The 72089-nt window shown below is 44.5% G+C and overlaps 2 protein-coding genes across 2 annotated transcripts; both read left to right on the top strand.

Moving 5' to 3' along the window:
* Positions 1–31942: 31942 nt before the first annotated feature.
* On the top strand, positions 31943–43358 carry LOC112887977 (zinc finger CCCH domain-containing protein 66). Its single transcript, XM_025954281.1, has 7 exons — positions 31943–32179; positions 33873–34030; positions 35201–35263; positions 36014–36133; positions 36258–36554; positions 37241–37567; positions 42536–43358. Exons 1-7 carry the CDS (start codon positions 32065–32067, stop codon positions 42803–42805), a joined length of 1350 nt encoding a protein of 449 aa, XP_025810066.1. The 5' UTR covers positions 31943–32064; the 3' UTR covers positions 42806–43358.
* A 2351-nt stretch (positions 43359–45709) lies between these two features.
* LOC112887978 (15-cis-zeta-carotene isomerase, chloroplastic) lies at positions 45710–49978 on the top strand. The gene is made up of 4 exons (XM_025954282.1): positions 45710–46279; positions 48810–48956; positions 49046–49255; positions 49342–49978. Exons 1-4 carry the CDS (start codon positions 45869–45871, stop codon positions 49675–49677), a joined length of 1104 nt encoding a protein of 367 aa, XP_025810067.1. The 5' UTR covers positions 45710–45868; the 3' UTR covers positions 49678–49978.
* The last annotated feature ends 22111 nt before the right edge of the window (positions 49979–72089 follow it).

The raw sequence follows: 72089 nt of genomic DNA, 5'->3' as shown, positions 1-72089 counted from the left end.
TTGGTTCGGGAGTAACTTACCTGCGTGGGCAAGAGGGGTGGTAAGCTTCAATGGTCCCTGCTCCTCCGACTTGGTCTGTGCTGTGCGCTTGTACCCCCGGAGGTGGGCCCCATCGTCGCTGATCCAGAATCCTTAGCGGTTACACCTTACCAACGTGTCCTTTGTAACGGTCTCGTAGTGTGCTTGCTAGCCATCTCACCTAAGGAAGTGTGATGAACAACTAGCGTAGCTCACGACTTGTGGGTAAAGTTGTGCAACCTCTCGAGAGTGTAAAACTGATATATCAGCTGTGCTCACAGTCATGAGCGGCCCAGATCCTCCGTCTGATTAGTGGGGTTATCAACCTTTGATTAGGGAGGTTCCCCGGGTGGTTTTGGTTCGGATGGTTCTCAGTAGTTCTTAACTAATATTGACTAATTTCTTATGCAATCTGGGTTATGGTAACTCATCCATTTGTAGTAAATAGTTTTAGTAAAATTTGCCAAGACTAAAAGCTAATGCAGTTGAGTCAGCCAACCTTAGAGCCTCATAGTTTGTGTTATACTTGTTGAGTACTAGTTTGTACTCACACTTGCCTCTCTACTCTTCCGTTCTCTTGGATATCTTCGACTGCTGCTCAGTGCCCGGCAACGTGGAGGACTACGTCAGCGGCTTCGACGACTTCTAGGCGTTTGTCTCCCAGTCGATGTCCCTGTAGCGCCCTACTCTTCATGTATCTCTTTTACGCTTCCGCAACTCTTGAACCGATTTTTGATTCGATTGTAATAAAATAATTCCTTTACGATTTATTTACGATTTATATTATTGTTATACGTGATATGTGTTATGATATCTTGATGATTCTGTTGTATATATGCGTGACTTGATCCTGGCGCATATATGATTGCTCGATTTATGTTCTTTATAAATCGGGTGTGACAGGATTGGTATCAGAGCCATATCGACTGTAGGACGAAGCCTAGATAGAATTGGTCGACTTTAGAACTTCTTTTCTCTTGCCTTACTTCCGCAAATCTTCAAACATCATTTCCTACTTCTATTCCTTGAGTCTTAAGCCCTTGATTTGCTATCTCTCCTCTGTCTCTTCTGTAAAATAGCTTGAGTTTTCCGTAGACGCTGGCCTGAGTAGTCTAACCCTATAAGCTATAAGTTTAGGTTGTCCCGATGAAAATACGCTAGAACGAGTGTGTTAGTCGAGTGGTGTGATAAACTCGACTAAGTTGTGCATATTGAATGTTTGTTATTGTGCAAATGTTTGATTTCGATTTTTGGTTGATTGCATAGTCTAGTAGTTAAACTTGTTCATGCAAATTGACCCTAACCCAACTTGAACTAAATAATAAAATCGAGTTAGAACATTGGGGGTAAAACCTACATTCTTTTTCTCTCTGTCATATCCTTCTGAAGTTTCATTTCCGCAGCTGCACAATATCTCGTTCTCATAAAAATTTCGTTTGTTGCAATCAGATGGTGAACACCAGGCGCACCGGTTCCGGTTCTGACCAGCAGGAGCAGAACAACTAGAGTACTGGTCAGCCGCTGCCGATGCCGCCACCACTGACCCCGGAGCAGTTCTTCCAGCTCCAGATGCAGATGATGGCTACCCTAAACAATACCGTTCAGGCTCTGCAGCAGATTCATACTCAGCCACCGCCTCCTCCACCGCCTCAGCCCCGTGACAGGCGTGCGGATTTCCTGAGAGGTCATCCTCCGACCTTCTCTCACGCCACGGACCCACTCCAGGCGGACGATTGGCTTCGCTCGGTGGAGCGCCAGTTGGTAGTCGCTCAGTGCGACGACCGTGAGCGAGTCCTTTACGCAGCAGGGCAGCTGCGAGGCTCAGCTCTTGACTGGTGGGAGTCCTACCCGGCTCAGGACCGCGACTCTCTCACCTGGGTCCAGTTCCGTGAGCGCTTCAGAAGCCACCATATTCCTGATGGGATTATGAAAATGAAGCAGAAGGAGTTCCGTGCCCTTAAGCAGGTAAAATTAAATGGGAGTCCCTGGAATTTCTTTTGAGCTTCGATCTATCCTTGATCTCCTTCGTAAGCCTGACACATTGAGCGATTTCTATCCTTGCTATCTGTGTTCGTTATTTCAGGGATCCATGACGGTGATGGAATACCGTGACCGTTTACTTCAGCTGGCCCGTTATGCCCCTGCTGACGTCGCCCGTGATAGCGATAAGCAGGAGTATTTCAAGGAGGGACTGGATGATCACATCCAGTATGCGCTGCTGAACCACCGCTTCGACAACTTCAACCACCTGGTTGATGCTGCCCTCAACACCGAGCGTAAGCGCCGGGAGATTGAGGATAAGAAGAGGAAGATGGCTCCATCCTCGTCGGGCAGCAACACTCGTCCCCGATATCAGCCTCCACAGCAGCAGAGGCCGCCCCAGCAGTACCAGCAGCGGCAGCAGTTTCCTCCTCATCCTTCGCAGCAGGTAAGACAGGGTCAGAGGCTTCCAGCGCCTCCGGCTCCACCAGCTCCGAGGTAGGGAGTGCCTACTCCTCCTGCCGGGCAGCAGGCTCCAGCACTCCCACGGGTGTGCTTTCACTGTGGCGAGCCGGGACACTACGCCAACGTTTGTCCCCGGAAGGCACAGTCAGGGCAGCAGGGACGTCCAGCTCAGCCCAAGGCCCCAGCTCAGGGCAGGGTGAACCACGTGACGGCCGAGTCAGCGGCCGAGGCTCCTAACGTGGTTATTGGTACGTTTATGGTCAACACCCATCCTGCTACAGTGCTTTTTGATACTGGTGCTACGCATTCTTTCATCACTTAGTCTTTTGTTGAGCATCATGGTATTCCTACTAGCACATTAAAGAGGTGCATGTTAGTATCTTCACCGGGAGGGCAGTTGAGGTCTCATATCTTCTGTCCCACAGTCAGTGTTGTCATAAGGGGGTAGATTTCAGTGCAAATCTGATGGTGCTGGACACCAAGGGCATTGATGTGATTCTCGGGATGGAGACTCTCGCTAAGTGGGGAGTCCGGATAGATTGTGCTCAGAGGACTGTTCTTTTATCAGCACCAGATGGTCAGGAGATCACTGTCGGTGCTACAGAGCCTTCGGGATTTCTTCATCAGATGGAGGCTAGACCCACGGATGGTATTCGCGTGGTGTCTGAATTCCTGGATGTCTTTCCGGATGATTTGCCAGGTATGCTGCCTGATCGCGACATTGAGTTTTCTATTGATCTCTTGCCTGGCACAGCTCCTATAGCTAAGAGGCCCTATCGTATGGCACCCGTTGAACATGAAGAAGTTAAGAAGACTATCGACGAGTTGCTAGCCAAGGGCTATATCCGTCGCAGTTTCTCTCCTTGGGCTTTCCCTGTATTGCTTGTAGAGAAGAAGGATGGTGCGAAGAGGATGTGCGTCGATTATCGGGATCTGAATGCAGTCACCATCAAGAACAAGCATCCATTGCCCCGTATTGAGGATCTCTTTGATCAGCTTCAGGGTGCTTGCGTATTCTCGAAGATTGATCTGCGTTCAGGTTATCACCAGCTGAAGATTCATCCTGAGGATATCCAGAAGACGGCATTCACCTGCAAGTATGGGCTATACGAGTATACGGTCATGTCCTTTGGCTTGACCAATGCTCCGGCTTTCTTCATGCATCCGATGAACAAGGTTTTCATGGATTATCTGGACACCTTTGTGGTGATATTCATTGACGATATCCTGATATATTCCAAGTCCGAAGCAGAGCATGAGAAACATCTGAGGCTTGTGTTGCAGAGGCTCAGAGTGCACAAGCTGTATGCCAAGCTCAGCAAGTGCGAATTTTGGATTGACGAGGTTCCTTTCCTCGGTCATGTCATCTCCAAGGGAGGTATTGCTGTGGACCCCGGGAAGGTGAAGGATGTGCTTGACTGGGTTGTACCACAGACGGTGAAGGAAGTCCGCTCTTTTCTGGGCTTAGCAGGATATTATCGGAGGTTCATTGAGAATTTCTCCAAGATTGCGAAGCCTTTGACTTCCTTGCTGGAGAAGGGTGTGGATTTCTCGTGGACTGATGAGCGTCAGAAGGCCTTCGCGGAGCTAAAAAAGAGGTTGACTACGGCGCCAGTCCTTACTCTGCCCGACCAGAGCAAGAGGTTCACAGTGTATTGTGATGCTTCGAAGGATGGTCGTGGTTGCGTCCTGATGCAGGAAGGTAGAGTGATAGCTTATGCTTCGCGGCAGTTGCGCCGGCACGAACTGAATTATCCCACTCATGACCTGGAGTTAGCCGCAGTTGTGCATGCTCTGAAGATATGGAGGCATTACTTGTTTGGGCAGAGGTGTGACATTTACACCGATCACAAGAGTCTCAAGTACATTTTCACTCAGAGTGAGCTGAACATGCGGCAGAGAAGATGGCTAGAGTTAGTCAAAGATTATGACCTGGAGATTCACTATCATCCAGGCAAGGCCAACGTTGTAGCAGATGCTCTGAGCAGGAAGAGTTATGTTAACATGGCCGTGGCTTTTCAGATGCCTCAGGAGTTATGCGAGGACTTTGAGCAGTTGAGCCTGAGTTTCTTGCATCATACCTCGAGTGCGTCATTCGAGGCAGAACCCACTCTAGAGGCGGAGATCAGGCAGCATCAGAAAGATGATAAGAAGCTACGGGAGATCCGCGAGTTGCTCAAGGTTGGCAAGGCACCTCATTTCAGAGAGGATGATCAGGGTACCTTGTGGTACAAGAGTCGTATATGTGTGCCGGATGTAGCAGATCTCTAGAAGTTGATTCTGAGTGAGGCTCATGATACCGCGTATTCTATCCATCCGGGCAGCACGAAGATGTATTATGACCTCAAGGAACGATTCTGGTGGTATGGAATGAAGCGTTCCGTTGCGGAGTACGTGGCCATCTGTGAAACTTGTCAGCGTGTCAAGGCAGAGCATCAGAGACCTGCAGGTTTGTTGCAGCCCTTGAAGATCCCAGAGTGGAAATGGGAGGAGATCACCATGGACTTCATTGTTGGATTGCCTCGTACCCAGAAAGGGTACAACTCCATATGGGTAGTAGTGGATCGGTTGACGAAGGTTGCCCACTTTATCCCGGTGAACACTACTTACTCCGGCGCTAGACTCGAAGAGTTGTATATCTCCAGGATTGTCTGTCTGCATGGTGTTCCTAAGAAGATCATATCTGATCGAGGGTCTCAGTTCACTTCACAGTTCTGGGAGCAGTTGCATGATTTGTTGGATACGAAGCTGCGCTTCAGTACCGCTTATCATCCTCAGACAGATGGGCAGACAGAAAGGACCAACCAAGTGTTGGAGGATATGCTTCGAGCCTGTGCTATTCAGTATGGTACCAGCTGGGATAAATGCCTGCCGTATGCAGAGTTTTCGTATAACAATAGCTATCAGGCCAGTCTGAAGAAATCTCCTTTCGAGGCCCTGTATGGTCGGAAATGCAGGACTCCGCTGTATTGGGATCAGATTGGCGAGAGGTAGGTATTTGGTCCGGATATTGTCGAAGAGGCAGAACAGCTGGTACAGCAGGTGTGAGAGAATCTGAGGGTCGCTCAGACTCGCCAGAAGAGCTACACGGATGTTCGTCGTCGAGATTTGACCTTTGCAGTGGGTGACCATGTGTACCTGAAGGTCTCGCCGATGAGAGGAATCCGTAGGTTTAACGTAAGAGGGAAGCTAGCCCCTCGATACAATGGTCCGTTCAAGGTGTTGGAACGGAAAGGTGAGGTGGCATATCGTTTGGAGTTGCCTCCCAACCTCTCAGGAGTGCACGATGTGTTCCACGTGTCTCAGCTGAAGAGGTGCTTGAGGGTGCCGGAAGAGCAAGCACCGCTAGAAGGGTTGGACGTGCAGGAGGATCTGACCAACACCGAGCATCCGGTGAAAATTCTGGAGACATCTAAGAGAGTTACCAGAAACAAGAGGATCAAGATGTGCCGTGTTCAGTGGAGTCACCACACGGAGGATGAGGCTACTTGGGAGCGAGAAGATGAGCTGAGGAAGACATACCCCGATCTCTTTGCTAGCTAGCCTTTTCGAATCTCGGGACGAGATTCCGGTAAGGGGGGTAGGTTTGTAACACCCTAAGGTAATTTTTCCAAATTTTAAGGAATTTATTTGGGCTTAAATAAAATTTCCAGGATTTTCTCTAATTTGTCTTGCATTTAAAGTAATTTTACAACACAAGAAAATAAAATTTATTGTAAGGTCAACATGTTTGTGCATTCATGCTGGAGCATTGTTTTCCTTGTGTTGAGTTTATAAGGTTTGAATTCGAATTTGTTTGAATTCAAATAGTTTTGTTTGAGTAGTTTGAGTATAGAAGAGGAAAAGGAAAGAAGAAGAAAAAGGAGAAGGCAGCCCAAATCCTCTACCAGCCCGGCACACTCACTTCTCCCCCTCTCTCCCCCTCGGGCCCCTTTCCTTCCCCTCTCTCGCGTGGGCCGCGCCCCGGCCCAGTTCCCCCTCAGCCCGCGCCCTCTCTTCTCTCCCACTGACCGCCCGACCCCACCCGTTGGCGCCTCCCCTTTCTCCTTCCTCCCAACACCCGATTCCCCTTCCTCTGTTTCCGTCCCCGCCGGCCGCGCTTCTGCACCTTGGGTCCACCCCTCTGCCCTGCACCCGAGGCCGCATTCTGGCCCGCGACCGAGCTTCCCCCTCCTCTCTAGAACCTTCGCCACCCGAGCCAGTGTCGCGCGGGTCCGTTGAGCCGATCCGTTTCCTCCGTGCGCCACGGTCCCCGCCGCGCTTTCCGCGCCCGCAGCGGGCACGCACGCCCAGCCTCCGCCCGGCCCTTATTTGGCCCCCTCACACACCCCTGGACCCTAACCCTCTGAAGCACGCGAGCCCCAATCACCGCCGCCTCTGCAGCTGCCCCTCCCGCTGCTCGGGTTCAGGTAAGCCGCACGCCACCGCCGCGGGCAATTGCTCACCGCCGGTAGGCTATGGGCCGAGCTGACCCCCCTACACGCCTTCGCAGGACCTCCACGCGTCGGTTTCCGGTGATCAGGAGCTCGGAGACCCTCGGCAGCCGCACCTCCCACGAGCCCCGATCGCCTCCACCGCCGGCCCGTCGTCGAGGTCATCACGCCGCCGCGTTCCAGACTGTTCCACACCTTGGTGAGCACCACAACTTTCCCCGGACCTTTAGCGCTAGCTGTCGAGGATCGTAGGCCACCGTAGGCACGGGATCGCGCGCACGCCGGCGAGCTCTGTCGACCCGAGCCGCCCTTGCCGTGGCGTGAGCCGTTGCGACCCTCGCGGACCTGCGCCAACTGCCCAGGTGGATTACGCGTGTCGCAAGCATCCTCCCGGGCCTGATCCCGTCCGAAATAGGGCCCGGAAGGCCGAGATCGGCCATCTCCGGCGAGTCGCCGCCGCGGGAGTGGTCGCCGGCGAGCAATCGCCGCCCCGGGCCCCCCTTTTCCCCTGAGCCGTCCGATCGGTGTTGAGCGCGTGAGATTAGATCGAGCTCGAGGCAGATCTGAGCCATGAGTTCGAGATCCGAGGGACCCAAATCGTGCGTACCGGTTCGCCCCTGTGATTGAATCTGAGCCGTCCATCTTCGATCTAGCGCACCATATTGGAGCCGAGGTAAGAGAGGGTCCGGAGCGTAGGATCAAGATCCAACGGCTGTTAGGCGCGCGTACCCCTTCGCTGTTAGGATCTAATCTGGGCTGTAGATGTTAGATCCGGCGGCCCAGGTTAAAGCGTACCGGTTCGGCTCGCTCGTTTTGCTAAAGAGTCCCTGCCCTTTCGGGAAATCAACCCGCGGTCCACCCTTAGTTCAAAACTATTTGCAGTCAAGTCCTGTTTTACTCGTGTAGACCCCTGAGCTTTCCAGTTTTAGTGGCCGCCGTCCAAGCCCCAGGTTTTTACGTGCTAGCCCCTGTATCTACCCTTTAATTACGTTGAGGTCCCTGGTTTTTGTCCAGAACCCCCCTGTGGTTCAGTTTTTCTCGCAGATAGGTCCCTGGATTTTGTTTCAAGCGTAGTTTTCGCGTCTTAGATCCGTTTTAGGTGTTCTTTATGTCCACGCGATCGTTGTAACACGTAGAATAGTTCTAGGTTAGTTTGGTGTGCTGTTCTATTGTATTGGTGTACTGTTTTCTTATAGTTTGCTATTGGTTGTGCATGTGTGTATGTGTGGGCTATGCTTGATGATCGGAGTAGACGCGGAGCCTTTGGACGAGTACCAGGAGCAGCCATCTTCCGAGCAGTTCGAGCAGCAGCCAGGAGAGTACGAGTAAGGCAAGTATAACATGAACATCCTATCACCTTTAAATACAATTTCATACTGCATTTTAATTCTGTATACCTATAAGGATTTCCTAGCCACCTTTATCCTTATATATTTATCCTTGGGTTGCATTGTGGTTAGTTTTGCTAGGTGCTGCGCTCTCACATATGTTGGTCCTTTTTAATTAATTTGATTAATGGTCTTATGCAACTTAATCCTGAGAGTGGCCCTCTGTGCTGTGTGCTTGAGTGGCTCACATTTTCTTAAAATATGTTTTTGTTAGAAACATGGTTTAGGGGGCCAGCACGGTGCTTAATGCTTGGTTGGCCACTCTCCATAAGGACCGGTTCATAGAGCGACAACCTGGGACAACCGCGCAACCACAAGACTGGAATGGGACGGTCTTGACTTACTAATTAGGTCGTGTTGGTTCGGGAGTAACTTACCTGCGTGGGCAAGAGGGGTGGTAAGCTTCAATGGTCCCTGCTCCTCCGGCTTGGTCTGTGCTGTGTGCTTGTACCCCCGGAGGTGGGCCCCATCGTCGCTGATCCAGAATCCTTAGCGGTTACACCTTACCAACGTGTCCTTTGTAACGGTCTCGTAGTGTGCTTGCTAGCCATCTCACCTAAGGAAGTGTGATGAACAACTAGCGTAGCTCACGACTTGTGGGTAAAGTTGTGCAACCTCTCGAGAGTGTAAAACTGATATATCAGCTGTGCTCATAGTCATGAGCGGCCCAGATCCTCCGTCTGATTAGTGGGGTTATCGACCTTTGATTAGGGAGGTTCCCCGGGTGGTTTTGGTTCGGATGGTTCTCAGTAGTTCTTAACTAATATTGACTAATTTCTTATGCAATCTGGGTTATGGTAACTCATCCATTTGTAGTAAATAGTTTTAATAAAATTTGCCAAGACTAAAAGCTAATGCAGTTGAGTCAGCCAACCTTAGAGCCTCATAGTTTGTGTTATACTTGTTGAGTACTAGTTTGTACTCACACTTGCCTCTCTACTCTTATGTTCTCTTGGATATCTTCGACTGCTGCTCAGTGCCCGGCAACGTGGAGGACTACGTCAGTGGCTTCGACGACTTCTAGGCGTTTGTCTCCCAGTCGACGTCCCTGTGGCGCCCTAATCTTCATGTATCTCTTTTACGCTTCCGCAACTCTTGAACCGATTCTTGATTCGGTTGTAATAAAATAATTCCTTTACGATTTATTTACGATTTATATTATTGTTATACGTGATATGTGTTATGATATCTTGATGATTCTGTTGTATATATGTGTGACTTGATCCTGGCGCATATATGATTGCTCGATTTATGTTCTTTATAAATCGGGTGTGACACAGACGCAGCTAGGGCATTCGCCCATCACGTTGTACCTGTTTATGCTCTCGACACTATGCGAAACGCGAAGATCGAAGATGAAGAAGACGTCCAAAAAGAGCAGCAAAAACTCAGAAATGCCAAGTGTGCCACGCGCAGGCAGCATATACCAGAACAGCACCAACATCAGCCTGGCAACCTCTACGACTGCTCCACAAGGGACCTCCGCACTATCATCAACGCCGGCCGGAACACCCGCAAGGTCATCATTGCCAGGTAGCAAGAGCGTGATGAGATGGAGGCCTACAGCCCTACCACGTATCATATCACCCTCGACTACCTATGTACAACTTGGAAACACAAGCTAGAATTCAGGGAACAACCAACCCAAAGAAAGAAAACCCTCAGCTCAAAGGAACAATTCGAGGAGTCTATCCACAAGCGATGCTCATGGCACCCGAAGAGCAAGCATTCCACCTTCGAATGTCAAAGCCTTCGGAGGGCCCTGCGAGCTCCGCCACTCAACAAAGACTATGTAGAAAGGCGATGGGACTACCCGAATAATGATTTATTTATAAATTAAGTACCCGATTCAAGGAGGTTTTCTGAGAATCTTTTAGGTGGTTTGTTTGTTCAACCATTATTTTTGGACTATATCTCGAAACAAGGGGTTCCGTAAACCTAAAAGCATCCATGTTTACCACATAGTCAGGATCGCCATTTATGTTTATTATTCGGGTTAATCATGACTTCCTCAGTATACTACTCTCAGATGTGCCCAATGAATGTCCAATTTAATTAGTGCAACCTTTTTCCAGCCGATCTCTTATCACCTATTCCTCATGTCACGAGCCTTTTTTACCAATGATCTGGGGCTAAGGATAGGGCCAGCGGGGATAGGCCCGGGAAAGAACAAAATGATTCAATTTCTTCAAGGCTAAGCTCAGGGAACCCTGTCACAGCGCCATGCGACTATCAAAAGTAGTCGCCTCGTTTGCAATGACTAGTGGAACCCATTAATTAGCCAAATAAAGCATCTACGTGATTATCTATCAAATACTTCTAGTAACACTCAGTTTACTAGTTTCCGACTAGTACTCTAGCTTACTGAAGGGGCCTTACTCCCATACTTCTAGTAACATTTAGTTTACTAGTTCTCGGCTAGTACTCTATATTACTAAAGGCGCCTTGCTCCCATACTTCCAGTAACGCTCTGTTTACTGGTTCCCGACTAGTACTCTATGTTATTGAAAGGGTCTCACTCCCATACTTTCAGTAATGCTCAGTTTACTAGTTCCCAACTAGTACTCTATGTTACTAAGGGGGCCTCACTCCCATACTTCCAGTAACGCTCCATTTACTAGTTTTTGACTACTCTATGTTACTGAAGGGGCCTCGCTCCCATACTTCCAATAACGCTCAGTTTACTAGTTTTCTACTAGTACTCTATGTTACTGAGGGGGCCTCGCTCCCATACTTCCACTTTGTTTACTAGTTCTAGATTAGTACTCTATGTTACTGAAGGGACCTCACTCCCGTACTTCCAGTAACGCTCCGTTTACTAGTTCCCAACTAGTACTCTATGTTACTGAATGGGCCTTGCTCCCATACTTCCAGTAACACTCAATTTACTAGTTCTCGACTAGTACTCTATGTTACTGAAGGGGCCTCGCTCCCATATTTCCAGTATCGCTCCGTTTACTAGTTCCCGACTAGTACTCTATGTTACTGAAGGGGCCTCGCTTCCATACTCCCTGACCTAACCAAGGAGATCGAGGAAGAGTCCCCTCTCGACGCGACTTCGACTCGTACTGCACTAGGACTTCTTAGGTCGGATGGAATCCGATCTGGGGGAAGAGTGTACCCGACTCCTATTTGGGTTACGAAGCGCGACTCCTGTATACCAGGAGTTCATGCAATTTGAGTCCCCTCCAATGCCTGATGGCATCTTCTCAAGAAGGATGTGCGGTCAACATGTTGCTTCATCAATCGACTATGACTAGTTGGCTTCATCATCTAAAAGAGTTGAACCACCAAGCTCTCAACAACTTCAAGATCAAAGTCAAGTTCATGGTGACAATCAAGTTCATGGCATTGATCAAGGGAGCGGGAGAAGCTCAAGTAGATGCACCACAAGTTGAAGATGATGATGATGATGATGAACCAATTCAACCTTAATCACAAGTGCCTCATCCAAGAGTTCATCAAAGTGTTCAATGAGATCATCTTGTTGACAACATCCTTGGAAGTATTCAAAGAGGGTTAACTACTCATTCACGTTTAGCATCCTTTTGTGGACATTACTCATTTGTCTCCTCTTTGGAACCTCTCAAGGTAGATGAAGTACTTGATGATCCAGATTGGGTAACTACCATGCAAGAACAGTTAAACAACTTCATAAGAAATAAGGTCTGGGAGTTGGTTGAAAGACCAAGGCAAAATGTGATTGGCACCAAGTGGGTTTTCCAAAATAAGAAAGATGAACATGGTGTCATCACAAGAAACAAAGCAAGGTTAGTTTCACAAGGTTTCACCCAAATTGAAGGTTTGGATTTTGGTGAAACCTAAGCAACCGTAGCAAGGCTTGAGTCAATTCGTATTTTACTAACCTATGCTACTCACCATGATTTCAAGCTTTTTCAAATGGATGTGAAAAGTGCATTCTTGAACGGTCCCCTATCCGAGTTGGTGTATGTAGAACAACCGTCGGGCTTTGAAGATCCAAAATGTCCAATTCATGTGTACAAGCTCCATAAGGCGCTTTATGAGCATAAGCAAGCTCCTAGAGCATGGTATAAATGTCTTACAAATTTTCTTCTCAAGAATGACTTTGTCATGGGCAAAGCCGATTCTACTGATAAAAAGTTTTGTGAGGAATTGAGTAGGATCATGACCAAGAGATTTGAGATGTCTATGATAGGTGAAGTGAAGTTCTTCCTTGGATTAAAGTCAAGCAAATGAAGGAATGGACTTTCATATGTCACAAAGTTAATAAGGATATTTTTGTTTTCCAAATATATATATCAATAACATTATATTTGGTTCTACTGATAAAAAGTTTTGTAAGGAATTGAGTAGGATCATGACCAAGAGATTTGAGATGTCTATGATAGGTGAAGTGAAGTTCTTTCTTGGATTCAAGTCAAGCAAATGAAGGAATGGACTTTCATATGTCAAACCAACTATATAAAGGATATGCTCAAGAAGTTTGTCATGGTCGATGCTAAGCCCATCAAGACACCCATGGCATTAAATTGTCATCCTGATCTCAACGTAGAAGGGAAGTTGGTTGATCAAAAGGTATATCGCTCCATCATTGGATCTCTTTTTTATCTTTGTGCATCTAGGCCCGATATTATGCTTAGTGTGTGCATGTGTGCAAGATTTCAAGCCAATCCTAAAAAATATCATTTAATGGTTGTTAAGAGAATTTTGAGATATTTAGTATACAACCTAACCTTGGTTTGTGGTATCCCAAAGGCTCCACTTTCGACCTACTTGGCTATTCCGATTCAGATTATGCTGGTTGCAAGGTAGATAGAAAGAGTATAACAGGGACTCCCAATTCCTTGGATGGTCCCTAATGTCTTGGATCTCTAAGAAACAGAATTCGGTTACTCTTTCCACCGCGGAAGCGGAATATGTTACAACGGGTGCTTGTTGTGCCCAACTTTTATGGATGAAGCAAACCTTGAGTGACTTCAGTTGTGAGTTTAGTAAGATACCACTCTTGTGTGACAATAAGAGTGCTATCAAGCTAGCTACCTGGTGCAACACTCCCGAACAAAGCACATAGATAGACGACATCACTTCTTACGGGATCATGAGCCTAAGGGAGATATTGCTTTATGACATGTGAGCACCGAACGGCAACTTGCCGATATCTTCACAAAGCCTTTAGATGAGCAAAGGTTTTGTGCTTTGAGCAATGAACTAAATATCTTGGATTCTCGTAACTTAGCTTGACTTATTGCACATTGTCACACCCTAAAATATTTAATTTTAGGATGTGAGTATCTTTTAGAATGTGTTCATCTATAAATAGGGTTTCCCGAGAATTTTCTAGAATTTTTCTGGCAATTATTTTCATTTATCCTAGAACTAGGTCCATATTTGTTTGGAAGGCTCTAAAATCTTTTTCATGAGTCCCAAATATTTTATTTGGATTCCTCGTGTCCCAAATTTTCGTGCTTTAAAAACATTATCTGGAATTTTCTGGATTGGTTTGTGTACAGAAAATATATTCAGAAAGAAAAAAAAGAAATCAAATTCTTTGGGCCGAGCCCACCGGCCCGACCCAACGATCGAGTTCACGCGCGCGCCTTCCTTTCCCGCCTGGGACGCAACGCCAGCATGCCGCTCCGGCCCATGTGCCTCGCGTCGCCCGCGCCCCCCTGCTTTCGCCACTTGGGCCACAGCACATCAACTAGCCCGCACCGCTACCGCGTCCAGCCCATGTCGTGCGCGCGCTCGCTACCACTGACAGGTGGGCCCTGCGTGTCAGTCATCTTCTTCCCGTCACCGAGCCGGACTCCGGCGCTGCCGCTGCCGTGTCCTTATCCTCGTCTGAGTCTGAGCCTAGCACGAGATCTCCAGGCCTATTTAAATGCGCCCCGTGCCCCGCAGCTCCTCCATGCAACAAACGCAGCAAAAGCCGCCAGTAGCCTCGCACCCAAGCTGCCCTGTGCCACCAAAACCCTAGCTCACCGCCGCTGTCTACAGGCTGTCCGACCTTCTACCGATGACGCCTTTCGAGTTTGTGGTGAGCTTCTCGCCCTTCCCTCTGGCTCCTGCACAGCCAGCGCCCTGCCTCGTTCCGCTTGCGTCTCCCCGTCGCCCCCCAACCATTGTGCACCGCCATAGCTGCGTCGTCCCTGCCGCGTGAGAGAGCATCGCCGTCCCCTGGCCCCCTGCGCGCCTTCCCTCCCCCGCATGCCCCTGTGCTGCACGCTAGCCCCCCTGCATCACTGCCGCCAGCCCGAGTCCGTGCGCCACCAGGAGCGCCGTCGCCCCTTTATGCGCCTCTTCTACAGCGCCGCCACCCCCTGCCAGCCTCCCCAGCGTCTTCCCCCTGTGCCGCACCCTTTCCCCTGGTTGCCTCCTCCTGCACCACCCCTGCCCAGCCAAGGGTCCTCGGGAGACAAACCCAATGTTCATCGAAACTTCCAACGACCCTCGGAAGTATCAAAAAATTTTCGACCAAGGTCCTCGGGTTCGAATTCTTTTATTCGTCGGAACTTCCGACAAATCATATGGACCTATATATACCCGTTGACCCCCTTCAAACCCTAACACCACTTCATTCATACCACCGACACCCTCTCCTCTCCTCTCTCAAACTCTTAAGGGGATTTCAAGAATCAACCATGGGATTTCGTTGCTTGGTGTTTCTTTGGATTCTCCACTCCTCGAAAGATCCGATCCCCATCATCTTCTCTCAGATTCGTGTGGGAAATCTTCAAGGTATTTCATTCAAAAATCCCATCGACCGACCTCTCAATGTAGACGGAGTTAGATGATTTGCTTTAGGGGATGACTTCTAAATACATCCTAGAACTCATGTCTAGAATCTTGTCAAGTTTGGTGGGCTCAATCTTTTGTCATGGATTATTGGCTTGGCTTAGGGTCTGTCAGAACTTCCGACCTAGGGTCGGAACTTCCTACAGGCGCCTGAGTCACCCAATTCTAGCTCTCTTGATTCTACTTTTCAATTCCATCCTAATTTCCAACATATATATTTCTCAGATGGCTCATGAAAAGAGAGAGAAAAAGAGGGTAGCAACTTTGGATATTGATTCTTCACCATCTTCTGATTCCGAGGCAACCGGGAAGCATCACTGGTTGTTCATTGCATGGCAAAGAGAAAGGCAATTGCCAAGGTTCCTTTGTGCTCTCGTGGTCGTGGGAGACCAAATCCTCAAGGAATTTCGAGTCAAGGCAATCGCCCTCGCATAAAGCGTGCCTCCGCTCCAGTCTCTCATATGGCAGATGCAGGGGAATCATTGGAATATCTTGAGCGAATCATCATTCAGATGCAGGGACCTATTAGGCAAACTGGTATGCAGTACAATGGGGTTCGTCCAACAGACTACACCAAGGCAAGCATGATCTTTATGCTTTGAGGTATGACGATCCCTCTCGGTATGCCAAGGAGCAGCAAGGGGATGTTCGTTTTTTGATGAACTTTCACACAGATTTGTATGACTCAATGATTCTCAGCAAATCCCATCCTACCACTAAGATGAAGTCCATCAAATGGGACTACTTGTTGGACATTGACTTGCTGGTGGTAAAGGAAGCCAAAGATGCTTGTAGAAGAATGAATCTCACATCAATTATGTCCTTCAACTGTGATTGAAATGAGGAGGTCGTGGCCCAGTTCTATGCCACTCTCTATGTCAACCGCTCGAGCAAGACCTTCCATTAGACAATTCAACGCAAGCCTTAATCAGTTGGATATGTTGACTTTGCAACCATTCTTGGATTCCCAAGCAAAGATCTTACAAGGGAGAAGATACATGAAATGGAAAATGTTTTAGATGATGGAGAGCTTCACTTCATGTATGACAACGCTTATGGTGACATCAAGTTTGGGACAATTCATGGGTTGACACCTTACTACAAGATGCTCAACCAACTCTTTCGTTGCACTCTGTGTCCCAAAAGTGGTGATTCGCCTCCAGAACTTGCTTGATAGTTCCGATAGGGGGTCCTCAGCCGGCTATTTTTAATAGGGTTAGAAGTTCCGACCCTGGATCGGAAGTTCTGACAATCACTTAACCAGCACACTAACGGCTAGTTTTTGGGGCTCGGGTATTTATACTCCCTCAGCCCCTCCTTCATTTGCTACTGACCTAACACGAAGAACACACCTCCTTGAGCTTCCAAAACACTTTCCCAATCCCTCCAAGAGCTAATCCTTGAATCGATTTGAGCTAGGGCTTGGGCGAGAGCAAGATTGAGGTGTGAGACTTGAGTATTTGAGTGAGAAGGCAGCCAAGTTCATCCTAAGATCACTTGAAGCATCTTCATCCATCGATTCTCATTAGTTACTCTTGAAGCTTGCTTCTAGACGGTTAGGTGTCACCCGGTTGAGCGTGCTCTCGTATGCATGCACCCCAGAAAGTTTGTATTACCCATCCTTTATGGATTTCATAGTAAGTAACTCAATCCTCCTTTGTGGTTGATTGAGTAAGGTAAAGGGTTAGTGGAAAACTCGGCTCTTTGTGAGCTCCTCAACAGAGACATAGCTTCCTTAGTGGGAGTGAACTTCGAAAAATAAATCTCTTGTTCATTGTGCTTATTACTTTTATCTAGTTCTTGTTGACCTAGAATTTATTTTATCCCGATCTACGTTCTCGAGTTGTTCTTCTTGCAAAGAACACTTGCAGAGGTCTCCTAGCATCAATGGTGATCATTTGATTCAACTAGGTTCTACAATTTCGAGCTTAATTTAGAATTTCGCATAGAACTTCATTTCATCAGAAGTTCCGATAGATTTAATTGTTACGAAGGATTTTTCAGAAATTTTTAGATATGCCTATTCAGCCCCTTAGGCATCACTAAGATCCTTTCAGAACCTTCTATCATTCTGACAATCAATGCATGCACAACACATAGCAGACTTGCGCTGAATGACTTTAGACCATTTAAGTACTCTTTGAAAGTAGGGTTCTTAAGATGCATCCATGATCAGTCCTCAATGATGAGGACATCACTCCTTCGGATACACACAACACTCCGTTGAACATTCATGGTCCAATCACTAGAGCTCGCGCGAGACAATTGAATTTACAGGTGAGCTCGTTCCTAAGCACTTCCTTTTATGATTTTGAGAATAGATTACTACCTAACGAAGGAGAGGACCAGGGGATGTGTGGAGAGGAGCTTGGAGTCAGACAAGGTCAGCAAGGGACATCCAAGACACTTGGAGGCCCAATACAACTCAACTTTGAGTCCACCACGGAGTCCAGGAGCAGTCTGCCTTAGATTGGACACCCAAGCCACGTACGGAGTCCGATTTCGACGTTCCACATATGGTTGGAAAAACTATTTTCATGGAGCTTCCAATGGCACCGGGCCCATGACCAAATGATGCCTGAGTCAACGGGAATCGTCGAATCAAGTGGACGTTCAGAATCTATCTCGGTGCTGCGCCGCGGTCTTTTGGGCTGTTGGACCGTGTATCCTATTGGAGCCCATCAGGGGTGTGTCCAGGGGTTTTGCACACCCCTAAACACTTTATATTAAGAAGAGTCACCCAAGTTAGGGTTGGGATTTTGCTTAGATTATTTTGTCAAGAAAAGTTTCACCGTTCGTTGGTTTGTGAGACCCCAACTTCGTGAGTTAATCATACATCTGCAATTTTGGTTGCATTCTTCCTTGTTCTTACTTGTGTTCTTCAATTCACAAGAAAGGATTAGCCTTCTTCACAAGGTTGGCCGTGCAACACTGGTCGATAACCTGACGAGATGTGGTGCTACGATTGCGGGGTTCGGAACGTGTTGTTCAGAAGCTGGCTCGAATTGTGTCGCGAATCCACCAAATCGAGAGTTAACAGAACCTTTCGGAAGATCGGGAACCCTATCCTAGTTCACATCAGTTGGTATCAAAGTTTCTAGATCACCATCGGATTCCCCCTTAACCTAGTTCATGTGTTTTCACTTTCATCCTAGAGTCCACAGAAAAGCCAAAAAAATTTAGTCGTTAGGTTTTCCCTATCCTAGACCCTTTTTAGCCTTTGCATAACTCTGTTTCAGAGTCTGTAGTATTGAGTTTGTATCCTATTTCATATTTTTATTGCTGATTTACTTCACGTCTAAGTTCAGTCGTGTGATCCCCATCCGCTGCCACCATATTTATCCATCCGATCCAGTTTCGACCTCAACAAAAACCTAATACGGAGGGTCCTCCTTAAAATAGGCATAACTTTTCACTCGGAACTCCGATTGAGGTGTTATTTTTTTTCAAATTTTCCTTGTGAAATTTTCCACATACAATTCCCTGGCTTTGCTGGATTTGGTGATTTCAGAATTCCCAAAAAAATTCAGAAGATTGTCTGTTTTGCTTAGAAGTTCCAGCACCCGTTTTAAAGAAAGCTCGTGATTTTTTACAGATCACATCTTACGTCAGATTGAGCTGATACTTGTGGTGTTCTTATTATCATGCTCCTGGTTGAAAAAATATCATAAAAATAAAAGAAAAAAAATTGATTTCTAGTAGTGCTAAAAGATAAAACAGGAGGCACATAGAGAGGATACACTTGCTGATATCCTGTGCGCTGTTGGTTACTTGCTAATATCGTGTCGTTGCTGATCTTCATTGTTTTTTTTGCTCCTTACTTGTTGACACAAGGTGTTATAAGGATATGAGTAGACCAGCAACTAAGTACAAGCAATTCGGACATTTATTCAGCACTGCTATCTGGTATTGAATTGTGTCCACTCACATACTTGGCCTTCCTATAGCTCCATGTATTACTTCTGGATAACACAAGTTTTTGACCCTTGCATTCGTGGCCTACATCTCCCAGGTATCCTTTATCTTGCTGGTAAGAACCTTGTAAGAGCTTGGTAAGGTGTTTCCTTTTTGCTGTGTTTATTGAGAGGCACCACTACCCCTGCATAGTAGATTATTAGGGATAACCTTTACCGTGTGTTACTATTCTTGTGTCTACAATGCCAAGTGACAATGAAAATAACACTCCTAAGGATTTCAACGAGTGTGTCAGACAAGAGCAACTACAGTCTGCTGTAGACAATGCTCAGAAAGATATGAAGGAGACGGTCGTCAAGGCCGTCACCGATGCATTCATTGAACTCAAGCTCGGCGACATCATTGAGAGGTTGGACAGGAGGGTATCCACGCTAGCCGACAGGCTTGCTAGCACTGGAAACTCGTCAACTGACTTATTAAGACACCGGACACCCCGAGGACGAGGTGTATGATGCCCATGGTAATATAGATCACGTAGCTACACGACAGGCGTGGCTACGATGTTGTCTTCGCAACAACACCACAAGTATGGGTGTACTGGTAATCGTAATCGTGGTCCTGATGATCCTTATGCTAAGATTAAATTTACCATACCTTCTTATGCTAAGATTAAATTTACCATACCTTCTTTTTCGGGATATTATGATGCTGAGGGATATCTTGATTGGGAGATGATAGTAGAGCAAAAATTTAGTGCCCCCTTATTCCTTAGCAACATAGAGTTAGACAAGCCAATAGTGAATTTAAAGACTTTGCAATCATTTGGTGGACTGATTTAGCTATAGAGGGCAGTTCACCTGGTACATGGGAAGAACTTAAGGTTACTATGCGTGATAGATTTGTTCCACCATCTTATACTAGAGATCTGCGTAAGAAATTGATGCGCTTAGAACAGGGAGATAAATCTATGCAGGACTACTATGGTGAGCTTCAAAAAGGTTTGATGCGTTGTAGCATAGTGGAGAGAACTAAGAATTCTATTTGTTGGTTCTATTCTGATTTGAGGAAGGAAATTTCGAACATTGTTGACTATAAAGAATTTAATACTATCAACCAGTTGTTCCAGTGTGCTATGCTTGCAGAGAAGGAATTGCAGGGGCACGAGCAGCAGAACAAGACCAACGTCCGGACATCCTTTGCGCCGCATAAGCCATTGCATTCGGGACCGGCCAAGCCCTCCAGCTTTCAGACGCCCACATCAGCAGCCAAACGACCTACCACGAGTGGCGTTCCTGCTGCACCAAACAAGCCTTCCACACATGCTGCAGATTCAGGTAAAAATTCATTGCAGGTTCCTGCCCAAAGTTCCTCGTCCGTTGCCTCAACGGGATGCATTTTTGGCATTCAGTGCCATCGCTGCCATGGGATTGCCACGTGAAGAAGGATTGCCCAAGTCAGCGGGCATATCTGGCGATAGAAGATGGAGGTTACATCAGTACCCCTGACATAGAAGAAGAAGATGATGATGATGATGATATTGCTGCCAATGACGCCGAGGACCATGTCCTTAGTGGTGGAGATACTTCGGGTTGCATGAACATCACTGTTCAGTGTGTGCTCAGCACGCAAATTCAGCAGCCTGAAAGGCTACAGCGCCACAACTTGTTCTAGATTTTCTTTGTCATCAAGAACTATCGTGCACGTGTGATTATTGATGGAGGAAGCTGAAACAACTTGGTGAGTTCAGATTTGGTCACAAAGCTTTGCTTGACCACACGACCGCATCCATATCCATACCATATTCAGTGGTTTAATGATTCTGGAAAAGCTAAGGTAATAAAAAATTGCAGAGTTTTCTTTTCCATTGGTGCCTATACTGATTTTGTTGATTATGATGTGGTACCTATGCAAGCTTATTCATTTTTGTTGGGTCGTCCTTGGGAACATGATAATGATGCTACACACCATGGTAGGAGTAACAAGTACACTTTTATGCATAAAGGAAAAAAAATACTTTGGTCCCTTTGACCCCTCCTAAAATTGTACAAGCTGATAAGAAAAGAGCTGCTAGTTCGAACAATGTTAAATCTGAAAACCAGCAAGTTGCTAATTCTGTTTTCCCACCTAAAAAGGAGAATTCCCCCACCTAATTCAAAGGCCGAGGATATTAAATTAAAGGGGGGAGTTATGCTTGCAACAAAATGTGACCTCGCTGAAATTTCTAATGAAGATATATGCTATGCTTTGATATGCAAACGAGCCTTGTTTTTACTTGATGATATTGCTAGATCTTTGCCTCCTGCTGTCACTAACATTTTACATGAGTATGAGGATGTTTTTCCAACTGAGATACCCCTGGAGCTACAACCTATGAGAGGGATAGAGCATCAAATTGATTTGATTCCGGGAGCCACTTTGCCAAACCGTGCTACTTACAGAACCAACCCGAGTAGACTAAGGAAATTCAGCGACAAGTCCAAGGCCTTTTGGACCGTGGGTATGTACGTGAGAGTCTTAGTCCTTGTGTTGTTCCTGTGCTTTTGGTTCCTAAGAAAGATGGTACTTGGCGTATATGTGTTGATTGCAGAGCCATCAATAATATTACTATTTGATATCGTCATCCTATTCCTAGGCTAGACGACATGCTTGATGAATTGTGTGGCTCTATAATTTTCACAAAGATTGACTTGCGTAGTGGTTACCACCAAATAAGGATGAAACTTGGAGATGAATGGAAAACAGCTTTTAAAATAAAATTCGGGTTGTATGAGTGGTTAGTAATGCCTTTCGGTTTAACTAATGCACCTAGTACTTTCATGCATTTGATGAATGAGGTTTTGAGAGCCTTCATTGGTCGATTTGTGGTGGTTTACTTTGATGATATATTAATTTACAGCAAGTCTTTGGTTGAACATATGGATCATTTACGTGTTATTTTTAATACTTTGAGACATGCACGTTTGTTTGCTAACCTTGAGAAGTGCATCTTTTGCACCGATAGAGTTTCTTTCCTTGGCTATATTGTTACTCCACAGGGAATTGAGGTGGATGAGAAGAAAATTGAAGCCATTGAGAGCTGGCCACTACCCCAAACCATCACACAGGTGAGAAGTTTTCTCGGTCTTGCAAGTTTCTATCGCTGCTTCATCAAAGATTTCAGCACTATTGCTGCGCCGTTGCACGAGTTGATGAAGAAAGGTATGGTGTTTCATTGGGGAAAAGCACAAGAGGAGTCCTTTGCCACTTTGAAGGGCAAGCTTACGCACGCACCATTGCTGCAACTTTCAAGTGTTGGTAAGACTTTTGAGCTTGTATGTGATGCTAGTGGAGTGGGCATTGGTGGTGTTTTGATGCAAGATGGTAAATCTGTTGCATACTTTAGCGAGAAATTGCACGGTTTTGTTCTAAATTATTCTACGTATGATAAGGAATTGTATGCTCTTGTAAATTCTTTAGAGACCTGGCGTCATTATTTGTGGCCTAAAGAATTTGTTATACATTCTGATCATGAATCGCTTAAGTATCTTCGTTCACAAAATAATCTGAACCGTAGATATGCTAAATAGGTCCAGTTTTTCAAATTTTTTCCTTACATCATCAAACATAAGAAAGGGAAGGATAGTGTGATTGTCGATGCTTTGTCTAGAGGATATACATTGCTGTCCCAACTTGATTGTAGGATTTTTGGACTTGAATCAATAAAAGACCAATATGCGCTTGATCCTAATTTTAATGATATGTTGCTGAATTGTAAAGAGGGACGTACATGGAACAAGTTTGTGATCAATGATGGATTTGTATTTAGAGCTAACCGCCTGTGCATTCCAGTTGGTTCCGTTCATCTTTTGTTGATGCAGGAAGCGCATGGAGGAGGATTGACGGGGCATTTTGGAGCTAAGAAGACGGAGGATGTTTTGGCCTCCCACTTCTCTTGGCCCAAGATGAGGAGAGATGTTGAGTGGTTCGTTGCTCGCTGCACGACATGTCAAAAAGCTAAGTCTCGGTTGAATCCACATGGTTTATATGCCTCTTCCTGTTCCTTCTATTCCTTGGGCAGATATTTCTATGGACTTTCTGTTGGGATTACCTAGGACTAAGAGAGGGAGGGATAGCATTTTTGTTGTAGTGGATCGATTTTCTAAGATGGCACAATTTATGCCATGTCATAAAAGTGATGGTGCTACTCATATTGCTAACCTCTTTTTCAAAGAGATTGAACGTTTGCATGGTATGCCTGCTACTATTGTTTCAGATCGTGATGCAAAATTTTTGAGTCACTTTTGGCGTACTTTGTGGAACAAGTTGGATACAAAATTATTATTTTCTACCACTTGTCATCCACAACCTGACGGTCAAACAGAGGTGGTGAACCGTACTTTGGGCGCCATGTTGGGAGCTGTTTTGAAGAAGAATTTGAATACGTGGGAAGAATATTTAGCTCATGTGGAATTTGCATACAATCGGGCAACGCAATCTACTACAAAGGTAAGTCCTTTTCGGGTAGTGTATGATTTTAATCCCCGTGCTCCTATTGATATTCTACGTTTGGCTACTAGTGAGAGAATTCCTAGTGATGCTAAAGAACATGCTGATTTTATTTTGAAAATTCATGAAACAACTAAGCACAACATCAAAAAGATGACTGAAAAATATAAAGTAGCTGGTAGTAAAGGTAAATGAGATGTTAAACTTGAACATGGTGATTTAGTGTAGTTGCACTTGAGAAAGGATCGTTTTCCAGATTTGAGGAAGTCAAAGTTAATGCCGAGAGCTGATGGTCCTTTCAAAATAATTGAGAAGATTAATGATAATACTTATAAACTTGAGTTGCCTCCCGAGTTCGGGGTTAGTCCTACCTTTAACATTTCAGATTTGAGGCCTTACTTGGGGTAGAAGATGCGCTTGAGTCAAGAACGACTTCAATTCAAGAGGGGGAGGATAATGAGGACATCACTATTTCGGATGCACACAACACTTCGCTGAACATTCAAGGTCCAATCACTGGAGCTCGCGCGAGACAATTGAATTTACAGGTGAGCTCGTTCCTAAGCACTTCCTTTTATGATTTTGAGAATAGATTACTACCTAGTGATTATATTTTGATTTGGAACGAAGGAGAGGACCAGGGGATACATGGAGAGGAGTTTGGAGTCAGACAATTTCAGCAAGGGACGTCCAAGACACTTGGAGGCCCAATACAACTCAACTTCGAGTCCACCTCGGAGTCTAGAAGTAGTCTGCCTTAGATTGGACATCCAAGCCACATACGGAATCCAATTTCGACGTTCCACATATGTTTGGAAAGATATTTTCATGGAGCTTCCAATAGCACTGGGTCATGAACCAAATGATGCCTGAGTCAACGGGAATCGTCGAATCAAGTGGATGTTCAGAATCTGTCTCGGTACTGCGTCGCCATCTTTTGGGTTGTTGGCCCGTGTATCGTATTGGAGCCCATTAGGGGTGCGTCCAGGGATCTTGCACGCCCCTAAACACTTTATATTCAGTAGATTCTTCCAAGTTAGGGTTTGAGTTTTGCTTAGATTATTCTGTCGAGAACAGTTTCGCCGTTCGTCAGTTTGTGAGACCCCAACTTCGTGAGTAAATCATACATCTGCAATTTTAGTTGCATTCTTTCTTGTTCTTGCTTGTGTTCTTCGATTCGCAAGCAAGGATTAGCCTTCTTGGCAAGGTCGGCCGTGCCAACACTGGTCAATAACCTGAGGAGATGTGGTGCTGCGATTGCGGGGTTCGGAACGTGTTGTTCAGAAGCCGGCTCGAATTGTGTCGTGAATCCACCAAATCGAGAGTTAACAGAACCTTTCGGAAGATCAGAAACCCTAGTTCACATCACTCAATCTACATAATTAAGCAACAAAACATTTATACATGTTAGTTAATAAAAGAACCTCAATCATGAAAGGGGAAAAAATTCAGATACATAACTTATCTATACATGAGTAAATTCAAGCAATGCAGAGAGCTGTAGTAGAATACAAAACATAGTAGGATAAGCAGTGTAGTAATGATTTCTTTTGACAGCAAAATAAAAATAAGAACACTCTAAATGAGTTAAGGGTGTAATGACAATTACTCCTCTATTTTGCATGAGCTAACAAAAACTCATAGAAATACCACAAGGCACAGAAATGTAGCATGCAGGTTCTGAAGCGAATCAGTTCAAGTTGTAACTCATAGAAATACCACACCTTGGCTTCTCAACAGACTATAGCTTCAACACAAAACACAAGAACAGAGCGAGGAAAAGAGATATTGTGCCAGTGCAGCAGCTCCAGTGCAGTGCCAGTGTATTCCTGCATGAATTTGAGCCTTGATTATTGTATCTGCAGAAGATTACTTCCAACTTGTACTAGAGCAAAATAAAGACACAGAAGTACCAGCTTTAGAGGTTCTTACTGATATCAAAAAAGAGCAGCAGAGGAGATGATAGCAAAAGCCTTGATCTTGATAGCAAAAGAGGAGATGCACGCGCTGCTAGCTGTAGAGGAGGCGAAAGCAGCCGGCCTGCAAGAAGCAGAGAGGAGCCGCCGAGGCACTGGAGCACATCGTCCATTACAAATTCTTCAAGGTTTACTAATAATAATACTTCAAGGTTTACCGAAACCTTCCATGGAAATTCATCTACTGCTTGATCTAAGCCCTTTTCTTCTGCCACAACAGCCTGTCCAAAGAACTGTCAGCATCGATCACCCTGCAAAGCCAAACAGGCACGAGCGCAAGAGGAGTGCGGGGGAGGAAGCTCACCGGCTAGCACGGCTGCTGCGATGGGTGCAGGTATGAAGTGGTGTGGCGAGCTGAGGACTCGGGCGGCGGAAAACAAACAGCACTGCCGGTGCGCGCTGCAGCGAAGATGTGCTCACGGCGCTACCGGTGCTGCGCAGCATGAGGATGGAAAGGCTGCGTGCAGGGATGGCTGGGCAGCTAGCGCCGCCGCGGGACGACGTGGAAGGACGGGCAGCTCCGCCGCAGGGGCATCTTGGAGGGGTGGGTAGCGTTGCCGGGGGCGACGTGGAGGGGCGCCACCGCCAAGGACAGCGTGGTCGGGTGTACGGAAGAAGAAAGAGCGTCGTCTGGATGAAGTAGCGATGGAGCATAATCAGAGACGCGGGTGAAAAAACCGCGTCTCTGATATGAGATGTGTTTAGTTAAGACATGTCTCTAATAAATTCCTAAGTAATTATAGACGTGTTTTCTCTACACGTGTCTCTGATGATCAATATCAGATACACGTCACGTATACCGCCGCGGATGACCATCACCTCAGAGATACGGGTAGTTGACGAGCGTCTCTAATTATAAATCACATACATGTATTAATTCCACGTCTTTAATGGAGATATTTTTTTGTTACTTTATTACACAGTGGTTGTTGATTATCTCGACTCGCTAGATCCCTCCGATGCCATCTCCGTGCTCACTTTCTACTCGCGAGGCCCTTTCCGTGGAACCTCGTCGTTGCTTGCGATGTCAGCACGCTCCACCTCTACAACGCAGATGGATTCGTGCTCCTAGCCCATACGCTCTGCGTGTTCCCGCACCACTATGACACCGAGGGCCTCACCGTGTACTAGTCAATCTGGATTGTGCTCACCTCTACAACATCAATGGATTATACTCCTAGCCACGCATCGTGCATTCCCGCACCATGAGGCCGCCAAGGGCCTCGCCGTGCATCGGTTGATCCCCGTGTCTGTGGCCGCGTAGGCATGACAAGGATGAGAGGATCACTTCCCATGGGCGCCAAGGAGAAGGTGGCCATGCACGAGCATGAGTACAGCTCCGTGGGTGCCATGATTATTCATGAGATTGACAGCAGCAAGATTATGCTTATCTTGGTTCCTTGTGTTTTGGCTTGGGGTGCGTGCGTGTATTTGGGCTCGATGAGTATGAGAGTTTTTTTTTTGTTATCGGTATTTAACGTGGAACGGTAGAAGGAAATAACGGACTAACCTATGGTAGAAGGAAATAATAACGGAGTAACCTTCCGATAGTAAAATTCTATAACTCAATCTTTGAATCTACTACCGTCAAAATTGGACGGTGAGTCTTGCGGAGCACGACACGCTAAGATCTGAGAGCTCTGCTTATTTCCGGTGCAGATCCTGCAAATAAGGTCCGGGACGTGTCATTCAATTTAACCTACAATTGATAAGGAAAAAGAAATTTAATTAGTAAAACAACAAGGAACGCTCGGCTGGGATTCCGAAGGGTTCTAAGAAACTATCAGCCAGGACGTCCGATACATGTATCCACACGTCGGCAACAAAGCTGATTCTACAATGAAGTCGGATTAAGAATAAAAACCTCATAATGAAAAACATGCGTTAAATCATACTAAATCCATCATCACCATTAGTCGGATCAGACTTAGCTGAGACGGCGTTAACAGCAGGACGACAAACTGAATATGACTAACCGATACACTGAATTATATTGGTGAATCTATTCTTAGCATTATTAAGCCCATGATCATCCATGAGGCCAATTGAAACCATTATGACATCTCAATCATGCCACCACTAAACAACAGATAGATCTAACCAATAAAACTTGATCCAGCATCATTACTCAAGGATCATACTTAACCGAGACAGTCTGAGATAACAACGATAGCTCAAGCAAACCAGCCAATCTGACCATCGCAACGGAGTCCAAGATCGTGGATAACTTGATGGTGGTAGCGATAATCAAAGGAGAGATTGGCTATACGGTCTCTGCAGGAAAAGGTTAAGTAGAGCCATCACTGGATAAATTGTGAAATCTATTAAGAACCAGCAAGAGATTAAACGACTTTAACCCATCTTTGGTAGATATTTTTAACAACTTTAACCCAAACGCACCATCACCTTCTTCCAAACCCTTTATCGGCTTCCGACGGGACTCTCCTCTCCCATTACTCATGCTTGCAAAATTTTGACGCCAACAGAATTGTAGTTTCTAAAATTTAGATCTTTTATTAATGGTAGAGATCCAGTTGTCTCTAGTTTAATTCTTGGATGTGTCACATGTGTCATGTCATCTGCCCAGCAAAAACTTTTTCGAAATATATATTCCGCACGGAGGTGGGTACGTGGGTATGTGAAGTACGCTGGTCCCATAGACGTCCCGTTTCCACATCAGCGCCAGCCCTACCTGTCCGTGGCATATTTACGCTTTGTTTAGATGCACTCAAAATGTTATAATTTTTACACTCTCTCTCCATCACATCAATTTTGGGACCCATGCATGGAGCAGTAAATGTATGTAAAAAAAATAACTAATTGCACAGTTTAATTATACATTACGAGACGAATCTTTTAAGCCTAGTTAGTCCATAATTAGATAAAATTTGTCAAATACAAACGAAAACGCTACAGTTCCAAATGTTATAAAGTTTTGCAATCTAAACGGAGCCTCACGTGCGCGTCGGTGCGGACTGTGGAGCACGCACGCGCACCCGTGCGGCCGCGCGCAACAGCACTGGAGCAGCGGCAGCAGCAAGCGTCGCCGGGGGGCCCCTCCGCCTAGCCGCCACGTGGCCCTCTCACCGCCGTCCTTTAAACCCAACTGACGGGACCTCCGCAACCTCACTCCCTCACGAACCAAAGCAGGCGCTGAACGGTGGACCCAGAAAAACGCGGGTCCTGCGGTCAGTGAGCCGAGACGGCACCCGTCGGTGGAGGCGCGCGGTGCAGTCGTGGGTTCCCCTCCGCGGGACGCCCGGGTGGGCCCCCGGCTGCTTTTAACGTGCCCCACTTGCCCCCTTCGCTGCGTGCCCCGCATCGCGTCCCGGCCACGTCAGCCGCGAGCACGCGCCGCGGGCGTGGCGGGCGGCGGCAGCGACGTTTGGCTCTGGGTTGGGGGGGGGGCGTCGCCCGCGGCCGTCGATCCGAGATCGGACGCGCGGGGTTCGAGCGGCGGTTGACGTGGTGGGAACTGGGATGCCTCTATGGTGTGTAGCTGGCTGCAGGCTGCTGCTTTACCACGGTCTGGCATAACGGTGAGGTCCTCGGCGCGTCCGCGGCTCCGCGCGAGCGTTTTTCGCGTGGTGGCGATGGGCGGCTCTATTGCTAAGCGCACACCCGAAAAAGGCCAAACGAGTGCCGTTATGTAAAATAAAAAATGAAAATCACTGTACTATGTAAGAAAATTCATGAGAAATCAAATGTCACTTTTTCTTGTAGGATAAATACCTCTTCTTGGTTCAAAGTTATGGCAAATGTGTAATTATTTTCTTGCATTTTCAGCTTTATTTATGGCAAAGGCAGCTATTATAGCCTATTTGTTTTACAAATCGAAACGCTTCTAGTTCTAATCTTTTATTATAGGCGGTTTGCATATGAAAAACATAAACTATTACATCTAAACTATTTTTTTAATTAGTGATTTCGATTTTTCTTATCTTTAAGTTAAATTTTATTGATATTGGTCCAACAGTCCAGATTAGCCTTATGTCTCAAAACATGCAGAGCCCCCTATGTTCATTCGTTTCCATCTGCCACCATCAACCAAAACAACAAGCTAGCAGGTACCCTACTCTGCCTTCTACCACCTCGTCGGCGATTTCCTTAGCTGTAGTGAGACATAAAACAACACCAATGAGGCCCATCGACATCCCTCCTCTCCATTCAATGAGATGCTGTGGGATGCTTCACATCTTTTGAACTTTGATTCAGTTCTTATAATCAGTTCCATCGCATCTTGTCCATCCGTCTCTCCTGTGACTACTTCTATCAACTAACAAACATTTTCAATAGTCATGCACGGCTTGGTTCCCTACTACTGGTTGTGCATCACTAGAGCTGGCACCATGTGTGCCCCGCCACCTTACCGCCGCTCCTACTTGTCAGATGAACCATCGGTGTTATGGAAATCCACGAACACCTTTGATATGAACATCCACATAAAACCATCAGTTTTAGGGTAATCCCAATGAAATCCGGGGTCACAAACCCTAGTCCAAATTTAAGCAAGATATAAGCCATCTTATATGGAGCAAGTCCATTTCCAAAAACCTGCACGCAAGCTGGGCTCCGCGGAATATTATCTCTTAACTTCAACCATGCGTACGTCGCCATTCCACAAACACCTTTGGCATGAGCCGTTAGTTGCAAGAAGGAAAAGGTCGTGTTGTTGGGAATTAGCTAAGACATTCATCAGGCTTAACGTCCGACATATAAAATGTGCCGCCTATACCTACATGCTACTGAATTTGTGAAGCTAAATAATCAAGAGGGAAGTTGCAGTCCATACTTATTAGCCTAAAGCGAGTTTCACATAATCAGATAGTGATAGATTCCCAAGCACATTGTACAGCATCATCACTGTTTCCCTGTCATGCATAGGATGCCGATGGCTTAGCATACACGGCGTTGCTTTGTTAGTTGATAGAAGACTTTCTCGTTTGATCGATCAAACAAAAAAGCCAACAAAAAGTTTGATGGATCCACATATATAAACACTTTTAGGTTTATCTTAAGTCAAACATTTTAAACTTTTCATCAATAGTTTGTATAAAAATAAACTATCTCAAATAGAAGGAGTTATATATTATGAGAGTTGGTCCCATGATAAATCTAGGAACATTATTTTTATATTGTAAATCATTATAATTGGCAGTTAAAATTGTTTGACTTATACAAATAAAAAATATTTATATTCATAAAGATCATATCATGTATATGAAAAGAGTTTTACTCCTGAAAATGTACTTGTCTAAGTATAATTTAATTCAATTGGGTTATATTAAAACTTGTTTTAGGCATGCCTAGATGATCATTATATGCCCACATCTCATTCATTCATATGATTTTACTTGGTTGGCAATAAATTTGAGCTGCCAAGAAGGATTTATGTTCATATAGACAAGACCTGAGCATTTGAGGTCCGGTTTGTGGTCTCGGCCCGACCCTAGTCTGCTGGGTTTTGGCTCGTTCACATTTATGTAGTGTCGAGCTTAGCTAGAGAAACTTGATTTGAAACGATAATTTAATTCAATTATTTTCTAACAAAAAAAGGAGTTGGGAATCCTGAGCCCGACCCGGACCTGGCCCAAAAAATTAGGCCGAAATTGCCACGGGACAAGAGTGGGTATGAATTTTATGCCCGAAATTAGCCGAGCTTTTTCTTGGAGCATGGTCTGAAAAAGTGTCGAGTCTAATATTAACCTTTCATACAAGAACTATAAATAAAAGTTGTGCTATATTTTTTTTCAAACGTACCCTATTTTTTCCGCATCAAAGGACACCCCTCTCATTGTTTATAATAGATAGGGTAATACGACCTAACTCGAAATAGAGTAATACATAGAAAATATATGATTCACTAGTTTATAATAATAGATAGTTCTACCTTTTTATCTGAACCAGGCCAACACTATTAAACTCCACTAAAAATAGTGGAAATCCATACAAAGCTCATACCTTGTAACTTTGCTCTCCCTTTTTCTTTAACTCACTACCATATCCAACCATATCATGGGTAGCCACCGTGTGGCACAAATGTAGCCAACAAGGGCTTAGTGGCATCACAATCATGGCATCCATCCACACAATAAGTGCTCCACTCAAGCAACACACCACCGCCAACGCAGTTCTGCTGCACCACCGCATCAATACAATCTATCTCAAATTTTGATCCGCAGACTTAGCAATTCAATGCATCTCGATTTTGAAATATCAGTTGGCCTACAATAAAGATATTTCTGGTTGTCAAAAATGGAGCTACGTCCAAAACGGACAGCCAACAATGCGCTTTCAATTTAGTTCGTTCGTTGGTGTGGCATAAATGAAGTTTTTTTTCTGCAGCTGCCCCCATCCCTGCTGCGTGGCTGTGTGCGCAGCCGGGGTGCGCCTGGGATTTTGCGCCCGCGGGTGGTTTCGGTTGCGGTCGCGGGGGCGCGCGGGTGAGAAACGGGGGAGGTGCAGGTGGGCGCGGAACAAAAACGACTGGCTGTCCGAGCCGGGGATGGACGGACGCCTGCCGCTTGGCTTGGCTCCTCTCCTCCTCTCGCCTCGCGTCGCTTCTCCCCCACTCCACTCTGCCTCCCCCCTCGCGGCGCCCTCTGATCTGATGCCGGGGAGGCCCTGATGGCGGCGGCGGGAGCTGGAGCGGCCGGCGGCGGCGGGGGAACCGGGGGCGGGGAGGGCTCCTCCTCCCCGGCGGGCGTCGCGATCGGGCCCCACCACCATGGGGCCGCGGAAGGTGAGCGCCGGTTACTACTACTCTTGTTCCTGCCGTGGGGGCCTGGCCCCCCTCTCCCCCGTGCCATCGCCGGGGTGCCGCGGCGCCGACGGTGCAATGTCGCGCGCGCGGGGCAGGGAGCGGGGTCGGTGCAGGGGAGCGGGTGGGGTCGCCGTGCCGTGGAGCTCGATGCGTGTCGCCAATCGTGAGGCTGCAGGCGATTAGTTCACGGCTTGGTCGCGGAGAATTCCGCTGAAATCGGGGCTGGAATTGGGCCAAACGGCCTTGGGGATCGGCGCGCGCTTGCGACGGTCCCGTACCGCTGCGCGTGTGGTGCTCTGGCATTGCTAGTTTCGGGGTTCGAGCGGAAGGTGCAAGCTGGACTGGATTGGAATTCGGCGGGTTAAGATGGGCGATGCTTAGTTCGTGATCGTCGCTTCGCGTTGTCTCGGCCTCTCGGTTGTCTTTTCTTCTGTGTCGGTGGCTTCAATGCTGTATATTTGCGATCATCGTGGTAGGTCGGGGTTATAAAATTTTAATTCTTCTATGCTTTTCTCATCCGCGCCCCTTGGGTTCAAGGTAGTAACACTTAGGCATGCACCTGTAAGCATGGGAATCCTGGGAAAAGCAGAGGTCTGCACTCCTCGTTTGATTGCTGAAAGAAGGAAGTAATAAATACTGAAATGTGTTTGGTTACAGTTCCAGTTTGAAGAATTAGGGGACAGACAGACAGATGCTTGACTTTTAGTTAAAGGTGTCACCCTTTGGTGGATTTACTTTTGCCCTCCACTTAGAGGGCATGGTGTACCCTGCCTTTTCAGCTGTTGGATGAGATGGTAATTTGCTTCTGCTTCAAGCATTGGGAGGACTGCTTGTCTCAGTTGCGTTATGAAGCTCTGAGTGCTCAGAACCAAGTTTCTGTTATTATTATCTTTCTGGACAGAGTTGAGTTGGGTTTAGTTTGCTTGTGCAGGTGCTTTTGCTTCTGATTATCAGTTGCACTTTCACTTGTTAGCCTTTCTAGAAATTGGTAGGCGCATGAGTGGGCTCAACTGTTTTTGTGGCCACCACTGAATGAGAAGTGCTCTCTATCATCTGTGCTCCATATTGGTCAAACCAGGTCGGTTTGGGTTTGAAAAGGTTTCAAAGAAGCATTGCCATTCTTTCTGAAGCAGAAATATTTTTCATTTTAGTCTAGCATCTGACCAAATTGGTGGCATACTGACATGCTTCTTTATCTTCTGGAGGAAAAGTCAAGACCTTTAGGCAGGTTGATTATTTGTCTGTTTAGTGCACTTGACATGTGTTGGTGCCATGCACTTTTCTTGCCTATAGTATCCCTTTTTCCATTTCAGTATAAGTAGTGGATGCCAGACTAATAAATTAGATGTACCTGTTTCAATGTGCTATTACATCTTTTCAATGAAACAAAGGAAATTTCATAACAATGCCTTCCAAAAATGTCAATGCATTGTTGACTAGCATGTTGGACAACATTTTATACAAATCTGGTAAAAAGATATGAACTTCCGATTGAGTTTGGAAATAGATGGCTGTACGCTAGTATTATCACTGGAAGTGTTTATGCAGAGTTGCTTGGCTTCTTTGCCACATGTTGATGTAGTTTTCAGCTTAATTCTTCTTAAGCATGGAGTCTTAATGTGAATATGTAGAGTGGTAGCTAGTTGCTAAAGCAAATTCTTAATGGTTGCAGAGGCCATGTGGCAAATGACTTTAGGAGGAGGAGAATCTATGGAACATGGTCCCTTCCCTGAGAGAATTGGAGAACCAGACTGTAGTTATTATATGAGGACTGGACTTTGTAGATTTGGGGCAACGTGCAAGTTCAATCACCCGCCAAACAGGAAGCTGGTAGCTTCAAACTATATCTTTGTCTGTAATATATTGAAATTTGTTGTCATTTCTATACATTATTGTACTACAATTGCTGGAAGTTTACTTCTAATGTGTCATGATGTCAATAGTTTCCATTCATCCTCCCCCTTTGGCCATTGCTATGTAGGCTCATAAGTTAACACTTCTGTATGAGTCTCTTGAGAGCTTTATAGATTCTTCCAACTTTCTACCATATTCCGAAGAAACCAAGTATCTTAACTAAATTAATTAGAGCAACAAAATAGTTGTCAAGTTTGATTATTTCTACTGATATTTAGTTTGTTAAGGAGGTGACATACTAAAGCATGATACCTTAGTGTTGGAAAATGCAAATTCAACTGAATTCAGTGCTGTGGATAGACCTAAACTAAATCTGTCTTTCCTTCATTTGTTACGCTTACAAATGAACCTTGAATTTGTGATCTGGAATTCTGTCTATTACCGTAAAGGGCTAGAATGAGGCCATATAATTTGACCAGTAATGAATTTTTGTGAAATAATTTTCCTTATGTTCACCTTAAGAATGCAAGGTGATGTTGCAATGCATCATTTTCTTTTTTCTGTTACTCATTTAACATGTTCTATCTGATATTCGATGGTTATGACTTACATGGCTTAACTGGTGCACTCTTATAATGAAGATAATAGTTTTATTTGATGCATTCAGCCTGCCATATTTTCTGTGATCTGCCAAATAGCTTTATCTTTACTACTTAAAACATTTGAGTTGGTGGTGGTGGTGATCTGCCCATAAACTTCGCATTATTTACCCATCCTTGCCCCTGAGTCTGATTGTTGGGAATTTTGCTGGCTGTCTTATTTTATTTGCACATAACATTAATGATCTACATATTTTGTCATTTGTACATCCTCCGTGACACCATCTCACATGAAGTATGTAATTGTTTGATTTCTTGTGCCATTGAATGCATGGGCAATTTTGCTATTCTCATAACACAAAGTACTCTAGCTTACGATTTTCCTTTCTTTTCTTTATTCTATGCTTGATGCAGCTGCCTACATTTTAAATATATGCGAAATTTTTGGTAGCTTTTATTCTATTTAAGGGCATATAGTTTTATCAAATGTTACTTACTGCTTGATTTTAATTCTGGTCTTGACTTCAGTTACTTTTGGTTAAATTAGGCTGTTGCCGCTGCAAGGATGAAAGGGGAGTATCCTTATAGAGTTGGTCAACCAGAGTGTCAAGTGAGTTTTTAGTTATTAAGTAGCTGTTAGATCATCATTTTCTCTTCATTTAAATTTTCGAAACCATGTGATGTACGATTTATCATAAAATTAGCCAGTTTCCAGAATCAAATATTTTTGATGGTGATCGTCAATCTTATGTTATATATGGCAGGCAGGCAGACGTTTTGCTTGATTTCCCTGCTTAGTCTACAGAAAATAGCTTTAAATAATGACATTCTGAGAAGTATCCATTGTATCCATGTTTTCCTTTCTCAAAGCTGCACTACCATGTTTCTTGGTAGATGTAACCTGAAGAGTTGACCTAAGTTGTGGGTGAATGGCATGATCATTTACTTGTTCAAGTTTTTTTAGCCAAGCTCCTAATAATTCTTATAGGTATAGATTCGGTGTTAATCAGATGCCATGACCCAATGATCTAAATTTTGTTCAGCTTAGCTTTATGAAAATTATCATAACATGCCTCTTTATGTTCTTCTGTTTAAGCCTACAACTCTATAAATCATTCCCTCTTTGTAGAATTCCTAATCCATTTTAGTCTATCTGCCCACACTTTTTTCCCTCTCTCTGTGGGCATATGTTTTTTATTTACATTTCATTGCTATGAGTTAAAATTGGACTTCAGGTTTTAAACTTATGAAACATCCAATCTTCTACATTGTTTTAACTACTATTTTGATTGGGCTGGTGTTTCAATCTGGGCCTAGATGAACTATGGTCCTACAAATTTTAATATCGATTCATTTACAGTATTATCTGAAGACTGGGACATGCAAGTTTGGAGCAACATGCAAGTTTCATCACCCCAGAGAAAAGGCTGCGATTGCAACACGAGTACAGTTGAATGTTCTAGGTTACCCAATAAGGCCGGTCTGTTCTAAAATTCCTTTGTTTTTGGTTGTTGATCAATTGCTCGTTGTTAACAATAATTGCCTGAAATCTCTTAGCTTGTCTGCGTGATTAGCTTTTATTTACTTGCAGTTTATTACTGCAGAATGAGAAGGAATGTGCTTATTATTTGAGAACAGGGCAGTGCAAATTTGCGAGCACATGTAAATTTCATCATCCACCGCCCTCCAATACGATGGTTGCTGTACGTGGCTCTATTTATTCACCTGGGCAATCTGCAACCTCTCCTGGTCAACATACATATCCTGGGGCTGTTACTAATTGGACTTTGTCAAGATCTGCATCATTTATTGCAAGTCCTCGGTGGCCTGGTCATTCAGGCTATGCACAAGTGATTGTTCCCCAGGGCCTTGTTCAAGTTCCAGGGTGGAATCCTTATGCTGTATGTCCTTCAACCCTTTCTCTTCATACTTCAATAGCTTCCTTTTTTTGTCAAACCTGTATGCTGTTGATCTATGTTAATGCATAATATGTGTTCCCTCCATATTTATTATTCTAACACAGTGGTACCGATACCAAAGGCAGCATGTAACAAGGCATTTTACTGTGTAATGCTCATCATGCACCACAACTCAGCCACTATTTGTCATGCATTATACTAGCCTTGTTTACTAGTCGACCTCCAGTGCATCAGAGACAATGATTTTTATTTTCTATCTAGGAGTGAGTACCTCCATCCTACCTTACTTAACATGCACTGAACTATCCCACTCTACTGTTACAATCAAAATGTTTGACTCGTGCAACCTACCTAATCCAACCTATTTATCGCCCATTCCCAACCTGTCGAACTGAGCCTATCCCATCTAGTGTGTTGCAGTTGGGTCTTCCAACTGGCCTGACTTACTGAAACCTTCTTGTGTACATCCCTACTTCCTGACTTGAATTGCAGATAAGTGTCAGTTGATACTTCTAATGAACCTTTACCTTGTGATCAAAAGCAATTCCATGCCATGTGCAATATCATTTTCAGGACATCTGTAATACAATTATTTTTTACTATCAGTTTTATTTGGTATTTGTCTTATGGAACTTATACGTGATCAGCATTTTATTTATGTCTGTTAGGCACAAATGGGCTCATCTTCTCCAGATGACCAACAACGAACACCTGGAACGACTCAATACTATGCTAGCTCACATCAAAGTGAAACAACTGGTATGGGTGAACATGGAATGTATCCATCATACCAAGCAGGTTCTGTTCCTGTTGGACTTTATGCAGTACAAGGAGAGAACATATTTCCTGAGAGACCTGACCAGCCTGAGTGTCAGTTCTATATGAAAACCGGAGACTGCAAGTTTGGTGCTGTTTGCAAGTTTAATCACCCTAAGGAGCGGCTGATTCCTGCTCCAAACTGTGCATTGAGTCCATTAGGTCTTCCACTTCACCCGGTAATGTTGTTTTTCCATGTTGGTTTCACCCAGCAGAAATTATGAAACTGATTCCACTTGATAAAATATTTTAAGACAAATTTCCTGTGTGTATGTTCTAGCCCTTGTAGCTTGGGTAAATGATACGATTTTCAGGACTGACTCTTTAAGAAAGTGTTGACAACTAACAAGTGAAAACTTTCTCATGGATCAGATGTTCAGCAAAGTTTGCTTGGGCCTTTATTATATGAAATGATGATAATGTGAAGATGAACAGCTTTGACATCGTGCTAAATGAAGTTAAGGCAAAGAAAGTAGAGATGCAAAACAACTTTTATAATCTCTGCATATAGATAGATTTTCTAAGCTGTGTTATTTTTCTGAAATTAGTGAAGAACTTGAAATAGCTTGCAGAAATCTAGGAAGGCAAAACTTAACAAGAAGCTACTTTCAGTAAAAAAAGAAAAGAAAGAGATCTCCATTAGCCTATCAAATCCGCACCTAAGATTTAGGATGTTTATGAGCTTATCATACTGCCTAACTCAGTTTTTTATAGACTGATTTATCGCATGTTCCATATTAGTGTAGTAGCAATTTGTTCAACCATTCCTCTAAATGCCAGTTCTATGAGTCTGTTGCCATTTATATTCTCCATTCTCTCATGTCTACCATGTCAAGGATAAACCTTGGGTGCTAGATTAGTGTTTTTCCTAGTTTAGCTAGTAGCTTGTTTTAGAAACATATCGTGTGATTGTGATGATTGTGTTTGGGCTGATTGTAAAGGCCAAATTCGTTTCCTTGTAATCTGTTATATAAGCATAGCAATAGATCATGGAAAAGCTGTAAGTTGACAGCACCAACGAGATCGTGTCCTCTGTGTTCGCCTGAGTTTGTGTTCACCGTGAGGTTGCCGGCGACTTGATCCGAGTCGTCTTTCCGTCGTGCTCCTAACAATTGGTACCAGAGCCGGTTTCCAGACCGGGGAGTGATGGATGAAGAGAAGAAGCTCGGCGACGGCTCTACCAGCAATGCCGTTGTGATCCAGCGGGTGATTCGTGAGGTGAACGGCGGGAGTAGCTATCCCGTCCTTACCAAGACCAATTACTCCGATTGGGCGCTGCTGATGAAGGTGAAGTTGAAGGCGAGGTCGCTCTGGCACGTCGTCGAGAAAGTGGGCGCTGATGAGCACGATGAGATGATGGCGATTGAGGCTCTTTGCAGCGCGGTGCTGTCGGAGATGGTGCCCTCCATCGTCGGCAAGGACACAGCGAAGGAGGCCTGGAAGACCATCTCTGACATGAGGGTCGGCAGCGACCGTGTCAAAAAGGCAGCCGCGGTACAACTCCGGCGAAAGTTCGAGTTGGCGACGTTCGGCGACGGCGAGTCCGTTGAGGTCTACGCGTTGCGCCTTAATGGCATGGCGGCGACCCTCACCACGCTCGGTGACCTAGTGGACGAGAAGAAGGTCGTCGAGAAGTTCGTCCGAAGCATTCCTCAGCGCTTCAGGCAGATCGTTCTCTCGATCACCACGCTCCTCGACGTATCGACCCTCACCGTCTCGGATCTGGTGGGGCGATTGAAGGCGGTGGAGGACGCCTTCGAGGAGGCTCCAGGGTCGCTGCAGCACGACGGGCGCCTCTACCTCACGGAGGAGTGGGATGCCCGGCGAAAGGCGAGGGAGGCGGAAAACCACTCTGGCGGCAGAACCAGCGGCGGCTCGGGGCGTCGCGGAGGAGGAAGACGAGGGCGAGGGCGTGGGCGTGGAGGCCGCTCGTCAAGTGGGTCGTGGTAAGCCCACTGGTGATGAGTGCAGGAGATGCGGAAAGATGGGACATTGGGCTCGTGAATGCCCATCACGGCCCAAGAAGGAGCAAGCCCACGTGGTCCAGGAAGATGAGGAGGCGTCGCTCCTTCTCGTCAGGGCCTCCCCAATCATTCCCCATCCGCCGCCGCCGTGATCCACCACAGCAGCACCACACAGGTCGCCGGCGGCCACATCCTCGACGGTGGTCCCACTGCCGCGTGCTGTCCTGCCGCTGTAGAGGGCGGGGCAGGCGCATGACGGCGACAGACATGAGGCATCGGGAGCGGGATCCGGGTCTCAGATTGAGATCCGGGAGCAAAAAGTCTTCGCCCAGTTTGGAGAGGAGACGGAGCATGAGGCAGAGACGTGGGTCCTGGACACCGGGGCAACTAACCACATGTCCGGGTCCAGGGTCACCTTCGCCAAGCTGGACACGGCGGTGCTGGGCACCGTACGCTTCGGAGACGACTCGGCGGCGCCAATCGAAGGCCGCGGCACGGTCACATTCGTGTGCAAGAACGGTGAGCTTCGCTCGTTTGACGGGGTCTACTTCATCCCTCGGCTGACGACGAACATCGTGAGCATCGGACAGCTCGACGAGGTCGGGTACAAGATCAAGATTGACGATGGGGTCATGAGGATTCGGGAGCCCGGCGGTCAACTGCTGGCGAGGGTGCCATGGGAGAACCGGCTGTACCTGATCCGCATCAGGATGGCACAGCCTGTGTGCCTGGCGGTGCGCGGACGTGATGACGAGGTGGCGTGGCGCTGGCATGAGCGTTTCAGCCATGTCAACATGGCGGCGCTCCGGAAGCTGGCTTGGGAAAAGCTGGTTCGAGGGCTGCCGGAGCTTGGCCAGGTGGAGCGGGTCTGCGAGGCTTGCCAGGCAGGCAAGCAGAGGCGCACCTCCTTCTCGGCGCAAGCAGAATACCGCGCGCGGGAACGCCTGGAGCTAGTGCACGGGGACCTGTGCGGTCCTATCATGCCGGCAACGCCAAGGGGCAACAGGTACTTCTTGTTGCTGGTGGACGATTTGAGCAGATACATGTGGGTAGCCGCGATTCCTTCAAAGGATCGTGTTGCGGCTGCTATCAAGGAGATCCAGGCGTGGACAGAGGGTGAGTCTGGAGTCAAGCTCAGGGCGCTCCGAACTGATCGAGGGGGTGAATTTACCTCGATCGAGTTCGCGGAGTACTGCGCGGCGGACGGCGTTCACCGGCAGCACACCGCGCCCTACAGTCCACAATAGAACGGTGTGGTGGAGCGCCGGAACGGGACTGTAGTGGCGGCGGCGAGGAGCATGCTCAAGGCGAAGGGACTGCCCGGCTGGTTCTGGGGCGAAGCGGTAAGCACGGCGGTATATGTGCTGAACAGGTGCCTGACGAAGAGCGTGGGCGGCATGACGCCGTTTGAGGCATGGCACGGGAAGAAGCCGGCCGTGCACCATCTCAAGACGTTCGGCTGCATTGTCTACGTCCGCAACACATGGCCTCACCCGACGAAGCTGGAAGATCGAGGCCGCAAGATGATCTTCATCGGCTATGAGCGCGGAACAAAGGCGTACCGCGCCTACGACCCCGTCACCAAGATTGTCCATGTGACGCGGGACGTCGTCTTCGACGAACAAGCCCAGTGGGACTAGGGCACCTGCGGCAACTCCGGCGCAGCGGGTGGCAGCGTCGACGTGTTCATGGTGGAATACTCCAGCATGAGCCAGGGACCTTTGGCAGCTGAGGGCGCTGTCGAGGCACCTGGGGAGGCTCCTGCAGACGGCGACACGACCCCGCCACTATCGCCGCACGCCACTGCAGGAGAGGCACCAGGAGGGACCGGCAGTACGCAGGCAGTGGAGTTCGCCTCGCCACCAGCCGGCGGTGACGACCACCTGGACGTCGAACATGATGAAGATGCTCCGCTCCGGTTTCGCAAGCTCGACAACATCCTCGGGTCATTGTTGCCAACAAGGTTCGTGCCACGAGCACTGCTGATGGAGGAGCTGCACGCTGTAAGCTCCAACGAGCCAGCCTCGTTCGCTGAGGTAGAGCGCAGCCCAAGCTGGAGGAAGGCGATGATGGAGGAGACGGAAGCGATCGAGGACAACCAGACCTGGTCTCTCGCTGATCTCCCACTTGGGCGGCGAGCGATTGGACTGAAATGGGTGTTCAAGGTGAAAAGGGACGAGCGCGGGGTGGTGTCCAAGCACAAGGCGCGCCTCGTAGTGAAGGGGTATGCGCAGCGACACGGCATCGACTACGACGAGGTGTTCGCTCCGGTGGCGCGGCTGGACTCGGTGCGCCTGCTCATTGCTCATTCCCAATCACCTGGCAGTCCATGAAGCAGAAGGTGGTGGCGCAGTCAAGCTGCGAGGCGGAATACATTGCAGCTGCTAATGCTGCTTGTCAGGCATTGTGGCTAGCCAGAGTGCTAGCTGAGGTGCAGGGATCAGCACCAAGAGCACCAATGCTGAGGGTGGACAACAAGTCCGCCATAGCTTTGATGAAAAATCCAGTACTCCATGGCCAGAGTAAGTACATCCAAGTGAAGTACCATCTGGTCCAGGAGTCTGTTGAGGCAGGTCTGATCGAGGTAGAGTTCATCAGGAGCGAAGAACAGCTGGGTGACATTCTGACAAAGCCGCTCGGCAAGACCAAGTTCCATTAGCTTCGTTCTAAGAGTGGCCTGATTGATATATACAGTTCGCACCACAAGGCTTAGGAGGAGATTGTCAAGAATAAACCTTGGGTGCTAGATTAGTGTTTTTCCTAGTTTAGCTAGTAGCTTGTTTTAGAAACATGTCGTGTGATTGTGATGATTGTGTTTGGGCTGATTGTAAAGGCCAAATTCGTTTCCTTGTAATCTGTTATATAAGCATAGCAATAGATCATGGAAAAGCTGTAAGTTGACAGCACCAACGAGATCGTGTCCTCTGTGTTCGCCTGAGTTTGTGTTCACCGTGAGGTTGCCGGCGACTTGATCCGAGTCGTCTTTCCGTCGTGCTCCTGACATACCAAGCATTTGACAAGCAATATTGAGTGCATGTGGTATATGTTTGTCACTGGATTTTGGTTCTTTACATGAACTGTTTTTAATGTTATTCACACTTTTTTTTGGAGTGTTTAAGTTATCTACAGGTAAGACCTGTGGACGTTATGCTAACCACCCTTTTCCTTTTTTTCTGGTAACAGGGAGAGCCTGTCTGCACCTTCTATTCTCGTTATGGCATCTGCAAGTTTGGTCCAAATTGCAAATTTGACCATCCTATGGGAACCCTTATGTACGCAGCTGCAACCTCACCGACAGGTGATGCGCCAACCATGCACTACCAGTTGGCATCCTCACCAGGGCATTCTGAAAGATTGCTCGATGGAGGGTCCGGAAGGTCTCATAGGATTTCTCAAACTGATTCCCAGCAAATACCCTCCGGCAATGGAAGCACTGAGAGAGAGGCGTCATAAGCCGCCCTCCTCAGCCTTCCTTCATGCTTATTCCCATTCTTGTCTCTTCAGTAATTATCTCCCAACACATTCAAAAAGCTGAAGCTGTACAGGTCCTCGTCCATCCTTCCTCCGCTGTTCTGAGCTTCTGCATTCCAGTGCTTCGCCATGTATCACATTCAGGCAGGAAAAAGTTCTTGCTTACCCCACCCTGTTGCCCGTTTGCCCTCTGAAAAATAAAAGGGGTAACCATTCATATTTATCCGTACCGTACACAGACACAAGATACACTCACTTTGTTGTAGTTATACAGGTGACCTGCGGTGAACAAAGCTTACCAAACTGACTGTACTGGGGATGCAACATTTCTTCCTCTCTTTCCTTGCACTCTTCTTCCTTTTTAGGCATTGGGGTATGAGGGCAGGACGTGCTGCTCGTGCAAGTCTGCATGTTCAAAACAGCGGGAATAATACCCTGCCTTCTATGTAATAATTGTAATCTATGTATGACCCACCGAATTATTTCTTCAATAAGAGACGCCGAGCTCGGTTGTGGCCTGAGCCATCTCATCTAACCATGAATTTTGTTCATCAATCGACTAGTTCCTACGTCCTACTGGTGTTTCTTTGAGGTCTGATGTGATATCGCATTTGCATAATTTTTGATGTGGTCATCGCATCTTCAACTATTTCAGTGAGCAAGTCTAAAAATTGAAGTAAATTTTCTGTAGAATTTTCTTCGACGTAAAGCAAAATAAGATGAAGCGAAGAGAGCTAGCTGTTACTCTTGCAATGCCAGCGTGCGGTAAAACGTTGGGACGCTTGCCTCAAGCGGTGATCGTCGGCTGCAAAATTAAATCTGCCACCAAGAACCAGTAAAAGGTTGTTAGGCTATCTCCAGTGAGGGAGAAAAGGCCATGCATGGTCTGGCGTGACAGCAGTATGAGTCGAATTGACCATTGGAGCATTTTTTTAGATTAAGGAAAAGAACGTCCGGCCTCCGCTAACAGAGTGAAAAGCTTGCAGCCAAGGATTACACATGATGCAGTTCTAAGCCTGCTACTCGCTTCAAATGATTATACATAGTTCAGAACACATAAGAACAAGAAACAAGGCTCTAGTTCTCGATTCTATTTCTGAACTTCCAGCCAAATTTGTTGAAGATCTCCATGACAGTACTCTCCAAACGATGGCAATTTTCCTTCAAGAAGATCCTCTCTTCCTCCTTAGAGAGCCTTGACCAACACTTGATCCAAGTACCCATGAAGATGACCTGCAAAAAAAGTTAGCGATAGAATTTTTGAAGATAACATGTTTCTACTAAACCAAATAGCCCAGCATAGAATTTTTGACCACTGGAGCATATAAAAGCAGAGAGGGAGGGAGGGGGGCGCCGGGGGGGGGGGGGGGGCGTGGGGGGTGGGGGTTGACGCATTTCTTCGCATCGGTTCATAGCAAGTAAAAAGAATGAATCCAGTTCCTCCATCGGAACATAAGGATGTCACATCCAGTGAGGGAAGGGATGGGTCATAGCTATATGTAGGCAACACATCACTAAAGAAGTATGAATGGGTTTATGAAAAATAGACTCTGAGCATAATGTGTCTAATATTTTTTTTCCTACGCATCGAATCGCTGCTGCATGTGCTTTTATACTAGCTCACTGAGACAATGTTCTACTAAGGTCTTCTCCCCAGTCATGGGCGGACCCATGACCCGGAGACCCTAGGCGTCAGATGCGGAGCAAGAAACACCTTCCTCCTAGAGCTGACCAATGGATGAAGTGCTATAAAATTAGGCTTGAATGCTACTGTTTTTAAATCTAAATACTATAGATTTATAATGGATAAGTTGGGCCAGGCACGTGCTGCAGCACGCCCAGCACGGGCCCTGGCTCCGGTCTTGCTGGGCGCCTACCCAAGTTCCGGTGCGGTGAGTGCAAGAGGCATGCAAAACCTGCAAGAATCGAGCTACTGAAATGTGAAATAGGTTTCCGTGATCTCAACTCTGTTCTGTCAGAGATAAAGCGTTCTATCAGAGATAAGTGCCAGAGATAAGAAGAGAATAGAGATAGACGTTTTAGATTTTGCCCGAGCTTGATTCAATCCCTACGTCCGCCACTATCTCCAGTGGCCGAATCTTCATCCGACGTGGCACATCCTGGAGTCGAACTGTTATTGGAGAAAGCTATTCGTGGAAGAGAAAGAAACCGAAACTTGTTTTGGAGTCGATTCTGGACAAATAAAATGGACTAGACCCACCAGCCAACCATGCATGGGATACAAAAGTACTCTCCGATTTAGGAGGGGAACTGCTCTAGACTAGTTTTTTCCCCTTCCATTGAGTATCCACTGCTGGAGTAAAAATGTAAAATTCTATGAAGGGGGTTGCTGCCCCGTTGGCGTAGACTGCCTTTTTACCTGGATTCGACTTCGCCACCAGAGACGAGTGTAAAGCACCACCAGAGACGGTATAAAGGTACTACCTTTTGACCGTAGGTCCAACATTAACATCGTAATACATATCAAACACTCAAGTTGCCCAAGCGATAGTAAAGTATTAGGGCAATAATATAGAGAAACAAATCAAACAATCAAAGCTGGTTGTTTGGATGGAGAATTCATTCACCACTTCAGATATATCGAGCTTTTATATTCGTTTTGCATAGAGCCAGTTTTGATTTGTTATTTATTTCATATTTTTTTGATTTGTTAACTAACTAGGATTATGGTTTTTATATTTTAAGAAAAGTAACATAGCTTGTTAAGAGACTGAGGTGAAAATCATTTCATTTTTCACTACAATCCACGCGTGTTTGGAGCAAACAAGGCAACCTCATCAGTTTGGGACTGTATTAAATCAAATCCCTGCAATTTTACAATTTTCTTTGTCCGAGTTCCCCGCGGGCGCTGCCACTACCGCCGTGATAAGCCGGCACGTCCGCACCACCCTCCAAATCCCACGCGCACCGCATCCTCCGCCCGCCCTTCCCCCGAGATGCCGCCATCACCACTCTAAACCTCGCCGCCCCATTTCGGCTGCCACCACCACCCCACCTCCACTCGCACGCGCACTCGCCTCCGCCATGGCCTCCCACCTCCGCCTCCACCTCGCCGCTCCACCGCCTCTCCTCCTCCCCCACCGCCATTCCCACCTCCGCCGTGTCCACCTCCCGCGGCCGCCCGGCGGCCCCGCCCCGAGCCCAGCCCGGGCGCCGCTCCTCCCTCTCCCCCGCCCCCTCCTACTCTACCGCGCCCGGGCCGTCGGGGGCGGCGCGGAGGGGGAAGGGGAGGCTGCCGGCGGTAAGGGCCCCGGGCTCGTGGGGGAGGATTCCGCCGCGTTCCGGCTCGGGGACCAGAGCGTCGCGTCGTGGGCCTACTTCGCCACGATACTCGCCGCGGTGCTCTTGGCGCTCAACGTGCTGTGGATCGACCCCGGAACCGGGGTCGGGACTAGGTTCCTCGACGCCGTCGCCTCCGTCTCCGACAGCCACGAGGTGCGCTTGCTTGCTTAGTTACAGGGGTTTCGGCTTGCTTAAGTTCAGGGGATTGCATTGAATTTTATGGTGTCAGTCTCCTTCCTACTACTACAGTTCTAGTGTTGGCGATGGATATGGATAAGCGTGGTGTGCTTTTGTTGGAGCCATTAAGACCATTGTTAGCTTAATACTAGTTTAATTGTTATTCAACAGTCCTTTCTGTTTCTTATAAAAAAAAACTGTCCTTTCTGTTCATATGCGCTGTGAGCCTGTGACAGGAAGATCAATTTTGAATCCTCCTTTACGACGAACCAGACTTTTTTCGTGCTCATATATAGCTCTTGAATGTGATTCTTGGAGCCCGTCCCTGAATCTTCCATTCCATACTAGCTAATGTAGTTACTGATATAGGTTACAACTTTCAAGAACTAAAATGATGCCTCCCAGGATTCAAGTGGTCTGCTAATGTTGATGTTGCAAAGAATTTTTAATGCAAGCACAAACGGTTTACTTTGATAACATGTCTGAATGTTTTCTTTTTATGCTACGAAACCCTGTTTAGTCAATGTGCTTGACAAGCTTGCGGTGGCAATTAGTTAACAGTGGATTGGAATATGAATCAAGACCAAGGTTGCTGACCAGCTATGCTCAGTTATGAGCTCAACTTTGTCACCAAGGAAGGTAGCTGGGTTCCATGCAGCTAAATGGCTCGAACTCATTACGTAGGCTATTGAAACTCTGGTCGTGAGGCAATCTGTGTGAACCTTTGAAAACTTGACCTTCACTACATAATGGAGCACATGCCGCTTAGACTGGTTATGATAATTCATTAGTATGCACGTAGTGTAACTATGTAGATGATCAATATCTTTTTTCTCCAAACAAAAGTCAGTTGTCAATGTATCTGAAAGAGAAGATCCTTAATGCTGTCAATCTCGCTAAAGAAATAATAACTGCTCAATACAAGATTCTTTTGGCATGAAGTACCTTATTGAATTTTCCACTTTTTAGAAACTAAATATGGCTGTTCCACTTAACTTTTTTAATGCAAAGAAAATAATCCCAGATATTTATTTATAGAATTTGATTGCTAGAGATATTCCTATGTGCAAGCATGCTTGAAAGAGTTCAAATTGTGTCAGTGAGGCAAGTACCACTGAATCTAGATCAGTTTGCAGATGCCATTGCAAATAACCAAGGGGATAGCCTGGCAGTCAGGGCTTGAGCCCTGGCACCTGCACGTCTTGAATGTTCAGGCTTGGGCAGTTGTTAATGACCCCCTTTTTCTTTTGGGAAAGCAAACATAGCAAAAAATTATGCAAAGCGCTGGTGCTTCAGATTTTCTGCTAATTCTGTCTGTGAGGGTGTAGAAGTGGCTGTGCTGCTCTTGAAGCTTTGTTCTCTTCCCCATCTCTACACCTTGCTTCATCTTCACTGCTCACCAAGACTACTGTTCTCCGATCAAGTATGTTCTTTTTTTCCTCTCACGTGCTCTTTCTGCTCCAAAAGTAGCCACCTACAGAGCGCTCTTGTCATGCCCCTCTTTTCCTCCTATTTTTGATTGAGTTGCTACTGAGGATTCACCTCAACACAGTTGTGGTGACCTCCCTGCCTAGTGTAGTGTTATCGACACTTATTGAGCTGGTGGCTGGCATGATAGAACCACGCCACTATCTTGTTTTCCTGAAAATCTGCTGTCTTCTTCCCCACCTCCATGGTGATCTTATGGTAACCACACGTCTACAACTTCTTGGGGGGCGCTTATTCTCGCCCTGGCACAGTTCCAGCTATCCGAGTGGTGATGTTACATGACAATCCACCAACTGACACCTGCTGTTGCTTTTGCTTCTGTTTCCCCTGGGTGATTGCTGCCATCAGGTGAACAATACCCTTGCTTCCATTCCATCCAGGGGCAGAAAATGCTATTTCTAAAAATTTCTCCCATGTTATTGGACATCAATGGCAAAATCTAACGGGCAAAAACTAACAGTAACTCTAATCCCATGGTATTGAGAAGTCAAGCTCATTATGTAGGGGTCTCAGTGGCAAGGGTATTGATACACCAGTTCTTGTTTGCAGCCAAACACACGTCATGTTTGGCCATTCTATTCCCTCCCGCATCCCATATCCATTTTACCCTGGATTGCCCATGGCCATTTGATAATGCTGTAGACCTGATGGTTATTTGTTGGAGATGCACAGAACTTGAGCTTCGTGGTTCTTGACATGTTAATCCTTCTAGTGTTTAGGAACAACCACAGTTCTTTTCACAATGTTTTGGGACTTTATACTCAAGGTATCTGTATTCTTCTTTTACTTCTTATTTTGTATTCCCTCATTTCCTTCTTTCACTTCTTGTTTTATTCTTTTGTTTTCTTTTGCGTTGCTGCTGTCTTCATTGATTGAACTTGTTTTCTTCCATGGTGATATGATAGACTGTTTTTTTTTATTTGGGGGGGGGGGTACTTTTTATTTTACATTGGTTAGTTGTACTATTTGCCAATAATCAAATAGATGAATATCCTGATCATGTCCAATTCCATTTCAGGTCGTTATGTTGCTCCTTACCATCATTTTTGCTGTAGTCCATAGTGGTATGGCAAGCCTGCGGGAAAGTGGGGAAAAAATAATAGGGGAGCGTCCTTTCCGTGTGCTGTTTGCTGGAATCTCACTGCCTTTAGCAGTTACTACTATTGTGAGTACTTGGTATTCCTTTCCTTCAGATAGATGGTACCTCAATAACTGAATCTCAGTGCATCTTATTACGCTGTTGTACCTTGTTAGGTATACTTCATAAATCATCGCTATGACGGTATTCAATTGTGGCAAGTTCAGGGCATCGCTGGCATCCATGAACTTGTTTGGCTCTCATCATTCATCTCTTTCTTCTTTCTTTATCCATCTACTTTCAATCTATTGGAAGTGGCAGCTGTAGACAAGCCCAAGTTGCATATGTGGGAAACTGGAATAATGCGTATCACCAGACATCCACAGGTAGGTTGTTCTTTGAAAGTTTTCTATAAAGTGCATAGAGATTTACTATACCTTTGACTTATAGCATGCCTTCGTTTATTGCATAGATGGTTGGCCAGGTAATCTGGTGCCTTGCTCACACACTATGGATTGGCAACTCGGTTGCTGTCGCAGCCTCCGTTGGACTGGTTGGCCACCACCTGTTTGGTGCTTGGAACGGTGACAGGAGGTTGGCATCACGCTATGGTGAAGCGTTTGAAGTCCTGAAGAAGAGAACAAGTGTTGTTCCTTTCGCTGCAATTGTCGATGGACGGCAGAAGCTACCCAAAGATTATTACAAAGAGTTCTTCCGGTTACCTTACATTGCAATCACAGCTTTAACCTTGGGTGCATACTTTGCTCATCCCTTGATGCAGGCATCCAGCTACCAACTTCCCTGGTAGTAGTATATACTGATGTACATATGTTCATTGCCGAAAAGCATGTCCACAAAGAAAACAAAGTAAGAAATGGAAGTTTTGAGTATACTTTGTTGAACACTACAATCTTATACATACAACTATTAATTTGCTCTATCGTCCATCAAATGAGTTGGAGCACACCTTCACCATGGTGGCTCCCTGTGGTAGGGTGGACATTTGGTGTCTGTTATCTGTCATCGGTTCGTAATGCCAAAGGTGTTTGTTGTAGGAGGTTCATTTGTGATAAGAAGGATTAAACCCAGGAAATTCATGGTTTGCTGAATATTCCGTTCTTTGCAGGGGCTGGCTTTTCAGAAATGTTGTTGAGATGCAAATCTATATACCTTGACATGTATAGGTACAAGATGCAAAAGAATTGTATGCAATCCAGACGAGCTGACAAGCATAGGTACAAAATGCAAAAGAATTGTATGAACTGAAATCTAGTTACATACTACCTCAATTATGTTTGGAACGGGTGATCTGGGGTATATAGTTATCAAAATTCTTCATCAACATGCTCAAACTTGTGAACAATGTTTAAACCTTCATGTTGGAGCCAACAGCCAAGTCTCCTAATCACTCGGCCTGAGTTATGTGCATTAAGCTTCTTTGGGAACCCAAACAGAGCTTTCGGAACCCAAACAGTTTGAGACTCCCATCTTTTTGATGGCTTGGGTACCCAATTCTGCCAATTCCATCCCCATTGTTTGCTCCAACCTTTTGAGCAACCAACTTCAGATGGTTCTTGTTGATGATGTAGTGGTTGCTCTTGAAGGTTTGTTTTTTTAATATAAAAGCAGATATTATATTAAGACAGCAACCAGATTACAAAAAGACCCTCTGCAGAGGGCAAAATACACTTGTACCCCCCAAACGAGGGCAGGACACGGAACAAACGTCGTGCCGGCGATGATGATGCGTGGCCGGTGATGATGCCAAGGAACATAGGAAGAGCGGGGATGAAGAAGCCATGCTCGCCATTGCTGGAGGTGCAGCTTGCCATAGCAAGGGTAGCAGAGGCGTCGTAGACACATGTTTTTGGGGGCAGAGGGGACCTCATTGAGTGGAGGTTGAAGTGGGGAGCATAAGCTATCTAGGAGGGCCATCTCAGACGAAGCGAGGGTATATATGTAGCAGTTGATGGAGTGTAGTAATCCAACTTCTAAACCTAAGGTGGCAGGCTTGTTGCACCTATAGCGTCGACTGGTCTGCAAGAGGAAGAAGGCGTGCAGCGAGGTAGACCCACCGGACCCCTTTCATCATTCAAAAAAGAGGGGTAAGCAAAATCCACTGAGTCTTGGGCCCAATCAAGTGCACAGCGATAAATCGGCCAAATCCCTACACGATGATAGATTCACGAAGTGGAGAACCGAATAGACCGAAGCCACATACCAATCAATTCTTAACATAATTTTCATTTCGTAGAGGTAAGCGAGATATATTAATCGAATTGTTACACATAGAAGCATCTAGCTTGGGATAGAAATGAAAGAGGTAGATGGTTTCTTTTCAACCTTTGGTTGAGATTCAATATCCTTGAGTAGGGACTTAAGTTATAATGCTTCTTATCAAGCAAATTGAATTTAATAAACAATTGTTCATAAATAGTAACAAAGGTAGCTTGAATGTCATTAATGGCATTGAATTTTATTAATTATTTTGCTTGTCCAACTAAGGCTTTTTATTGATCTTTAATCAGCTCAAACAATCTAGTTTGACATGGAGATATGGGGTTGGATTCATCATCATATTGCTATGACTCATATCTTTGCTCATAAGGCACATGTGAAGTATCGAGCTTAAGGAATATTCTTTTCTTTGAGGAGCGGATTGTGAAATTGTGACGACTCATCACTTGATTCTTCATTATTATTTAGAGTAGCCATTATCTAGTTAAAAGCCTTTTTGTCTTCACCTTGGCTCTCCTTATCGCTGTTATTTGCCCTCTTCTTCTTGGTGTGTTAGCATGTTTAGGAGCCATCGCCAGTAGTGATTTAACACCCTTTGTCATTGATCTTCTTGACGCACTCCCACAATTCAACAATAAGCACGGCGACATTGGGGGTCCATTTTTTTTAGATAATGGAAAACATTATCTGGCTTCACCCTCCTCATTGAGAGGATCAGACCAATATTATTACATGCAGTAGCAACCACACCACTTCACACAAAACGTTTAAAGTACAGATCATGCTTATTGAAAGCCAATCCGTAAACTAAAAGGCCATCCATGGGAAGAGAAAAAATAAAGAGCCGACATCTCTAGCAAGCGACATGCTTGAATCATCCTCACTATGCTGCAACTGCGCCCAATGGCGTAGCCAATACATTCCCTGAATAAAACCTGCATAAAAGTTTTTGGTTGACATTTGTTAGAAACATCATCATTTCTAGAGAGCCAAATAACCCAACACATAGCCGATATGCCTGTCGAAGTTTTGGTTTATGACCCCCCTGTTTTAACCTAAGATTAAATAAATCATCAACATTCTTTGGTGGTGCTAAACCAAAAACTAAGTGAATAAAATTTAGCGTAATTGCAATTGAAAAAAGATGTTGGATACTTTCTTCTAAGTGCAATTGAAAAAAGGTGTTGGATACTTTCTTCTGGGTTACAGAAGTTGCAAACTTTGCTTCCAATCCAATTTTGCCTAGCTAAATTATCTTTTGTAAGTAACACCCCCTTTTTGAGGTACCACATAAAAATCTTAATCTTTATAGGTATCTTTGTATGCCAAATTTCTTGTGAAACCTTTATACCACTATTAACAAGATTTTTATATATGGAGTTTACCGTGAAGGAGCCATTAGCTTGTAGGGACCATGTGAAGGCACCAAACGGAGCCAGTCATGTAGTTTATCCCCCACTAAAGCTCTCCTAAAGGAGATATTTAGTGGTGATCTGCTAAACACTTCCGCTACTGTAGCATGTCGTTTGCGAACAATGTTAAATAGAGATGGGAATTAGGACTTTAATATCTGGTCGCCCAGCCATATGTCCTCCTAAAATCTTATTTGTGAATCATCTTTAAGCGAAAAACGTCCCAAGCTAAGAAACTTATTCTTCACCCCCATTAGGCTAGTCCAAAAGTACGAATCTCCCGGTTTCTTATTGACTTGCCCTAGAGTTTTATTCTTTAGATATTTATTCCTCAACAACTCTTGCCAAATTCCCTCTTCATTGCATAGTTTAAACAACCATTTGCTAAGCAGACATTTATTTTGAATATCTAGATTTTGTATTCCCAAACCATCTTGTTCTTTTGGTTGACACATCAAAGGCCACTTAACTAATCTGTACTTTTTCTTATGTTGGTCGTTTTGCCAGAAAAACCTTGATCTGTAATACTCAATTTTCTTAAGGACTCCTCTTGGGACCTCAAAAAAAGATACCATAAACTAAACAAAATGGAATTAATTAGTACCAACCTACCACCCATAGACAAAAGCTTGCCTTTCCAACACCTCAGCATTTTCTTGATCCTATCCTGAATTACTTTCCCATCCTTGTTGCTAAGCTTTCTAAAATGCATCAGAATTCCTAGGTAATGAAAGGGATATGAGCCTAGTTTGCAACCGAAAAGACTTGAGTACGTTACTTCGTGTTGTTTCGCTCGACCAAAGCAAAATATCTCACTTTTATGGAAGTTTATTTTAAGACCAGATAATTGTTCAAAGACACATAACAATAGTTTGATGTTCTTTGCTTTGTCAATATCATGGTCCAAAAATATAATTGTACTATCTGCGTATTGCAATATAGATAGCCCCTCGTCTACTAGGTGTGGTAGAACCCCTTTCACTTGCCCATCCTCCTTAGCTCTGGCAATGATGATAGCTAGGATATCGATCACTATACTAAATGGTATTGGTGATAGTGGATCACCTTGTCGGAGTCCCTTTTTAGTTTGGAACTATGAGCCTATTTGATCATTCACCTTTATTCCCACATTCCCTCCTTTTGTAAACGCTTCTATCCATTTGCACTAAACATCGAAGAATCCTTTCATTCTAAGAGTTTGTTGTAAGAAATCCCATTTCACTTTATCATATGCTTTCTCAAAATCAATCTTAAAAATAATCCCATCTTGTTTTTTCGTATGTAGTTCATGTAAGGTCTCATGTAGTACAATAGCCCCTTCCATTATATTTATTCCTGGTAAGAATGTTGTTTGTGATGGTCTAATAACCTTTTGGGCTACTTTCACAATTCTATTCGTGGCTACTTTTGTAAATATTTTGAAACTAACATTCAACAAACAAATAGACCTATATTGTTGAATTTGTTTCGCATCATTGGTCTTAGGCAGCAAAATAATTATTGTCCCGAAGTTTAGGATATGGAGAGGTGAAAGTGCATCTAGGCGCCTAGTGTGTTTTGGTGAATTAAATGACACCACGATTAAAGAACTAGACATCTTCTTGTTGAGCATATGAGTAGGAATTGATTGTCATATCAATGGAATATTTGTGATGAAAGATATTGAAAGTAAAGATAAAAGGCTCATATGACAAGACATGTGACTAGGCTATGATTAAAGTGACAATATTGACAAGCAATGAACACTATATGAATTGAGTCACGTGTTTGATGACAACTATTTATTCTCATATTCAAATGAAACTTGTTGACAAAGTCATAATACTAGAAAGGAATTTCTCGTGAAGAAATGAACAATCTATCAATAGAAGATATAAGTTGCAAAGATTATGAAGAATAGATTTCATTGATGATTTAATTATGATACAAATCTATATGAAACTCTATGTGATGCAAGGATGAAGAGTTGGAATTCGGGATAGTGTTTCGAGAGACTAAGCTTGGCGAAGGGCAATTGGTTTGTGCCGAGGCACCAACGCTAGGGTGAAAAAACTTTCTTTGATTCAACTTGAAGAATCTTGGTCATGTATGATATTCATATTAGCATATCAATCATTCTAAAATCTTATTGTGAAGATGGTGATTTGAACTAGAAGTGAATTTCATTCAAAGATAATGGTTCAAGTCACTAGCTCAAGAAAGTTGTGCTCAAGTTATAGAAACCAAGTTGGATGCACTCCTCAGATTGAGAATGATCAAGGCACGACGTGGTACACTTTTGAGAAACTCAAGTGGTTGAAATGTAATCTATCTTTGATCTTGAGTATAGGTGTGCCGTACTATCAAGAGAGATGTATCACGTTGTGTTTTGGTTTAGTCTCAGTGTTCAAGTAACCCAAGTAAGCTGAGGGAGACACAAAATCCTCAAGTGCACTTTAGGTGGAATAAATAGGGGCGATCCAGAAGTTCCGGGTTTCCCAACCCAGAAGTTTCGGAGAACCCAAAAGTTTCGGATTTTGCATACGTGGCACTAACGGCTAGTAGGTTTGAAAACTCGGAAGTTCTGGGTATGGGAATCCGGAAGTTCCGGATTCTAACTGTCACATAACGGCTAGTTTCTTTGGACCTAACTATTTATACCCTTGAGCCCCCTCCTTGGTGGGCTGTTGTTCTAGGTATTTTTTTTCTGCTTGCTGGTCATCCTAAGAAACCTTGGTAGCCTTGTTGAGCTCTCCCCAACCTCTCTTTGTAAGATTGTGTGATTCTTGTAATATCTTTGAGTTGGATTTAAGAGAGTGAAAGCTTGAGAGCACTAAAGAGCACAACAAACCTTGAGCACTTGAGTTTGGCCGAAATAGTGTGTTTTGGCTCCTAGACGGCTAGGTGTTGCCCGGCGAGCACCTAATTGTGTGGGCTGTCGCGGGAAGTTTGTCTTCACTCTACTCTGTGTGAACCCGAAAGTTTCGGTTTGTACAATCCGGAAGTTCCGAGTTCATCTACTGCCCTGCTCAAATTCGGAAGTTCCGGATTTGCTAACCCGGAAGTTCCGGATTTAGAAGGTAGTGAATTTTATCCGTTGCTTTGAAGTGAAAATTTGTAGGTGTGCCTATTCAACCCTCTCTAGGCGACATCACGGTCCTTTCAAGAGGCAGTGTACCATTATGGAAATCCTCAAATAATGCCATCAAGTCATCTTTGATAACGTGCCAATAAACTTGATAGAACTCAGGAGGGAAACCATCTGGACCCGGAGCCTTATTATGCTCCATGTGAAAGATTGCTTCCTTCACCTCTACTTCAGAGAACTTTTGTGTTAGTAATTCATTTTCCTCGCTCGAGACTTGTGGGATGTCATCACGACGTGAATCATCCATAGACACAGAAGTCCCCCCAGAAGGTCCAAAAAGGTTCTTGTAATATTTAGTGATATACTTTTTTAATTCAGTATCACCGCATATCACACATTCCTCCTAGTCAAGCTGGAAAATCCTTGTTTTTCTGTGTTTTCCGCTAGCCACTAATTGAAAATATTTAGTGTTTGCATCACCTTCTAAAAGGTCCTGAGTTTTTGCCCGCTGGTACCATTTTAGTTGTTCTTCCCTCAGAAGTTCTGCTAATCTTTCATTTAGTACATGTTTCAAATTGACTTCTTGAGATGTTAGCAACATTGTTTCAGCATTTTTATCTAACTCGTCCAGCTTTTCCAGCAAAGTTTTCTTCTCCGTTTTATATGCACCACTCACATTTTTAGCCCAACCCCTTAGATATTAACGCAATCTTCTCACCATATCCATAAACCCGTCACGTAGTAACCATCCCAATTCGAATTTGAACACAGGTGGACCAGTACTAGCAGATGGTTCTCCTGTATTTAGGAAAAACGGTGTATGGTCTGAAATCTCTCGTGTTAAAGCTTGGATAGTGGTACGAGGGAACTTGGACTCCCAATCCGTGCAAGCCAGTACTCTATCTAATTTTTCAAAGGTCTGGTTTTGCCGATTGTTGGACCAAGTAAATTGCCTACCCGACAAAACTAGTTCTCTGTAATTAAATGCATCAATAATCGCATTAAATAGAAACGACCACCTGTCCTATCATTATAATTCTAATTATTCTTTTCGTTCGGTCCTCTAATGATATTAAAGTCACCACCTATAATAGTAGGTAAGGTTTCCTTAGTACATAGTTGAACCAACTCAGTTAAAAAAGCCTCCTTAAATTCATATCTTGAGCGGCCCCATATAAATCGAAACTAGGTTCCATTGGAAACCATCTTCCTTATTTCTAATTTTGAACCTAACAAAGTAATCTCCTTCCTCTACTTCCCCCACGTCAAAAGTTCCTAAATTAATTCCCACAAGCATGCCACCAGACTGACCCCTGGGAGGCTTAGTATGCCACGAAAACTTTTTCCCAGCACATAAGTTTTTGAGAAACGAGTCTGAGAAATAAAGTCTAGCCCTTTTTCTTTAGTTAGATCTGATAGGAACTTGTATTTTTTTGTATCCCCCAAACCATTAGAATTCCAAAAATTCCTTTCATTTGTACTTGATCTATCAAATCGTGTGTTTAACCTTTTTTTTATCCTTTTTTCTTCTAACAGGAACTTGATTTTTTTCCGTGAGATGTGGACTGTAGAGCAAGTTCTAACTCACAGTAAACATCATTCACACCCTCTACTAGGTTCCCACATAAAGTTTCCAAAGCAACAGGATCAAACTCTTGCACATTTTCTATATTCTCTTCTGTACCATTTAGAATGTCCTTATGTTTGTTAACAGATTCCTTTAACCTACCCAACTCAGCGGCTTTAAGATCACTAACAAAAGAGCAACATTAACAGAAGAACTTATAGCTATTCCAACATTACTAATGTTAGAGAGAACAATAGGCTCATCAAGCGAAGTAAACGAAATTAAATTGTCGTTACCTTTGTTCTGTGGGACATCCAAGTTCTTTTTTGCCTTTAGTTTAGACACCTTTTCCACTGAGTCAACATCCGCTGTCGCTGCACTTCTCTTGCTACTGCGAGTAGGAGTGGCATACGAATTGGCCGGGAGGTTCTTTGGCTTAGTTTGCTGCTGGCTTTTCTTTCCATTTTCATCAACACCAGCCACCAATGGCTTGGCCACCAAGGACTCATCCAGACCAGTAGGTGACATGCCCACCACTAGATTGACAGTTCCTGTTGTATTCTGTTTGTGGACTGCCTGAACAGCCCAGTTTGGGAGCTTCCAGCTTGAGTATCCATCTTACTACTGTTGCTGCTAGCGTTGCTTTCCTTTCCTCCTGTATTTTTTTTACCATCATTCCCCTCTAAGTTGCCACCATTATCCTCACTACCATGTCCAGCTGGGTCAATATCCATGTCAATTGGCATAGGATTGTTCTCGTCCCCTTCATTCTCCACTCTAAATTGTAGCTCGTAAACATAGTCGCCGATTAACACATTCACCAAATTTGGGATGAGATCAGGGTCTAGCAGTGCTACCTTTAACCTAGCCAAATTATGCTCATTTGTAAATTTCATGTCCACCATCCGTGTCGCACCAAGCATGCAACCTACTGCCCAGATGATAGGGAATTCCAGAAGCTCTTTGGGGAGGCCTCGGAACTGAACCCAAGCTTTCGGTATCTCATACCTGTAGATATCTTTATCCATAGTTTCCTCTATCTCCATTGTGGCTTCCACATTTTTTGCTACCACCGGATCCCACAGTACCATCCGATGCAATTCATCACTTGATGGGAACGTGGTCGTAAACATGTCCTGGCCCTTCTCCTCGACAACCCAAGAGCCCTTGTAGCTAGGTAATAGACGGTCGAGCTCCACTACGACCTGAGCCGCAGTCATGGAACCTTTTGTGACCTTCACCACCGCCAATCTGTTATCAGATTTCACCTGTTGCTTGCCTTCAAATGGAATATAATAAAAACCAAGCTCTTCCACTGCGTAGACACACAGTAACGCTGTAGGTTTGGCACCCTTTTGATATGGGCATGCCTTTGTGACGTGATTACCACTATCACACATACCACAGCGAATCACCGTAGTGCACTCGGTATTAACATCACATTGGGGGTCCATATATATCTTCATTACTTGAGTTGATTGGCCGGTCTTCATCCTCCTCTTCACTTGAGCTTGAGTGAGTCTTCTTACAATGGAGAATGTAGATGATCAAGTTGCAGCTGGTTAGGTAAAAGGATAAAATTATCTTCCTCATCAATTATCCATAATTGATTTACATTACATTCAGTCCATGAATCTTGTTGACAATAGTGTTAAACATAAGTATATATTATTAGCATCTTCATAAGAAAGTTGCATGGCTTATTGTCTTTCCCAACGGGAACATGGTGTCTTTTTTATTTTACATATTCATTGTGCCTCCATATTTTCATTGATACTTGTCCAAATATCATGTGCATTCTTATGAGGATAAAAATGATTAAAAACACAAATTTCAAGAGAGGATAACAAAATACTTCTAGCGGTAGCACCAAATGTCTATCCCTGATTTCAATTTATCTTCATATATACCTTCATTATTGACCCTCTAAACATCTAACCCCTTGGCTTGGAGAAAACATATCAGAACTTTCCATCAAGAAAAAACCCCATCCTATCAACGTGTGGAACACTACCAATATCCATTTCAACCCCGAAAATCATAACTTACTAGGCGGTGAAGCCTAACCATTCAAAATTAGCTGATTTCACAATTTGCTAATTCAATTGATGATTCCTTTTGAAGGTGTAGTCTGGACTTTGATGCCATTAGTAGCAAAATGGTGCTCTTGTCATTCTACTAGTCAAGAGTTGTGTTCAAACTTGTCAGTTGTTATTGTATTTCACTAAGGAGGAGCTTTTGCCACAACAGCAAAGGTCTCCAAGTCCATGCATAGGGCGATCAGTGCTCCTCCACACCAATTTAGAGACTCCACAAACTTGACAATGCAATGAGCCACCAAGGCTCAAATGTGCAGCCCACACCAGATTACAAGGTTGGAGCACTCCTTGATCCTTTGTTTAGGCAACCACACTAGCAACAAATTTTAGGCCTATTCTTGCTCTAATCACTTGCTAAACATGTGTAGTTTCTGTGAACTATGGATGGTAGTTTGCCTAATTATACCTGAGGATAGATCCATGTACCAAGTTTGTGTTCTCTTGCTCATCTCTTTATTATAGGTTGAAGAACTCTTTTTTTAATAGAGTAGCTACAATTCGATAAACTTTAGGGTGCATCTCTATAAATATGTTTATGTTCATCTTAAGGAAGTTTTTGATTGGAGGTTGTGAATAGTTTTTAAGTGTTCTAATCTACCATAGTTGAGATAGCTATTGCAGTTATAAATATGTGCCACATACATAAAAGAATCAACCTATGCAAACTAAAGTCTCAGGTCGTTCCACTCCTTCACATGAGGGCTCTTCTAACTCGAGTCCTAGGTGCCTCATATTGGTCTCCCTCCTCGTGATTCAGTGACCTTGCCGCCGGTGAATCTTCAAATTCATTGATCTAGTAGGCATATCTAAATAACCCTCTTTGTAAGGTTCCCTTCCTTGCTTGTTAAGATTTAGTGGATGATTTAGGTTCTATATTTTTAATTATTCCTAACTACTGCATCAGCTCTAGCGAGGTATCTAACAAGGTAGGAATGTATATTTTATTATACACATGAAGATTATATTGAGTATTTTATTTCCTTATTTTCGGGCTATGCTTTTGATGTCCTTCTTTTTTTAATGCTTGGGCTTCCACAAAGTCCATGGGTTACTATAGGTACCGATTAATTGACAACTATTGCGGTTATAAGAATGAGTCATATATATAAGAACCAACCTTTGTGAACCAAAGTCATGGTTTTGCTCCTTCACATGTTGGCTCTTGTGGCTTGGATCCCAGGAGCCTCATACCCGTCTCCTCCTCCTGATCCGATGGAGTTGCCAGTGGTAAGGAGTGTGGACTCGCCGTGTTCATAGATCTAGTAGGTGTCTTCAAATGATTATCCTTTGGGAGGTTTCCTTCCATGGTTGTTAAGATTTAGGCAAAAAATTGCATATGCTCTAATCTGAGAAGCTATATGAAGGTATGTATTTATCAGTACAATACTATTTTATTTTATTTTCTTATTTGGGGCCTTAGTTTTGGCCTGTCCTTTTGGTTTCAATCAAGAGGTAGTGCCATAGTTTCTCTATTCCTTAATTTCTGACAACAAGATGGCTAATTATCATTGAAAGGTTTGCATGCTTTTGTTGGAAATTACAGGAAGTTGTTGATGGTTACTAAGATCGGAGTTCTATTTCTAGATCTAAGAGGAGTTCTCGCTTCTGCCATCTTTGCCGTCGATGCAAGGATCTGGCGGTATCATACGTAGATAGGAGATGGATATGTTGGGGACATGTTAGAGCCTAGCTATATGTTATTTTGTATTTTCTTATGGATCTCCGTGTAACAATGTAGAAAAGAAGAAAAAAATACGGCCCATAGTTTGTTTATCACACTCATTTCCCCTTGACGATCAAGGCTGTCCATTTGCTTGATCTCACCATCCAATTTGAAATTAGAATTGCTTATGAAAATGGTGGTTAATTAAAGACTGTATGATATGTGTATAATGGTTCTATGCATATGTAAGGCGCAAATTAAACAAATACTTCATATGAATGTAGATTACAAAGCTAGCTAGTCATCATTTTTTGCCATCCATGGCCTGTGTGGATGGGCTTTTGATGGATGACTATACTACCGAGTTCACTCGATAAATTTTGGTGATCATTGACTGCATGCCAAGGAACTACAAGGCATAGCCAAAAGAAGATATGAAACGGAGACGCGTTAGATGTTCATCACTGCAGTCCAATTTGAAGAGCATCATTTCTAGGCAGCAATCATTGTCTGCTAAACTAGACAATATGGACGCAAAATATCAGAGCATATATGTGGGTTTATTTCTTAATCAGGTCGCTCGTTTGAGAGGGTTTATTGCGTAGCTTCTAGGACGTGGCGTGCCCCCATTGGCCCAGCCCTGGCGCCCGTTTGAAACGGTTGCTTTCCACCCGTTTTCCCGCGCTTTCCTTTCCTAATTTTCGCTTGCATTCTGGGCTGCGGCTGGTTTGACCCAAGAGTGAGGAAACGATTAACCAAATATCCTCCAGGCAGCTCGTTACTCTAGTTTCAGAGACGCGTCGTCGCCTCGCCCCCGGCGGCCTACAAATACCCGGCCTCCAGAGCTCTTCCCTTCCATCGATCCAGCCATCCTGCAGCATCCACTCTCCATTGCATATTGCTTGCTTGCTTCGTTCCAGCAATGGCTGCCACCGTCCGCGACATGCTGTACATTTACAGCAACGCCCGCGTCGCCTACGAGCGTTTCATCGAGATCGGCAGCAAGCCGGAGCTGGCACGCAACGCCGTGGCCCTCCTCCTGTGGCTCGACCAGGGACGACACCACGTGATGCGCCACCTCCCGGGCCTGACCAAGGACGCCGTCGGGCACCTGGCGCACGAGGCCAACGCCGTCCTCGACGGCCTGCACCAGGACAGCCTCCTGCTCCCGACGACCCCGCTCATCTCCGCACTCTGCCAGGACGGCGGCGGCATCGACCCGGGCTCCTTCGCCTTCAACCAGGACCTCATTGTGCGTGGCGTCGCCGAGATCCTCGACGGCGTCGGCACCCTCATCTTCGACGACCGCCTCTACCGCCTGTACCGCCGCCACCAGACGGGTCTCCTCGGCCGCCACCCGGAGCTTGAGGAGCCGTACGTCAGCCTCCCGGTCACCGTGCCGGAGGACTGCCGCTCCATGTTCATTACCTTCTCCAGGGGCCAGTCCGTCGAACGCGACGAGATCTTCGACTATTTCAGGCAGTAAGGATCCTCCAATCCATTGATCCATGCATGCATGATTCCATGTGAACGATTTTACATGATCGATCGAATAACAACGCATGAAATAAATGCAGCAAGTGGGGCGACTGCATCGTCCGCGTCCTGCTGGAGAAGACGACCGGGGGCACGGCGCCCATGTACGGCCGCATCATCTTCAAGAGCGAAGCGTTCGTGAGCCTGGTGCTCAACGGCGAGGACCGCGCCGCCATCTTCATACGCGACCGCGAGATATGGCTCCGCAAGTACATCCCGCGCCCGCACAACGGCTGAAAGCTCTCATGAACAACCAACCCATCGGCAGACAGCAAGATAAGGAGATCGGAGGCCAACCAGCCATCAGAAGCAATTAAGCATTGTCTAGCTAGCTATCTCTAGTGTGTGGATCCAGTATACTTTAATATATCGGTCATGCTATCAAAAGTAGTACTAGCAGTAGTGTAGTGCTTTTGATTTCAGCGAATTGAACTTATGTTATGTAATATATGCAATGGTTGTACGTTTTGCAAATTGCAATGAAGTTCAACATATATGTATATATATGTGCCTAGATCTGTTAATGCTTAGACATATAATATGAGTATTATTAATACCAACATACAATTATTTTGTTAGACAACTGCATGAATGGGAAATTTTGTGGTTTTTAGATTCAATCTTAGCACGAAAAGGATGCCACAATAGCTGGAGCCGACAGGAGAGAGTTTCCGATCCCAGGAGTTATTCGGCGGATGCGAGGGATTCTACGACGCTCCTGAAGGAAGCTGCGCAACCGAGGGTTTAGTCTGTACCTAGGGGGAAGGCATTTTGTGGTAGTGTTGGTTCACCCTTGTATAGAGTTGATTAGTCGAATGCGTATATGGTGTAGTACCAACACTATCGATATGCGGGTAGGGCCTGATATGAAACAACATAGAAATCATACAAACACTGCAGCGAATCCCTGATTCATATATATCATATAATTCCACATCAAGATCCCTTGATGTCAAGAACTAAACTAACTTATAATCGAGCATAAATAAATAACAAATAAAGCAGAAAAATGGATGAGAAACATGATATAAAAAATGGATAAACAGACATTCTAGAGGCCTGTAGCAATGGCCTCGACAATTACAGCCTCGAGTTTCAGGAATACTATCTATTGGTAATCCTAATATATAGTTATTGGAATGTTGTAGGATGGATTGAAAATGTCTAGGTGGAGTTGAAGAAGGGACCCTAGCGCGGTGGCTACTGTGTGTTGTGTGCTGTCTCTTTGACAATCTGATCTCGTTTGTAATATATTAGGCGTATGGCAGTGCAGCATCTCGGTCCAGGACCACTTCCATCATGTTGTATTTGATGAAGCGAATCAACCTAGGCCGATACTGTCATTGGTACGATCGCCATCGATCCCAGCAAACTCTATGACAGCAGCCGGTTTGCAGCGTTCTTTCTTCCTCTGTCTTCATTTTTGTGACCTCTACATGTTTAAAAGTGGATTGATTGGATTCAATACATGAACTTCCAAACCTGCATCAGTCAGATCAGGCATTTTTTTCCTGCAAACTATTGATTCACCAACAAACTAACATGTAAACATGAATAAAACTATAATCAAACATTAAATAAAACTATGTGAAAGTTGGAACCACGACTAACCACGCGCCACTCGCAAACCAAAAACACACCCGCCATCTCCACCTCAATGGCAATTGTGCATGATATGAGCCAAAAAATACACAAGACAATTTTTTGCCTAGATTTTACTCATGTTGTTAGATTGTGAAATCATATAGTCGTTCCATCACCGCTGCTCAGTTATAGATACAGATTAAATGGAGGGAAGGTACCTGTGCACTGCAGATGATGTTCTTTGTTCGGGCGACTAGAGGCCGGGGGAGGTGCTGCCTGCATACATGAGGTTCTTGCCGAGAAACAAATATATAACGTCAGAAACTTGAATTACAGAGCCTTAATTCTACCCTGTTTTCACTGCAAATCATATCATACTTTCTTTCATCTCTATGCTCCTTTCATTATAAACACATAATATTTAAACCCAGAAGTGAACTACTTAACATTCTATTCTCATAATCGTGAAATAACGCAATATTGTGGTAATATTTATACATTTTCGTTAGGTACTATGCAAACTTTGTCTTAAGCATAGCCAAAAAGCACACACATGGTTGGATATACAGGTCAACGTTGAAAATGCATTTTAGCCTCACAAATTGATAAGCGAGTCATTTAACATATGTTGAGCTGAACACGGGATTCTTATGACAAGAATGGTGAGAAAGAGCCAGCCAAGGCCCTCATCAAAATCATGTTGTCAGGATTCACATGCACTTATGCTAGTATGAAATATGTTCATGAGCATATTATTACGAAATTGGGAGGTCACAACTCACAAGTAGAGCACAATGAGGTGGTTTGACACCACCATGCTGATAATGGAACCATGATTGTGTTTAAGTACGTCTATTGATTGGGTGGAAGCAACACTTACAAACTCAAAGCTAGTGCCTTACGGTTGATGCATATATTATTATTGGTTAAGGACATTAATATCTTCAAAATGTAATAAAGCATATATGGCATCCAAAAAAATAAAATGATGATGTCCCTTAGCCTGCAGACACAGCGACACATGGAAATTATCGTAGTAAAACCTTGTCATCATACAACTTAACATCGACACAAGACATGATACATATATTTATATGTGATAATATGTAATTAGTTGTACTATATTGCAATCCACATGGTGTGGCGGTTCCAGTTTTAGTGTAGATTATGCAGAAAATGCAACTTCCTAACAAAAATAAGTAGCCATGCATAACAATAGTACAATGCATAGTTAGAGCAAAACCAACTGTGGTAAATAAATTTATTTTATTTTTAGATTGTGAGCTATAATTATAGTAGGAATTGAACTATATGACATGTGAATGTTACAATGAAGAACAGAAAGACTAGCTAATTAGTTTGTACAATAAAAATGATACAACACTAGCAACCGATTTCGCAGGTTGTCATGCTACTTAATCAGATTAAAAGGAATTAAGGCATATACTTGTTTGAGGATACGGTAAAAGAGCTCATCAAAGATAGGAAGAAATCCATGGCAACAAGGTATTTTCTAGACAATTCTATGCAAGAATGGAGATCAAAGAAAATCTTAGGTTGAAAAACAGCTGAAAGGATACTTATACTAGGGGGTATTCTGAACTTGGGAGGAATGAATCACCTTGCGCTGCATCATGATTGATTTGTAAGATACAATAATGATTTGAAAATGACATGAATGCTGTGTACAAGGTGCGTTGAATGTTTCAGAACAAGCCATGCATACCCCTGTTGCTAGTGAAATTTTAGCGGCGCACTTATCCTATACCTGTCATAGTCATTACACAAATCTTTCATCTTCTCACTGGGTTCTTAGTTCTCCTTTTTCATCTTGGAGTTCGGGCATGTATACCTCTTGTAACTTTGGTTTGTAGAAATGATCACAGAGCTTCATCATCACTATTCTTTGTTCTAAGCTAATGACTACATAATAAACTTTTGTTAGGAATACAAGTATATTAGATGATTTAAGAAAAAGTAAAATACAAGGTTCATAACAAACTAATAGTTTGCTATGAACCTTGTATTTTACTTTTTCATAACGAACTAATAAACTCTAGTTCTATTATTTTCAAAAAAACTCTAGTTTTATTGTTGCTGGCCACCAGATTTTTGCTATATGTGCTCCATCAAATCTTCCTTGAGATGTTAATGGGTTATTCATTGACAAATGTGCATATCTTTCGCTAGGATCTCTGCAAATCCGTGAACTGGGCCCTTGTCAAGTCCCACTGATTGCTATCCGGTTAAAAAAAGGTCCCACTAATTTCTATAGAAAATTGCAAGTTCATACATGTTGTCTGCGGGTATCCCATACAACTCACTCGCCCTAAACTATCAAGTTGTGCGAAATAACACATGCACACATAATATTGTCAACTTCATCCCTTTCCCAAAACCATGCTGAATGAAGGTGATGGCTAGGGGTGTAAATGGTACGGATAATATCAGTCCATATTCGAATCCAGATTCATTTAGAGGGGTAAATATCCTTCCGTATCCAAGTTTGGATATTCTGTATCTGACACCGTATTATCCGAATCTGAATACTGAAACTCAGATTTTTATCCATTTATATCTTATCCGACACATTTGACACCGTATCCGATCCGTACCTAAGAAGGAAAATAACTATATTTGTATGCGTAGGTATCTGATCTGTTTACATCCCTAGTGATGGCCTAATGTTTTCTGCAAATCCCCAAAAATGCTCGTTCCATATATTTTCCTGCTGATTCTCGACGTTGTGCATGCAATTTAGCCTTGTCAATTTGAGGTCTAGTGATTGATTTGAACAATTGTGGCCCATCCTGGATAAATATCGCCAGCTAGATAGTATACCATGTTATTTTTTGTCCCACTGATAGAACTGAACAATAGGTATCCTTGTAGCACTTCAGTACAATGGTGATAGTATACCATGTTTGAACCATCAACACCAAAAAAGGCATGCCAAGCCAAGTTCATATGTCGGCTGAAGCAATTGCTTGATAGTGGGCATGCCATAATAATCACCATGTGTCAATTGTCCCTTCCATGCAACCCGGCAAGTAATTTTCCCAGACCCAGTACATGCAATATATCAAGATTACCCAAGTATGGATATCTTGTTCAGTAGGCCTGAAGATACTACTGGCAATATAAATGTCCCGCACCTTGAACAAAATTGAAGATGCAGTCCATTGTTGTGCTTTTTGTAACCCCAAAAGCCTGATCCATAAGATCACTTGGTGTTCAATATGGAAACTTCTGGGAAATTTGATATGAGGGGAGTTGGCTATCAACCTCTACTTGTTGGCTTGAGGAACCTTCATTCAGCATGTTTGTGAAATTTCTGTTGGAAGGGTCCATTTGTGTGTAGTGAAACGAATGGACGGAGCATGTTGATGATGGACTTGTTGCCTCTGTTTTCAGGTAGCAGGATGAAGCCAACAGGCTAGCACTAGCAGGACAGAACAACATCTAGCAGAGCAGAGCAACGACTAGCAAGCCAAGCACACAGCTAGCAGGCTAATAAGGGTTAAACTGGACATGCATATTTTATATTTATTTGGTGCAAACAGTGAAACAGCAAAAATATTGTATTTGATTGTCTTGTGGCCACACCTTAGTCTTAAGGTTCACTTGTGCTGCATGGTGCTTGTGGTGTGGAGAATGAAGAATGTGTTCATATGTTCACATCTTTAATAGTGTCGCCATGCGAAATATATATTTGCATTGCTTAAGCTCGGTGAGCAAAGCAAGGCAAAGGTTTTCTTTGTTTGGCTGACATTAACATTCGAGTTCATGGGCACTGTTAGTGGTGCTCCAAAACAAGGAATAGATATTGCTTGTATTCTGATATACAATTGACCAAATTTTGGAAGAGCCAATGAAATGATTTTGAACGCATTTCATCACTCCAAAATTTTGAACAGTAGAAAGCACTGAAACCTACTATTTGTTCCGGACATTGTCTTAATTTTTTTCTCGAACGCTCGGGGTGCGCATTGAGAGACTCATACAACCCCTATTGGGTGAAGTTAACTATGCGGGGACTCGCCAGAGGCAAAAGACTACGATCAGTGATCAAAACAATTACAATTATGGCCTTATGCAACTGAGGCCTCTAGTCCCCCCTTATACGCCACAACCCAGCCTCATCTGTAATATCTTGCATGATGATACTGAGATTAGGTAATGCACTCTCAAAGACAGACATTCCTATGCTTCCAAATCCACCATGCCACCAAACGACCAGCGAGTTAAACCCCTTGTGAAGGTCATAAGATTCTAAAGTTATCTGCTGCAATCTGACCAAGGATCTCCACCAAACCATACATGATATATAAGCAAATGCAACTACACATTCTCTACTTCCTGGCCACAAAGTGGGCAGAGTTAAGGGTGATCTGGACCGTGACATTGCTTCACTAGTTCGCAAGCTTATGTGCTGAGGATGGAAGCTAGCTACCAGGTGCACAAACTTCCCTGCAGGCGAGAAGCCGATGGATTATCCACATCACCTTGGCCCAGTGCTGGCACTGGCACTCCATGTTGCAGCACTGGTTCATCTGCCCGGTCATTCCGATAAAGCAGACATATCTTTCAGATGCTCCTCATGACGAAGCGTCCATCGTCAACTTTCACGGAATTTCTGAAGTTCAGAATCGAAAGATTTTTTGAAATGGTTTATTGCTTCATTGGTTAAGTAGATTAGTCTTAGACTCTAATTTTTTGTTTCAAATGTCCCGGTTCCATTAAATCGAAGAGTCAGCCATCAGTTGTCGCAAATTAAACATAATTAAGTGACCTGGAATAAAATCTGGCCGCAACAGATTCGGTACATTGATGTGCATCATTAGCTCCCAGTTGGGCATTGATGTCCATATACTTCCCACAAAAAGTTTGTGATGCTCACACATTTATTGGATACAAAATTCCTAACAGTGACAACCATGCAATTCTACTCTCTATTGCTCACATTATTTATTGGATACAAAATTCCAAACAGTGGCAACCATGCAATTCTACTCTCTATTGCTCACATTTTAGCTCCACAACTTCCTTGCCACGTTACATTTTAAAGGGAAACAGGTGCATCTAGCTCATTATCTCTTTAATATATACTAACACGTGATGTGTAGCATTTCTGCAAAGAAACCTTTGCACAATATGCCATATTTTATCCATGCTGACAAAGCACGTTGAACCAGTCCAGTCGAAATTTTCTAATAAGAAGACCGCAAGTATGTTTTTAGCAAATAGGTTACACAGAAACATACCCGTGCAAGACCTGTGTCTCACACTCAAAATCTGAAGGATGGCCTGCTAAATCGTGACCTCTCATCCCCTGCTAGGATGTGGCACACAAATCCGGTGCACGCTGGGCATCTCATCGCTGTGCAGGAGGTGGTAGGGGTAGCTTGTGGATGCTCTACTGGACAAAGCAAGCTCTGTTGACGATGACCTTTCCATGGTCGCCATCCAAAATTTCTAGCTATCCAACACTGTGTAAAGGTCGGCGCAAATGGTAGCCTCTACCTCCTCTTCCTCCATGGAGGTTGCACATATGTGTACAATCAAATCATACCTGAAATATAGGAAAGCATGCCAAAATTAAATAGAAGCAAGAATTCAATGACTAGGTAGTTTATCCGCTAAATTTGAGTTTGGACACTCACGGTGAAATTCTGGTTTCCTCCAATACCTGAGAGTTCAGAGCTAGTGTGCTACTGACTACTGAGTTCAAAACCCGTAGAACCTTGAAGTGGCATCAATGGCTTGAGAGTACAAGATATATATTTGCGCTGGATGATTAATAATGTTTTTGAGCTCGGTCCGTTCAATTTCATTACTAGGAACATGCAATTGTTGCTGGATGTCATCCAGGACTTACCTATCTATCATTCGTTTACCATGGGAATGCAACAGATGCATGTAACTTTTTTTCACTTGCATACAGTGTTTCGTTCACTAGTGCCGAAGTCATGAACAGAACAACATTTAGGCAACCTACATTAGGCGAAGCTAGTTTAATGCAGACACAACATGTAAAACATGTAATACTTGATATTCATACTATGTTTTTTTCATGTCCTATTAAGTTATGAAGACACACCTTAATATTTGTAAGAATGTAAAAATAAATCTACTACGATAGATATTCATACTAAGTCTGCTTTGCTGGTCGTCCCCACCAGCTCATAAGACAAGCTTTTATTGAAATCAAGATAATTACAAGCTAAAGTGATACAACCATCTTGAGATAACTCCTGGCCTACATAATTAATATTACACATACCACAAAAATTTTAGGTACACAAAGACATATGAATGAGTATCGATCGACAGCTCTGACACGCTGCAGCCCGCAACAACCAAATCCTTTGAACCTAGCGTGCGTAGGATAATCAAGGAAGGGCACAGATAAACAATCTATCTAGTATATAACCTGGAAATGATATAAATATTTTTCTATAAGAAACATAGCCCAGGCCATAATTATGATTTTGGTGATTGTGTGACAACATAGTCAATGGGACTAACAAGTTTGTGAGCTCAAGATTTGTAGAATTCCTACTCCCATTGATGAAGTCCAATTGATAGTTAAGGTGTCCAAATCACTGTCAAGGTGTCCAAGTTGAAGGGAAAAACAACAGAGAATATATTTGGGTGTCCAATTGACCACAACGATGAATTGGGCAGGGTGCAGCAGGAATAGTTGTCCGGTTAAACCGATGGCATGGAATTTGAACTGACCGGTGCATTGGAAATTGCAGCGGCGATCCAGTGCAGGAAAACTCAGCACCATTGGTTAAACTGATGCTATGGATAGTAGGCGTCGATGCAATATCAGATTGCTCTGGTGATGTGCACAGAAGCTCCAGAAGGGTTTGGGCAAAAGTGTCTTCAGTACCGGTTGAACCGACGGTTAAAAAGAAGGCGTCGGTGTTTTGTTACTTCAATGTTGCAGAATGGTTTTTGGAGTTGGAGATGTCTGCTTCAGTAAAAGTTGTCAGCGTCGGTTGAAGGCGTGAGTACAATGACGCAAGCAAAAGTAGACGTGGCAGAAAGGAGATCAACGGCTAGCATGCAACTTCATAGAGACCAGTTAAACCGACGCATATGACCGGTTTAACTGACGCTTTAAGCTTTTCAGAGAAAAAGCATGCAACAGCTAGGAGTTAATCTCTAGCCTATATAAGGCCTCACCCTAGGTCATTTGAGGTTGCTGGAGTTCATGTGAAGCATCCCTACTCTAAAGAAGTTCTCTAAGCCATCCAAAGAGCTCATTGATCAAATCGTTAGACTTTAGCACAAGCTTTGTTAGTGATAGTGCTAGGCTAGCTCTAGTTAGAGTGATAGAGTAAGGTGTAGATGCCTTGTGTTGGTTCTTGAGTGAACCTCAGCTGTAATCTCGGTGTGCCGTTCCATTGGAGTCTTCGACCCTCCGGCTTTGTGTGGAGCGGCGACGACGGTTTTGTGCAGGGGACGAGGACACCCTCCTTCATGGGAAGCTCCGTTGTGAAGGTAGCATCAAGGTAACCAGGGGACTTGGCGTGAGCTTTAGTGGCCGAGCCTTTGTGGCAAGTCAAGAGAAGTCCTGGAAGAGACGGTGACTGGGAAGCAATACCCTTTGTGAGTGCTTCAACAACGTAGACTAGAGGTGGCTTAGTGCCTACCGATACCACGGGATAAATCCTTGCATCAAGAGTTTGGTTCCTCTCATCTCCTCCTTTATGTTTCTGCATTTCATACTTGCAACTTGTGTGTCTTTACTTTCTTAGTGTAGTATCTTACTAGAATTGGCTATAGGTTGCAAAACTTGTTTGGGATGAGGGTTTCATACTAGAGTAATCATAGTTGCATATCTAGATAGCATATTCTAGATTATATTTTGTAAAAACTAGTTTGAGCCATAAGTTAAGGTTTTTAGTTTGCCTAATTCATCCCCTCCCCCTCTTAGGCTACGAGCACCGATTCCTTTCATTTTGTTATCAAAACCCATATCATTTCTGCATGTTCTTTCATTGATGGCCGGGATTAAGGAGGCGGCCAAGACAATGAACCAT

Source organism: Panicum hallii, chromosome 3 (genome assembly GCF_002211085.1).
Source record: "Panicum hallii strain FIL2 chromosome 3, PHallii_v3.1, whole genome shotgun sequence".
Taxonomy (NCBI): domain Eukaryota; kingdom Viridiplantae; phylum Streptophyta; class Magnoliopsida; order Poales; family Poaceae; genus Panicum; species Panicum hallii.
This window is presented reverse-complemented; position numbering and strand designations above follow the sequence as displayed.

Bases quoted from the DNA above. Each gene is read 5' to 3' on its own strand.
- LOC112887977 (XM_025954281.1), top strand. From the start codon at position 32,065: ATGGCGGCGGCGGGAGCTGGAGCGGCCGGCGGCGGCGGGGGAACCGGG. The intron at 34,031-35,200 runs GTAGCTTCAAAC...TGGTTAAATTAG, and splicing joins ACCCGCCAAACAGGAAGCTG to GCTGTTGCCGCTGCAAGGAT. The intron at 36,134-36,257 runs GTCTGTTCTAAA...TTATTACTGCAG, and splicing joins TAGGTTACCCAATAAGGCCG to AATGAGAAGGAATGTGCTTA.
- LOC112887978 (XM_025954282.1), top strand. From the start codon at position 45,869: ATGGCCTCCCACCTCCGCCTCCACCTCGCCGCTCCACCGCCTCTCCTC. The intron at 48,957-49,045 runs GTGAGTACTTGG...GTACCTTGTTAG, and splicing joins CTTTAGCAGTTACTACTATT to GTATACTTCATAAATCATCG. The intron at 49,256-49,341 runs GTAGGTTGTTCT...TTTATTGCATAG, and splicing joins GTATCACCAGACATCCACAG to ATGGTTGGCCAGGTAATCTG.